Source organism: Solanum dulcamara, chromosome 3 (genome assembly GCF_947179165.1).
Source record: "Solanum dulcamara chromosome 3, daSolDulc1.2, whole genome shotgun sequence".
NCBI classification, from domain to species: Eukaryota; Viridiplantae; Streptophyta; class Magnoliopsida; order Solanales; family Solanaceae; genus Solanum; species Solanum dulcamara.
In genome coordinates, this window is record NC_077239.1 from 74,910,551 (window position 1) to 74,980,950 (window position 70,400).

Genomic DNA, 70,400 nt, shown 5'->3' on the forward strand with positions numbered 1-70,400 from the left:
GTCTCCAGTCAACGGTTCAAGGTATCGAATTATGGAGGGTTAGTCAAATCCAACATAGATGCCCAACCTTTGTTGAGGCCCCATCTTTATACGTTGTGGTGGTGCTACAGGCACGTATACCGCACAATCAAAAATTCGTAGATGGGCTATATTTGGCTCATAATCAAATATTAATTGTGACGAAGAGTATTTATTATAATGTATCGGTCTGAGATGAAGAAATGCTCCTGCATGTAAGATAGCAAGACTCCAAACAGTAATTGACAATTTTATTTTTATAAATAGAGATATGGCTATCAATTGTAGGCGTTTAATAAATGACTCTGCAAGGCCATTTTGAGTATGAACATAAGCAACAGGATGTTTAATTTTTATCTCAATTGATAAGCAATAATCATCAAAAGCTTGGGATGTAAATTCTTCTACATTATCAAGGCGAGTAGCCTTAATTGGATAATCTGGAAATTGCACCCTTAATCTTATTATTTGTGCAAACAACTTCGCAAATGCCAGGTTGCGAGATGATAAGAGGCACACATGGGACCATCTAGATGATGCATCTATTTGGACCATAAAATATCTAAACAATCCACTGGTGGATGAATATGTCCACATATATCTCCATGTATACGCTCTAAAAAGTTAGGAGATTCGATGCCAACCTTCAGGGTCGATGGTTTGAAAATTAATTTGCCTTGATAACAAGAAACACATGAAAATTCATCAGTCGTAAGAATCTTCTGGCTCTTTAACGGATGTCCAGTTGAATTTTCAAGGATTCGTCTCATCTTTATTAATCCAGGATGATCTATTTGATCATGCCATAGCACAAATATATTTAGATCAGTACTGGTTTACGATCATATGTGCTTCAATTGCACCAATTTTTGCATAATATAGGCCAGACAACAAAGTTGGTAATTTTTTCAAAATATATTTCTGGCCTGAGACACTCTTGGTTATACCAAGATATTCAGTATTCATTTCATTTAGTGTCTCAACATGATATCCATTTCTGCGGATATCTTTAAAACTTAACAAGTTTCTTGGGGATTTAGAAGAGAATGGTGCATCTTCTATAACAATTTTTGTCCCCTTAGGCAGAAATATATTAGCTCTTCTGAAGCCTTCAATCATTTTTGAATTATAAAAAATTGTAGTAACATTTGCTTTTCTTTTAAGCAAGTTGAAAAAATATTTCTCGTCTTTAAAAATAGCATGAGTTGTTCCACTATCAATTGCACAAATATCCTCGTGATTGATCATTGATCCAAATAAAATTTGAGGCATATCCATATTTTTCTTCAAAAAGAAATAAAGTAAATATTATAATTAATACACGGCTCACAAATTTTATTTATTTATATGGAGTAGAAATATCATTTAGTACACATAAATAAAAAGAAAATTATTTAAATATTATTAGGCTTATCAATATTCATATTGTCTTCTAGAAAATTAAAGAAATCAGCTACATCCAGATGCATAAGCTCAATATTATCTTTAGAGATAAAGTTTGTCTCTGGATTATTTTCTGTCCATCTTCAATGATGTCTGATATAGCTGAACTAGACGTTTTGATAACTGGCAAGTCCGTGACCAGTGCCCCATAGCTCCACATCTATAACATATACTTTCTAAATTTTTCTTTCATAAAGGTTCTGGCTTACTGTCGATCATTTCTCGGTGCCAACCGAGCATCATGATTATAATTTTTTCTTCGATCATAACCACGACCATGACTGGGGCCATGACCTCTTTTTCGTTGATTATAATTTGCCTGATTCACTTCAGGGAGTGGCAAAGAACCAACGGGCCAACTATCATGATTTTTCATTAATAGTTCATTATGACGTTCAGCAATCAAAATGTGAGAAAGTAATTCAGAATATTTCTTAAAACTCTTTTCGCGATATTGCTGCTGCAGGAACATATTTGCGGGTGGGAATGTGGAGTATATTTTTTCAAGTTTATCTTTCTTAGTGATTTTTTCTCCGCATAAATTTAACAGAGCTATAATTCTAAACAAGGCAGAATTATATTCGGTTATATTTTTAAAATCCATTAATCTCAAATTTAGTCAATCATGATGTGCCTGTGGAAGGATAACCAACTTCAGGTGGTCATATCTTTCTTTAAGATTCTTCCACAGTTTAAGGGAATCATTTAATGTAAGGTACTGTAATTTTAATCACTCGTCAAGATGTTGGCGGAAAAATATCATGGCTTTGATACGGTCTTGACTAGATGCCGTATTGTTATCTTTGATGGTGTCTGCCAGACCCATCAATTCTAGATGTATTTCGGCATCTAGTGCCCATGATGAGCAGTCTTTTTCAGATATGTCAAGAGCGACAAATTCAAGTTTAGAAATATTAGACATTTTTAAAAAACAAAATTCTTACCCATTTTTTTTACCTTTTTAAAAATATAGCTTAAAGCGATGGAGGTTCGTGTTGATAACGTGTTATAAAATAAACTAACTTAGCGAAATAAAAAGGATCAATAGGAGGAAGAAAAAAGAGCAGAAGAGTAATGTTTCGTATCTATATTGTTTTCTCACATTGCACAGGAAAGAGTCTATATTTATAGTCATAAAATGAGTAAAAATCAAGTGGACAACTTGTCCACTTTTAAGTGAAGCCCACTTGGAAAATAACATCCATAATATAAAAGGACCAATTATTTTTAGGTAAAATTACCCTTTTACACATATTCCCCTAATATATTTACTTTTATTCCCATATACACCAAAAAATTTCCAAATTCCCTCCTTTTCCTTTCTCTCTCTATACTTCTCTGATACATCTGCCTATTCCTTTATTCTTGCCCTAATTTGCTCTAGTTAATTTGTTACTCTTCAATTGTTAATCAATTTCAAGGTTCCAAATAAGGTATATTTCAATCTTTCCTTATATGGAATTTTATTTCATCCTCATTCAATCTGATTTCTCCTAAAATTTGTATAGTTTGATTTCTTCTGAAAATCTTTGAAAAATCTTCTAAATTTTTATCATTTGTTTTCTTCTGTAAATCTTTCTGTTTTTGTTTCTCATACCTTCAATGGAATCCGTTCATGGTCTCAAACAGTCCACTAAAAATCAACGAATTCTTGTTTCTCCTGGTTCTGATTCGTCTTGGGAAGATTACGACGAAGTTAGATCCAAACATCGTAACGATCCAACAGTGATGAATAAGCTACGTGAGAAATTGAAGTCGAAAGCTACAGTTAAACATGCACCCAAAGAAATAGACAACAAGATTGAAGGGGTTACAACACGCCCTAATCTCCCAAAGGTATGTGTTCAATTAAGTTTTTTGTTTTAGAATGAAAATTTTGTCAAGGTTTCAATGATTCTGATACATATCATTTATGTATCAGATTCATAATGTATTTTTAAAAGGAATTTTTTTTGGAAATTTTATATTTCTGATACATCATGTGTAAGTGTCAGTTTCTGTTGTTTTAATTTTTAATGATTCTGATACATATACATTTATGTATCAGATACATAATGTCTTTTTGAAATGTATTTTTTTGGAGATTTTCTATTTCTGATACATCATGTTTAAGTGTCAGTTTCTGTTGTTTTAATTTTTAATGATTCTGATACATATACATTTATGTATCAGATACATAATGTCTTTTTCAAATGTATTTTTTTGGAGATTTTCTATTTCTGATACATCATGTTTAAGTGTCATTTTATGTTGTTTCAAGTTTTAACGAAACTGATACATATCATTTATGTATCAGATACATAATGTCTTTTTCAAATGCAATTATTTGAGATTTACTATTTCTGATACATTATGTTTAAGTCTCAACTTCTGTTATTTCAAGTTTAATGATTCTGATACATCTACATTTATGTATCAGATACATAATGTCTGTTTCATATACAATTTTTTGAGAATTATTATTTCTGATACATCATCTTTAAGTCTCAGTATTTGTTATTTTCAAGTTTTAATGATTCTGATACATATACATTTATGTATCAAATACATAATGTTTTTTTCAAATGCAATTTTTTGGAGATTTAATATTTCTGATACATCATGTGTAAGTGTCATTTTTTGATGTTTCAAGTTTTAATGATTCTGATACTTCTACATTTATGTATCAGAATATAATATATAATTGTTTCTGATACATCTTCTGTATGTATCAGATTCTCATCTCATGCATCAGATATTTTAATGCATATGATACATCGTATTTATGTATAAAGTTCAAGTTGTATTTAACCATTTTCATGTCAATGCAGAGAATGAAATACGTCATCAAGAAGATCTCGTCCCACCCATTGAGATTCGAAACGGCATATAGGGCTAATTTTCTTGATGATTTTGAATCATCAATAGGTGGAGATATTGTTGTCAGAAGGCCATGGATGGTTATGTTAGCGATAACGACGATCCAAAAAAAACTAGGAGAGACATCTCTCCAAACCAAGGAGAACTGATTGATGTCCAGTAATTTTTTTTTTATAGTAAACATTTTAGGTGATTCTGATTCTTTTAATGTATCTGATACATAAACTGTAATGTATCAGATTTAATATGTTTTAATATTTCCATACATCAGATTTACTATGTTTTTCTCTGGTGTCAAAATCGAATATAAAATCAAAGTTTATGTTTTATATTTCTACTGTATCAAACTTGTATCGAGTATAATATTCATAAGTGTCACACTTTGTGAATTCTGATACATGAATCAAGTTTTATTTATTATGATACATCATGCACATGTATCAGATTCTCATTTCTCAATATTTAATGATTCCGATACATTAATTTTTAAAATTCACGTACATAAATGTCGCCTTCTTTAATAGATCAGTAATTGATATAAAGAGCCAATCTTTTATCCATAAATAGCTGATGTGCATTAACTATTCTATAGCTAAAGTTATGTATCAGATACATAACTTATGTATCAGCAAAAGTGAAAAAATAACTGAAATCAAATTCGGTATGAATTGATGCTCTGTTTTTTCCATTCGAGACGACGCTCTGTTTTTTGGCTTGAATCTTCATGGACATAACAATTGATTTTTTTAACATTTGATGTATCAGATACATAACTTATGTATCACCAAAACTGAAAAAAAATTGAAATCGAAGTTGGTTTGAATTTATGCTATGTTTTTTTGGCTTGAATCTTCAACTTCACAACCGTTATTTTTTTAACCAAATTAATCCCATTAATTAGATTAGTAATTGATTTAAAGAACCAATCATCCCTTATATTAAGATATTATCCATAAATAGATGATCTTCATTAATTACTCATTAGATAATTGATGTATCAGATACAAAACTAATGTATCAGAAAAGTTGAAAAAAAAAGGGATATCGGGTAATTTTGATACAATGAGGGATGTATAGTAATTAGACTTTTTCATTATGGGATTTAGGTAAAGTTTACTTATTTTTAATAAGTACGGCAACTAAAATGAACCGGAGAAAGTAGTAGCCTCTATATTGTTTTTTTAATGATTCCTTTGCACTGCACCATAGTTGTTCATCCTTGAAATTTATAGCCGTGTGCCGTATTCATTTTGCAAGTGGAGTAATTTCTTCTCTGCTCCAACTTCATATGCCCAATATTTGTTCTTAACCACATATGGTGAAAATATAATCTCGTCATCCTGAAATAAAGTTTCAGATTTGAAGAGAGTGGAGAATTTCCCAACAGGAAGCGTTTCCCAAAATGAGCCCTGCATAAGTAACACAATGTGAATCTAAATTTTGAGCTAGGCTAATTCAGATACCATATGATTGATTAAACAAACAAAAACAAGTAGAAGCTTAGCTGAAAACTACGTGAATGTCTGATCAACTAATGTTGAAGAATCAAAAAAACTAAACCTTGATGGCTCTATCTCCTTCAAGTGCAAAGCGAACTTAAGAAACTCCTGTACTTACTTTATTCCAATTTAGTGAAGGTGTTTGATTAGACATAGAATGTAGAAACAAATGAAAAAACTTATGATCTAAAATAAGCCATAAACATTTATGTGACTATAATATCATTAAGGGTAAAATGAATATTTTAAAATTAAATTGTTACTAAATATAAAAATGTGATTTTTTTTTGAAATGAACTAAAAAGAAAAGAGCATCATATAAATTCAGATGAGAGGAGTAATCGGAGAGTTGAGTTCCACAACAAATTTTCTTACTAAAAAAATTACGGCTCTTCAACTCAAAAGCACGTAATATGACAAAATTCTGCAGTTATTTACAGATTCTAGCACTTGTTCGGAGCATGAACAGCAGAAACAAAGAAAATCTATGTATGCTTGAATTCCTCAAAAAAGGAACCACACTCATATTGCTCTAAAATGCAATATTTATGGAGGATCTGAAATAGGTACAACATTTTGAAGGATTCAAACAACATAGAAGAAAATGCAGGAGAAACCAAATGCTACTATGAATTCTATTGCCACCATGAGACTAATATTATCGTTCAGACGCCAACAAATGCCCGACACAGAGATTCCCAATGCTCCTTAGCAAGCCGAAGTCTCTCTACTCTCTCGGTCTGAAGGCGCTCTTTCCAATACACCGGGCAACTGTTCAAAATGTGGAAGTGAGTTAGAACTAGAAGAAGCAACAAGAGTGCACACCGTATAAATTACTCTGGAATTGATAGAACTAATCCGACCACGCATTACAGAAGAAAGAGTACCTTCTACTCAGTAGAATGTTAAGCTCTTCCAGATGCACAGCACCTTCATACACTCCTTCCTGAATCACACAACAAAAAATAAGAGATGAAGGTTAGGTCAAAAAACATTTACTATATAATACCAGCACAAAGTAAATCAGAATTGCAGAAGAAAAGCCAGTGCAGAGAAGCTAGAAAACAGAGAGATCAACCATAACCGAAAGACACTGTTGAATGTTAATTTCTTTTCCCACTTATGTCGATCACTAAAATAATGTTCTCAAGTTTCTTAAGAAGAGTATTCTTTGCATTGTTGAGCAGATTTTACAAAGCAGACACATCTTCATATTCCTCATGAGTTCAAAAGTACATGTGAAGTTTTCCTTGTTTCAGGGAATGGCGGAAAGCTGGTATATTGTAAACAGAGGAAACTAGTCCAGAGGCATATTTTGATTGAAGTAACTTGTTAATCCTCTCTGACGTGACAGTACTACTCAGTAGAAAACTGGTGCTCCTAACATATTATCACAAGTATGAGACTTTGCTAAATGTTCAAGTCACTGAATAAAGACCAAAAGTTTACTCACCTCTCGGCAGAGAGGGCATTTTTCCTTGTTATTTGCCGCATTCAGTCCATCAACTAAGGTCACTGATGCACCTTTGCAAGCACAGATATAGCAGAAGATATGACCACAAGTGAGAGATACTGGGTCAAACACGGTATCCTGCATAAACAGATGTATTTACAGCATTGTTCCATAAAAGATACAAACTTCCAAAGTTAATTTCTACTTTAATTTATCCTGCATGCTAAATGGATGATAAAATGATAAATCTAATCGGGAAGTTTCTGCAAGAATTGCTAGGATATAAGGCAGCATTTTTACTTGAAGAGCAAGTGATATGCTGAAACTTACAGAGATAACAATCTTTCAGCTAAACTACAATAACTACTGATGACATGCAACAGAATTTGAAGTCAAAACAACAAGAGATGCATCTCCAGCACGAAGTTTAAGAATGATAGAAAGACTTTTGAAACTTGTGGTCTAAAACAAGTCTTACATATTTGTATGGCTATAAATCATCTCATTGAAGTAAAATGAAAAGTTTAAGTGGTTACTAAATACGGTATAAAATATCATTCTTTTTGGGACTGACTAAAGAGAGGAAAGAGTGACAGAAATTGGGACAGAGGGAGTAATAGGTAAAGAGGCTGATATTCTTATTTCAAAAAATACATATGCGGTCCCTTAAACTTGTTTGGATTTTTCACTTCAACACCTAAATTAAGGATTGTACCTATTGAAAACCTAATGTTATTGAATATGTACTCATTAGACACATGATGCTGGCATGGAACTGTGTGTGTTTCACATATCATTTGAGACATGATTTTACTTTTAGATTAGGATTTCCAAGATAATGATTTCATTGCTCAAATGAGCATTTTAATTGGATGATTGTGGGGGAGGGGGGGGGGGGGGATGATAAATTATTAAGGTAATTTGACATGAATACTTTATTAGGATGTTCATTTTTGGAGGAAAAAGACATTCAACTTATAGGCTCACAATCAGAAATCCGAAATAACCAAACCTTAATCATTCTTACTCAAAATTAAGCAAGAATTTTGGACTCCAATAGATTGTATTAGTAGGTGGATATCCTATTATTTATCTAGTGCACTCGACGTGAGATAAAAAGACCGTAATCCAGTTCATAATACGAGGATAATACCCCAATTCTGGGGGATACAATACCCAAGCAACCCAACATGGGAACTAAACAACATCCGTTGGATTGCAGGTTTCATAGTATAGTATCTGGAATTAGACACATAACAACTAAAACACTAATACAACCTACAAAAAGTTCAAGAGCCAGAGAATAAATATATCTCAATCTGAACAAGGAGATCATTTAAAAGTGTGCAACTTCAAAATGATTACTTTGACTAGGTCTTAGGCTACAAATTGTAACCAACTTATCACTGGGTCAGGTGCGGGATAAATTGATTAAAGACTAGAGAAGAACCATTTGTCACTGTCGCTAAGAACAAGCAGACACCAAATAACAGAGTTTCACACTATATTGACAGCCCATGCAAAGGTTTCGATTCACTAAATTTGAAGCTGAGGCTTGCATATGCAAAGGTTTTAATTGTTAAGCAACAGTAAGATAATTTCTCTTTATTACAGCAAATGCGACGTGTCTTAAACCACACAGATGATCAACTTAGCCTTCTACAGTATGGTGTTTCAAGCGAATTTTTGACTGTGATACTTAATTTTAAAGGGATTTTTTTTTGGTGGTGGTGAGGTAATTTTGGATGATAATATAAAAGACAAGATATAGAGAAAGAGCGAGTACGTACCAAGCAAATTGAACAGGTCAAATCAATATCAAGCTTGATAGAATCAAAGAGCTCACAAGTGAGAGATGGTTTTCCTTCATTGAATATCAGGAAGCAACCATCAAAAAGTGCAAGAGCCTTCTCATTTTTTGCCTTATTTTCTCTCAAATTGATGCGAAAAGCCATAAGTTCACACAGCCAGGGGGATTGAAGGATCTCAACATGCATACTTTGAGCTTGTGACTTGAATGCCTGGCCTTGCTTAGAATAGTGAATCTACAGATAGAGAGGAGTAGTTAATAAAGGAAGCAAGACTCAGTTAGCATGTTGAATTAATAGTCCAAAAGGGAAATACCTTGTCATATTTCTTAAGTATTTTACGCACGGCAATTGCATTGATTATAGCATAGGTGACTAAATCTTTTCCTTCTTGAACTAAAGCAATATGGTTTCCTTGTATTTTTTCTTTGAGCAAGATAAGATACTTGCGGAAACCCGATGAGAGATGCAACTCAAGCAATCTCTGTGCACGTTTATTGAAGCTCCCAACCACTTCAGACATCTCCTTAAGGAGAGATGGAAAAAAACTTCCATCACAAACTACAGAGAAGAGGAAAACTTATTAGAACCTTATAGTGATACTGATATGAGATATATAAAGAAACAAAGACGAAGTTCTAGATTTTACAAGATTAAACATTGTTCTAATGCATAAATTGTCAAAAACTTCAAAAGGGTAGGAATTTCTTGGTTTCTTTTTTTACAAAAATCAAGCTATCATGTATTAAGTTAATCCGAAACATGACAGACACTAGATTCAAGAATGCAACTGAAGCAGTAAATAATGCTCATCAGAGATGCAATAACCAGAGATTCTAAATATGTTAAAGCAATGTAACTCAATAGATTAATCAGAACCTTATACTGATAATTGGTATAAAACATACTATGAAACAAAAAGAAAACTTTTTGATTTTACAAGCTTTAAAAGTTATCCTAGTGCATATATTGTCAAGTACTCCAAAAGGGGTGAATTTCTTCGTTTTCTTTTACCAAATTCAATTCATTAAAACTAGATTAATTTGAAAATGGGACGAAAGCCAAATCCCAGGTGAAACTAATGCAGCAAATATGCTCACGAGATGTAATCAACATGAAATTCCATGTATGCTTAAGCAATATAAGTCGATAAACTACTTAGAAGTCAGAGCTGAGGGTCTATCGGAAATAGCCTCCCTATCTCACAAGGTAGGGGTATCACAAGGCAGGGTAAAGTCTGCGTATACTCTACCCTCTCGGCCCCACAAAATTATACAGGGTTGTTGTTGTAGACTAAGTTAGAACCTTATAAAATGACAGAGATAAAATATACTAGTACAAAAACAACAAGAAAGTTCATTGATTTTACAGGTTTTAAAGTTGCTTCTGTGCATAAATTGTCAAAATCCCCAAAGGGGATGATTTCCCCCCCTATTTTACCAAATTAAGCTATCCTATAAAAAAATTTGAATATGGAAATGACACAAAAGCAGCAAAGATGCTCATCAGAGATGAACCAACTACACATCTGTATATGTTTAAGCAATTTTAAACTCAAAAAAATAATCGTGTAGAAGCAATGAGAGAAATTATGCATTTACAAATTTGTTTTAGCGCAAATATTATCAAAAACACAAAAGGTGGCAAAGTCATTCACTCCTTTTTTCGGAGGGTTGCCAACTTTAAGATTACCTATACAAAAATCATTTGAACATGCAACAATAGATGAAGCTAAAACAGCAAAGGTGACCATCAGAGATGAATCAATTTTAAACCCATCAGATAAACATGTATAAGCAAACACAGAATTTATGCATTTACCAGTTTTAAAGTTGTCCTAGTGCATGTATTGTCAAAGAAGTCAAAAAGGGCAAACTAATTTACTTTTTTCTTTTTTACACCAAATTTAAGCTATCCATTTTTTTTTAGTAACCGTGGTGTCTGGGCCAATTTGCGAACAAATCAACTAACTCCATGAGATACCTGCCGCCTTCTGCCAGCAACAACTCTATCCACCAAGGTTAGGCCAGATGAGAGAAAATCGCCTATATTTTTGTATGTGAACTTTAAACCAGAGATCTCATGATTCTTAACTCAATAGAAATTTATGCGTTTACCAGTATTACAGTTGTCCTACTTACATTAATTCCACTAGACATCCACCAAGACTAGGATAGATGAAAAAAAAAATCAGCTAATATTTTAATTTCTGCTGGAATTTGAACCTAAGACCTTGTGATTCTTAACCAAATTTAAGCTACCCTATACAAAATAATTCGAAATCAACCATAGATTTACATAAATTTAAGCAATTACAGTATAATATAACCGATCAAACAAACCAGAACATTGATGCTGGGAACAAGTGGAGCTGTCATGGAGATTATTGTTATCTGCAGGTGGACCAACACCAACACTTCGTGACTGATGGCATTTTCGACATTTCTTCAAAATTTTCTTTAATTTCTTAAGACCTACACGCGGCAATTTCTTATTCTGGCATTGCCCTTCCATAAACTCTTCATATTTCTTGCAGAATTTCATCTTCAAAATTCAAAAATTGTTCCAAATCTGAAGAATTTTCCGACAAAAAAAAAAAGATTTAGAGGTATGAACACTTATTAGTGAAAAAATTACTGAAAAATGAAAAATCTCTGTTTGTTTTTCGTCTTTATCTCTATCCGTCAATGGCGGAAACAGTGACACATGACATTTGTGATGATCACAGACAAATTAATTTTTCTTTTTAAATTTTTTTTTGTTGAGAAATTCACGGGATAGAAAAAAAAAAAAGGATTTCGAAAACTGGGAAAAGTTGTTAAGCATTGCGGTATTTATAAAGGGCGGTGGGTCCGTCAAGGTGGAGTTTCGATTTGAATTTTGTATGATATTATAAAGGCAATTTGCCAAAATAAGTATAAGTTAATTATGTCTTTAACAAAGTCGAATATTGGATTATCTGAATTTAAGTAGCTTTTTAAAGTATATAAGTGATGAAAAACGTTTTTTAACAGCTAGAGTTTGGTTTTTGTAAACAGGAGTTTGACCATGTTTTATTATAAATAAATAAATAATATATATGAATATTTAAAAATTAGAATAAATCAATTAAAGTTGTTTTTGAATTTTTGTGAATAATTTAGAGAGGAAATAGTTTTTTTGTTGTTTTGGGAATTTCTGGAAATTCTTGAAAAAAAAAGAGAAAATAGTATTTTCTGAGTTTTTATGATCAAACGTATTTTTTAGAGTTCAAATCCGAAAAAAGTTAAAAAAATTCAAGAAACACCATCTAAAATAAATAGCTATGTATTTGGATAGAAGTGTTGAAACGAAAGAAAAAAAAAAGACTTTTAAGAGGTCATTTTGAAGCTGATTGAAAACTAAATTATTTATGTATTAAACCTCGCAAAAGTAATACAATGTTTGATAGCATTCTTTTGCTATGTATAATTTTTTAAATTTATCTCTTGTATGGTGTTTGATTTACAATTTAGAAATTTGCATAAATATTTTATAAATTTATGATAAAAAATAAGTCATAATTTTTTTTGTAGCTATAAATTATTTCATTACGCATAAAATGAGATTGTCCCAATTTATGTGGTATGTATGACTTAACACAAAATTTAAAAAAGAAATGAAGACTTTTGAAATTGTGATCTAAAATCAACCTTAAATATTTGCGCAGTTATAATTTATAAATCATTTCATTAAGGATAAAAAATAAATAAATTTTGAAGTTAAATTATTTTTAATTATAAAAATATGACTATTTTTTTGCAGTGTGTCATATAAATTAAAACAGAGAAAAAACTAAATATAAAAAGATGTCAATTTTCTTTATAATTAATTAAAAAAATAAAGTATCACATAAATTGAGCCGTGAATTAATTCTTAACATTATACACGAAACAACCAACAAAAATAATTTTTTCATAATAAATGTCTCTCTATTTGAAGGCTAATTCAAAATTTAAGGTCAATTAGTAGTACTTGATATAGTATATGGTAAGTTGAAAGTAAAGTACTTGATATTAGTACAATGAAGGATCGTATCGTTCAAAAAATTTACTATCTTAGCGTGAATTCAAATGCGTAAAATTTAATTTTTTTTTGTGTGAAATAAAAAGTGTCAAGTAAATGAGATATATGTTGTAAATTAAATTGGCAAAAGAACAAATAAAAGATAAAGAGGAGAACAAAGATATAGGAGAAAGGAGCAGAAGAGAAAAGCAGAATATGTAAATGTTTGTATTTCGATGCCTTCATCACTTCATTTACATGCCTGCAATATATAGGCAAAAGATAGGCTAGAAAGAGAGGAAATCAGTGGGTTGCCCACTGATCAATGGCCCCCACTTATATAAAAAAATCCACCTAACATCCACTAATCTTTCTAACACTCCCCCTTGGATGTCCACGTGTAATGTGCTTCCATAGATGTTGTGTCTACATATCTGGTAATACGCCTTAATTGCTGCCTCATTAAAAACCTTACCAGAAAAAACAATGGGACAAAACCTTGGTTAAGGAAAAAAGAGTGCAGCGCGTACCCCCCCTGATGAAATCTTCATTTGATATTTTGGAGACGGCGCATTCCAACTTTATATCTTAATTTCTCAAAAGTTGATGTTGGTAATGCCTTTGTGAATAAATCTGTAAGATTATCACTTGAACGAACTTGTTGTACATCAATTTCACCATTCTTCTGAAGATCGTGTGTGAAAAATAATTTTGGTGAAATATGTTTCGTTCTGTCTCCTTTTATGAAACCACCTTTCAATTGAGCTATGCACGCGGCATTGTCTTCGAATATAATTGTGGGTATTTTAACATTATTTTCAAGACCACATCTTTCTTTGATGAACTGTATCATCGATCTCAACCACACACATTCTCTACTTGCTTCATGAATTGCTATTATTTCAGCATGATTTGAAGAAGTAGCAACAATGGACTGTTTTGTAGATCGCCATGATATAGCAGTCCCACCGTGTGTAAACAGAGAACCTGTCTGAGATCGAGCTTTATGTGGGTCTGATAAATAACCTGCATCTGCATAACCAATAAGGTCTGCACAACCTTTGTTAGTATAAAACAAACCCATATCAATAGTACCCTTCAGGTATCGCAAAATATGTTTGATACCATTTCAATGCCTTCGCGTTGGGAATGAACTATATCTTGCCAGCAAATTAACAGAAAATGTTATATCAGGCCTGATTGCATTAGTAAGGTACATAAGTGCACCAATAGCACTGAGATATGATACTTCAGAACCAAGAAGTTCTTCATCCTCTTCTGAAGGTCGAAATGGATCTTTTTTCACTTCAAGTGATCGAATAACCATTGGAGTACTTAATGGATGTGCTTTGTCCATGTAAAATCTTTTTAAGATTTTCTCAGTGTAGACAGATTGATGGACAAAAACTCCGTCTGCTAAATGTTCAATTTGCAAACCTAGACAAAGTTTTGTCTTTCCAAGGTCTTTCATTTCAAATTCTTTCTTTAGATATTCAATTTCCTTTTGGACCTCTTCAGGGGTTCAAATGAGATTTATGTCATCAACATAAACAGCGAGTATAACAAACTCTGATTCCGTTTTCTTAATAAAAACACATGGACAAATAACATCATTAATATAACCTTCATTTATTAAGTACTCACTTAGGCGATTATACCACATGCGCCCTGATTATTTCAGACCATATAATGATCTTTGGAGTTTTATTGAGTATACTTCCCGAGACTTTTTACATGCTTCAGGCAATTTTAATCCTTCTGGGATTTTCATGTAAATTTCATTATCAAGTGAACCATAAAGGTAAGCTGTAACCACATTCATTAGGTGTATTTCAAGATTTTTATGTACAGCTAAACTGATGAGATATCGAAATGTTATTCCATCCATAACCGGTGAATATGTTTCTTCATAGTTGACTCCGGGTCTTTGAGAGAATCCTTGTGCAACATGGCGTGCCTTATATCTTACAATTTCATTTCTCTCATTTCGTTTTCTAACAAAAACCCATTTATAACCAACTGGTTTTACACCTACAGGGGTTTGGACTACAGGTCCAAAAACCTCACGTTTAGCAAGTGAGTCTAATTCTGATTGAATTGCCTTTTGCCGTTCTGGCCAATCACATCTACGTCGACAATCTTCGACGGATTTAGGTTCAAGACTTTCATTATCTTGCATGAGGTTAATTGCAACATTATATGCAAAAATATTATCCACAGTAATTTTTGATCGATCTAAATTTATCTCATCACCGGTAGAACTTATTGAAAGTTCTTCATTCACTTGAGTCTCGGGTTCACTGATTTCTTCAGGAATATCAGGATTACTCAAACCTTGACCTTCTTCAGGAAGTTCGTGTGTAGTATCATCTTTATTATTTCTTACGCTTCTTTTTCTAGGATTTTTATCCTTTGAACCCAACGGTCTACCACGCTTCTGGCGTGTTTGGGATTCAGAAGCTATGATACTTGTAAATGGTCCTTTTGGGACATCAATTCGGATAGGTACATTCACTGCAGGGATATGTGACTTAGTTATCCGTTTCAAATCAGTAAATGCATCTGGCATTTGATTTGCTATTTTTTGTAAGTGGATGATCTTCTGGACCTCCTGCTCACATGTGCGGGTGCGTGGATCAAAATGTGATAGTGATGAAATTTTCCACGCAATTTCTTTTTCTTTTTCGGGTTCCTTTTTCTCTCCCCCTAATGGCGAGAAAATTGTTTCATCAAACCGACAATCTGCAAATCGAGCAGTGAATAAGTCTCCAGTCAATGGTTCAAGGTATCTAATTATGGAGGGTGAGTCAAACCCGACATATATACCCAACCTTCGTTGAGGGACCATTTTTGTACGTTGTGGTGGTGCTACAGACACGTATACCGCACAACCAAAAATTCTTAAATGGGCTATATTTGGTTCATGACCAAATACTAATTTTGACGGAGAGTATTTATTATAATGTGTCGGTCTTAGACGTACAAGTGCTGCTGCATGTAAGATAGCATGACCCCAAAAAGTAATTGACAATTTTATTTTCATTAGTAAAGGTCTTGCTATTAATTGTAGGCGCTTAATAAATGACTCTGGAAGGCCATTTTGAGTATGAACATGAGCAACAGGATGTTCAATTTTTATCCCAATTGATAAGCAATAATCATTAAATGCTTGGGATATAAATTCTCCAGCATTATCAAGGCGAATGGCCTTAATTGGATAATCTGGGAATTGCGCTCTCAATCTTATTATTTGTGCTAACAACTTTGCAAACGCTAGGTTGCGAGATGATAATAAGCACACATGAGACCATCTATATGATGCATCTATTAGGACCATAAAATATCTAAACAATCCACTAGGTGGATGAATAGATCCACATATATCTCCATGTATACGCTCTAAAAAGTCAGGAGATTCGATGCCAACCTTCAGGGTCGATGGTCTGGCAATTAATTTGCCTTGATAACAAGCAGCACATGAAAATTCATCATTTGTAAGAATCTTCTGGTTCTTTAGCGGATGTCCAGTTGAATTTTCAAGAATTCGTCTCATCATTATTGATCCAGAATGACCTATTCGATCATGCTATAGCACAAATGTATTTGGATCAGTAAACTTCTGGTTTACGATCATATGTGCTTCAATTGCACTAATTTTTGCATAATATAGGCCAGATGACAAAGTTGGTAATTTTTCCAAAATATATTTCTGGCCTGAGACACTCTTGGTTATACCAAGATATTCAATATTTATTTCATTTAGTGTCTCAACATGATATCCATTTATGCAGATATTTTTAAAACTTAACAAGTTTCTTGGAGATTTAGAAGAAAATAGTGCATCTTCTATAACAATTTTTGTTCCCTTAGGCAGAATTATAGTAGCTCTTCCGGAGCCTTCTATCATTTTTGAATTACCAGAAATTATAGTAGCATTAGCTTTTCTTCTAAGTAAATTGGAAAAATATTTCTCGTCTTTAAATATAGCATGGGTTGTTTCACTATCAATTACACAAATATCCTCGTGATTTATCATTGATCCAAACAAGATTTGAGTCATTTCCATATTTTCTTCACAAAGAAAGAAAGTAAATATTATAATTAATACATAATTTATTATACAAAATTTTATTTTATTACATGGATCTAGAAAAATACAAACATAATATTTAATACATACAACAACAAAGAGAATTGTTTAAATATTATCGGGCTTATCAACATTCATATTTACTTCTGAAAAATTAAAGAAATCAGCTACATCCAGATGCATGGGCTCAATATTGTCCTCAGAGATAAAATTTGTCTCTGAATTATTTTCTGCCCTCTTTAACGATGCCTGATATAGCTGAACCAAGCGTTTTGATGACCGGTAAATACGCGACCAGTGCCCCACACCTCCACATCTATGATATATTATTTCTAAATTATTCTTCGGTAAAGCTTCTGGCTTTTTACCCTGCCTTTTATATTGCTGGTTATTTCTCGGTGCCAGCCGAGCATCATGATTAAAATTTCTTCTTTGACTACGACCACGACCACGACCACGACTGGGGCCATGGCCTCTTTCTCGTTGGTTAGAATTTGCCTGATTCACTTCAGGGAGTGGCAAAGAACCAACTGGCTGACTATCATGATTTTTCATTAATAGTTCATTATGTCTTTCAGCAATAAAAAGGTGAGAAAGTAATTCAGAATATTTTTTAAAGCCTTTTTCACGATATTGCTGCTGCAGTAGCATATTCGCGGGTGGAAATGTGGAGTATGTTTTTTCAAGTTTATCTTGTTCCGTGATTTCATCTCCGCATAAAGTTAACTGAGCTATAATTCTAAATAAAGCAGAATTATATTCAGTTATATTTTTAAAGTCCATCAGTCTCAGATTTAACCAGTCATAACGTGCTTGTGGAAACATGACCAACTTCAGGTGGTCATACCTTTCTTTTAAATTTTTCCACAATTTCAAGGGATCTTTTAATGTAAGATATTGTAATTTAAGACTCTCGTCAAGATGGTGGCGGAGGAAAATCATAGCTTTTGCACGGTCTTGACTAGATGCCGTGTTATCATCTTTGATGGTGTCTGCCAGACCCATCGATTCAAGATGAATTTCGGCATCTAGTGCCCATGAGGAGTAATCTTTTCCAGAGATATCCAAAGCAACAAATTCAATTTTTGAAATATTTGCCATTTTATGAAAAGAAAATTAAATAAAATTCTTACCGCTTTTTGTTACCTTCAAAAACAAATAGCCGGAGCCTCGTGCTGATAACGTGTTGTAAATTAAATTGGCAAAAGAACAAATAAAAGATAAAGAGGAGAACAAAGATATAGGAGAAAGGAGCAGAAGAGAAAAGCAGAATATGTAAATGTTTGTATTTCGATGCCTTCATCACTTCATTTACATGCCTGCAATATATAGGCAAAAGATAGGCTAGAAAGAGAGGAAATCAGTGGGTTGCCCACTTATCAGTGGGCCCCACTTATATAAAAAAAATCCACCTAACATTCACTAATCTTTCTAACAATATATAATAAATTTTTACTATATTATTAATTGTTAAAACAGTTTTGGTCAACCGTACCATTTCAAAGTCAAAAGTGCAATTTTTTTCCCTCGAAAAGAAAATTGAGTTGTTTAACCAAATTTTTGGGAAAAAATTAAATGTTTTTAAGCTAGAAATTGTTCTCAAAGGAAGAGAACTTTTTCTCACGAGCATTTTTGGAATATTAACCAAAGCTCAAGCACAAAATACTGATTTAATATTGAAAAAAATATATTTTTCAAATTTATTAGCCAAATATAAAATGTTATTCTCAATTATATTTTTCCAAAAGCATTTTACAAATAAACAAATTGAATTTAGAAGTTTGACCAAACTAATAATTAATAATTAAATGTGTTAGTTATAAAGGAATTGTAATATATAACTTATTTAATAGATAAGGTAATATTAAAATGAGTATATAAAAATAAAATATAACTTATTCAAAAATGAATTATGCATGAATTGTTATTTAGGGATTATTTATTGGGAAACTCACATAAATCACATAGTGTAAAAGGCTAATTATCATTTTTCCTACCCTTTTTCAATTCACAGAAATCCCTTAAAAATATGGTAATCCGGATACATTAGTTCAGTAATCTGGATATATTAATTCAGTAATTCAGATACATTAATTAGGATTTTATGTATCAGCAGATAACATTTAAAGCATGATACATTGAACATAGAGATAATTTATGAATAAGAATTAATGTATCCGGATTACTAAATTAATGTCTCCGGATTACTGAATTAATGTATCCGAATGAAAAAGAAGGAATTTTTGTATTTTTTTTTTCGAAATGGATGAGAGTAATGAAAAATATGATAAATAAAGGAGTCTAATTAGGTAATTTTTCCCATTATTTATTGTAAGTGCATTTTAATTTTCAAATGCTCTTATTATTATCATGTTATCATGCATATAATAGTGAATTTGTCAATCTAATACTTAAAAGATCTTGCAGTATAGACATGTTCAATTACTTTGATCTTTTCTCTTGGAATAAAATTAATTATTAGTTATATGCTTCTAAAATGATAGTGGTAAGGAAAAAAAACTATTTAATCTTTTTTGTTTCATTTTCTTGTGACACTTGTGGAACCAATTAAAATCATGATCAACAAGGAAAACTATTGGGGACTTAATTTGACCCAAAATAAAATATGCTTAAAGATAATTAATGAAACAAGAAAATATAATATATAAAATAGAAAACAAAATGTAAGACCAAAGTTTCATAGGATGCCTAAGCTGTCTGTCATTGTTAATTTGTCATCATAAATTGAATGCTTCTTGCCCAAAAATTGCATTAGAAAAGAACTAATTGCATCTATTTAAAATGTTCTTGCATTTTATGTTTTTAGTCAAAAACTTGATGAGGAAGTAACTAAAAAAAATTTAATGCATGAGTTTGGTTTAATGGTCAACAAAAGTCGGAATGAAGTATGAGGTCTCAAATTTAAATTTTAATGAAAATAATAATAAAATTTGACAAAGGAATGCAAAAACGTAAAAAACAAATATCTCGAGCGAGACTTGAACCCGCAAAAAATGGGCTACACATTAAATTATAGTAAAAGAACACTTGTGCTCTCAAAAGAGAAATTATTTACAAGTGACTATCCCTTACTTTCATATTCCTCTATTTTTAACTACTAATTTGCATTTAAACGCTACTTAATTACTCTTTAATACCGTTAGAGTAAATATATAACAGACAATATTTCAATAAAAAACTGTTCAAATACTGTTTGATATCATCAAAGCAATAGTATTTTATGTTGCATGTTCTAGTCGTTTACCGTGCTCCTTCCTAGTGGTTGACATGTAAGTTATCAAATGCTTCAACCCATGTTCCCTCCCCAAAACCAAAAGAAAAATTCATGAAAAAAAAAAGAAGACGACTTCAGACTATATGTTGGACAGAAAAATATCTATATCTATTTTTTCATGTTAAGTAATACTTAGGAGTATTAGTTTAATCATTCATGTTAAGTAATACTCAGGAGTATTAGTTTATCATGATTAAGTAAAAACAATTAAATCTATTATATATTTATTGAATCGATATAAAACGTCAGATATAAATAAAAAGTTTCACATATTCTAATTTAGCTTCCTCTCTTTTTCCAAATGACTTAAAGGGATAGAAGAAGTGTTATACACTGAATATATATTATGATACATTTAAAAATTGAATATAGTTTGACTATACATGAAATATATACTGATTATACATGTTTATACAACGAATAATTAATTTTTTTGATAATTATTTATGCAAAATGACCATGTCACATAATTATCCCTAAAAACTATTTATACTAAAAAAAACAATTTGAAGTCTATCTAGATCTTTCTTCTCCTTCAAACACTAAATAAATAAATAAATAAATAAATAAAATGTTCAAGCAGAGTTGTGTATACGCAAAGTTGCAAGTTGCAAGTTGCAACCGTACGTAGTGCGTTAAAACACATTGTGGACAACGTCTCAAGGAAATCCAAAAGCAAAATATGCAAATTACATTCCTAGGGGTGTAAGTACGTACAGATGTTCACGCGTCAAGTTTGGATCGGTTATTGATCAAAATTAAAATTAAATTAATTTAATCAGTCTTAAAATTATTAAAATCAAATCAAACCAATTAAAATATACATTCATTGGTTTGGTTGTCATCGATTTTAATTTGGTTATTCGGTTATTAATCATACACAAAATAAAAGAAACGATTCATTCAACAGAGAAAAAAAGACAATAATTCATTCAAAAATAATAATTTATCTTTGTACCATTTTGAATCTTATAATTCTTATATCCGAACTTTTAATTATGTTTAACTTCCTGCATATATTGTTAGCTAATCCAATGAACTAAGCAACATAAACTTACTGAATAATGCATAAGCGAATGTTATGGTTGTATAAATAAAAGGCGTATCATACTTTACTATTTTAAACTAGTGTGTTGTATTTTTTAAATAAAAAAGTGTTCATAAAAAATAATATACTATGTATATATAAATATAAAAAGATATGTATCTAATTTGTCGGTTCGGTTATTTCTTCAATTTTTTGAACAAAATCAAAACCAAAACCAAATCAAATATTATCGATTTTTAAAGATGTAAAATCAAATCAAAATAAAAAATCGATTTGATTTGGTTTTTTGATTTGAATCTTTTTACCCAAACCGTGAACACCCCTAGTTGTAAGTATATTCAAACATAAACATTAATAAATTTAAAATGTATAGTCACACATATAATAAGTTTGTATACAAAACAATTAAAAAAAAGATAGCTCGATGCACAAAACATCATACATTAGCAAAGTTTAAAGAAGAAACGCACAAAAAAGGATGTGAAATAAATAATCTATCGTATATAAATATTAATAATTGCTGCCACGATTCGAATCTAAAGTTACACTAAGACAAATATATTTCCCTAAATCATTAATTATTTATCAATTATTTTTCAAAAAGTTGCATGTAAAATCCCCATCTAAGGATTATGCTTTTAAATAAATTGGAAGAGTTGTTCACCTTTCCACCTCAGTTAATGGTGGCTATTGATTAACCTTTGGATCAAATAGAAGAACAAATCAAGTTTTATCCTTCACTCCATATGAATTTTAAGGAAAACAAAATGAAAGAAAAAATCACATGTCATTGTCATGTCAGGCCTCCTATTAGTATGTAGAATTTTATCAATCGACATAATTTATATTATATGTCGTTTAGGCTATGAAATTATGATAATTTTAATGAAAGAAGTAAGTCACCTGTCATGTCATATCATGTCAGGCCTCATAGTATGTAGAATTTTATCAATCGACATAATTTACATTATATGTCGGTTAGGCTATGAAATTATAATAATTTTAAGGCATTATTCTTGTCCTTAATCAATATTTATTTTATATGATTTTCAAGTGATGACAATATGTTCCATATAAACATATATATTATCTTTTAGAAAAGATGTAAGCTCATAATATATAATATTTTTTTTGTGCGTACAAGTGACAAACATCCCTTAATAAAGAGTATCTCCACCACGAGATATTTATGAGAGATTTGATTTTGTATCCCTTTATAAATTTGTTTTTAATTTTATCTCATTTTTATAGAAAATTTTTATTTTATACATAAAATGTCTGATTTTTTTTCTAATTAATTTGTGATAAAGTGACCATAAAGGATAATTTCCACGGCATTCATGCATATATGTTTTTTTAAAAAGTATTATATTGTATGGTGAAAATACTTGTGAATCTAAAGATATTAATGGTTGGTCTCACAATTGACTAGATCTTAAATTAGATATGGGTGGTTGAAAAGCAGCATTTTAGTGCTGAAATTGCTCATTTCATCATTTGCTATGGCTATGACTAATGGACTATACTACATTAATCCTTTTAATTTTGTAAAAAATATTACATTAATCTAAACACAAACAGACCATTCTTGGTGGGAAGTCCACTAAACTTAATCAGTGCATCCCAATTCTGTTTTTAAATAGTCTTTTTATTCACCTCATCTTCAACTTACCATCAATTAACAAACAGGGTCAAAAATTCCCTGAACCATACGAAAAGATTTAAAAATATAATTTATTCATTTTTTGGTCTAAAAATATCCTTCTAGTCACCTTTTGGTTTAAAAATACCCTTTCATTTACCTTTTTGACTCATTATTATCCTGAAACTAACAACCCTCTCTTTATTTTTTATTTTTTAAATATATTTATCATGTGTCATTTTCATATTAAATGAAATAAAAATCCTACCTCCACTAATTATTTTTCATAATTTATCTAAGTCAAAAAAATATACCTCTTCAAGACCCCCCCCCCCCGCCCCCCCTTCCATTTTTTTTAAAGAAAAAAGCTACATTGATGAACAAGATTATAATTTTTTTATCCGGTTAACCAGAAAAAAAAGACTAGATTTTTTTAGTTCTTGACTTAATTTTTCTTTTCTGTTTAATAATACTGATTTTTTTACAATATGTATAAATAAAATAAATAAAAGATTTTAGTTATACGTGTAAATAAATTATTTTTAGTTATTACAAGATAGTTAAGAATTATTTAAAACTAAATTAGTCATTACAAAATAGTTAATAATAAATAAATATTTTTTTAGTTATTACAAGATAGTTTTTAGATAGTTATTGTAACACTATGTAATAATATGCATAACTAAAAGATTTTAAAAAAAATTCAATTTTTTCCTCATAATTTATCCAAACCAAAACAATATACATGTTTGATGACCATAAAAAACTAAATTAAAAAAAAAACTACCGCAAATAAAAAAACTATTTTAAAAATATTTTCTCCATAATTTATCCAAATCAAAACAATATCCTTCTTCATGATCCCAAAACAAACTTAAAAAAAATAAGAAGAAAAAGCTACAACAACAAAAAATTGTTAGATTTTTTTAAAAAAAAATTTAGGGTCTTGAAGAGGTATATTGTTTTTGGCTTAGATAAATTATGAAAAAAATTAATGGAGGTGAAATTTTTATTTCATCCAATAAGAAAATGACACATAAAAAATAAAAAGAGTGTTGTTATTTTCAAGGGTTATAGTGAGCCAAAAAAATAAATGTAAGAGTATTTTTAGACCAAAAGATGAGTAAAAAAGTATTTTAGACCAAAAGGTGGATGAAGGATATTTTTAAACCTTTTCCTATAGTTGTGGTGAAACGTTTCTTCATTTTTAATTAAAGATTTTGAATTTAAACCTTGAATATAGATTTTTGAAAGTTAGAAAGCAATTAATTCTCTCTTAAATTATTCTTATATGATATGAATCCAAATGAATCAAGATTTCAATACATTATACACATATCGAACAACTGATACACACTCCCATCCTCACTTCCACCCTACATAAATAAATAAATATGGCTAGAAGTAGAATGACTTATGACTTTTATTATTTATTTTTATTTTTTTGAAAACGTGTCTAATTAGTCGAAGTATGAATTTATGTGTTAGTTCAGATTCTAGATTTTTTTTTCTTTATTCAGGTATTATTACCTATATAATGCCTATTTATTTGGTGTTAAGAATTTTGCTAACGTGAGACTCTAAGTTTGACTTTGTCTTAATACTATATTGGATTGCGTGGATTGAGTAAATAAACTTGCTAGTTTTTTTAATGCCAACCAACTTTAGATATTTCCACACCATTTTGTGTTGACAATTTGAAGAAATAGTAGCATATCTTTCAGAAAACTTACTTTAGCTTCTGCCAATTATGTCTCATAATAGAATAGAGCAGCTTGCTTTGATCAAGACGTCTTTTGAGCATATGAATTTTTCAGAATGTAGATAGACCAGAAGAGGGAATGAAGCGATATTAATAGGAATAAAATGATACCTATGCCTGTTACTTACAATTAAAGTTAAAATTTTGTATGATGTAGAACATGAAGCACCAATGGTTGCGCAAGACCCCTTCAACCACGCCCGTTTGTGTTATCACTTCTACTCGATCTGCTTTCTGGCTAGCTTCTTTATGGCTAGTACTAGTCTAACCTAGCTAGCACTACATCTTGCTAACATTGTCTGAATTGCCTGGCAAGCGCTATTATATATATACATAATTATATATAGCAATGGTTAATTAATATTCATCGTCATCTCATTTTATCAGCCAACTATAGAAAATTAGTATAGTTTGGTGTAAACATCATATTATTTGAAAGGATAATAATGTAACACCTTACAACAACATACCTAGTTTAATTACACAAGTGAGGTTTGGATAGTGTAACACGCCTTGTGTAGGTAAAATCATTTTAGCAACAAAACTAGCTAGGATTTGTAGATAGGAATTAGTTTGTCCTGATCAACTTGGTAAATTGAACTTTTCGTCGAGCTTTTTCCCTTTAAGAAGTTGGCATACCAGTATGCAGAAAGTTTTGGATACCTTCTTAATTCTTTGTCGTCCAAATCTACATAGTAGAGTCCATAGCTCGGTACATAGCCACCAAGTAACTCTAAACCGTCTAAGAAGGACCACGCAAAATACCCTCTAGTATCCGATCCATTCCTGCATTATTACAGAGAGTGGACAGAAGAAAAGCTTTTAGCAAAGGGAACATGACAAAGCCTACAGATACAGTCAATAACTAGTTGCAAGAGGGTACCTAACAGCATTAAGAACACTCCGAATGTAGGCATACAAATATTCTATTCTCGACGTGTCATTTAGAGTCCCATTGCGCGCAGTCTTTTGACCTGCCAAAGCAAATCATTCTAAGCATCTGTAATATTTTTCACTTGATCAGGAATTTGAAGAAAGTGACATAAGTAAGTATGCCTGCAACCTAAAATCCTTATGCTAGCACCCCATTTAGATGGATGATTAATTCACCAATGTTGTATTTAAAATTATTTGAATTCAATGGTAAGTGGAAAATTATTCCAATTTTTGAGTACAACTTGAGATTGCAGGTTCTCTCTTAACGAATCAACATCTGAAGAAAACATTTGATTTCATCTTGCAGCATCCTATAACTAAATCCATATCAGGGGACAGTAAAATCTAACATTCGGAATTCAGAGGAAACTACAATATAGCAAAATTTGCAACTACAAACTTCATCATATTTTAAGAAAAATACTCCATAACAAAAGCTGTATAACAGGCATCTTGCTTTATGTGAAATGAATTAAGGCAAACATTGCCAGAACAAACATATATATGTGTAAAAACTCACAAACTGGATGTGCATAAATCAAAAGAGAGGGACGTGATTGGTGAGGACGCACCATTTTCATGAATGTAAATCGGCAGGTTGCCATAAGCTTCTTTAAGATACTCCAGAAGTTCATAAAGACCAGAAGGTATCACCGGATACTAAATTCAGACAATGTTTAAGCGACAGAATGTATAATCTCGAAATATCACATAAGAACTTATATTATATTAGAGGCCTCACCTGATCTGCTTTCAATGCCTCAACTGCAGAAACCCAAAAAAGATAAATTAGCAAGCTTATTCATATCACCTAATCCATCATAAGCAGATAAAGTACTAGACTATGTAGCTTATCGAGGACATAACTCTAGATAGGAAAAATTGGAGGTCGAGAATTAAGGTTGAGGATCAGTAGGTCGAACACTGTCCAGTCCCCTTTTCAGTATTATTGTTATGACTCACCTACTATCTTACTCTTAGATTTTAGTATTACTACTTGTTGTTTCCTTTGGTTTAGTAATCGTATTATTTTGTCGACACTACTGTGCTTTTCTTCATTGTTTTCAACATGACTTTTTTGCTATTGTATTTGTTTTACATACTAGTTTTTCTTTTGTTGATATGTTTAACTTGAGCCAAGAGTCTTATCAGAATCAGCCTCTCTATCTTGACAAGGCAGGGGTAAGGCTGCGTACACACCACCCTCCCAAAATCCCACTTGTAGGATTACACTGCGTATGACATAATGGTCAAAAATTGGCGATCATTTAGTAAGAACTGGATTTCATACGTGAGACCTCTGCTTCCATGTCAGCACCGAAGTCCCTGCTATGCTTTTCAATGCTAGAAGGCTTGTCCTTCACAGATACAGTAATATAGTGGTTTAGGCCTATGAAGTCAACTGAGCCCTTAACTAGCTTAGCTTCATATTTGGTGAAGGTTGGAATTCTTGTCCCAGCAGCCTTCTTCATTATAGAGGGATAGTCTCCAACTATAAAAGGGCTCATAATCCTGCAGCCAAAGTTGGGAAACGAAATTGTGGTAAACAAATATCTTACTTGCAAACAACAACATACCTAGGATGATCCCATAAAGTAGAGAGGTTGTTTCCAATAGACCCTCGGCTCGAGAAAAAATAGTTCAAAGCAAGTCAGAAAAGGAAATAACAAAAATGAAGAAACCACGGCAAAATACTATGTAAAGCATGATCAAACATTCTGTACAATAACTACAACAAAAGAAATACGACAATCGAAGTACAAGAAGTGGCAGATAGTTACAAAAATCTAGTAACAAGAAACTACATGACTAATGAAGAAAAATATTTTACTTGCAAACACAGGATAAAATACTTGTCTTACTGATAGGATCTAATTTACTTTCACAGAAAGTGTAATGCAAATTTTGTAAATATCGAAGGTTACTTGCCTTGATTTACAGGTTACTAGTACTTTTATTTTAAATGACCAGATAGTGTAAGAAACATTTAGACTGTCGGTATATAGAAGTTAAACTCTGACTGATGTGGCTGTTAGGCAAGAGCTTACATGTGTGACGACTAACTAATTAGCCAATGAAATCCTAACACTCACCACCCAGTATAAAATTCATTTGCTCGTTGTGCTGCAATTACATCAGCCCGTGCATTTGAATAAGGAACGCCCCACAAACCATATATACTAAATCCCACGAAACCATGTTGAGTAGACTGCATTTCAAAATTTTGCTGTCATTAGTAAGAACAAGTCTTATAGTAAAATACAGATGAAAGTTATTTACGTGACCAGTTTCCTTCCAAATTGAAATCTTTGAATCGTACCTTGTAATTTCTTCTGTACAATTTCATTGCAGATGAATGTGCAAGCAACGTGTTATGAACAACCATATATGGCTCCGTAGATGAATTCCCTCTAGAACAATTAACTCCAAAAGGCGGGGAACAACGTCCAGGAGGGGTGAAGCCATAATCATAACCTCCAATCGCAAATATATTGGCCTCATTAATGGTAGTCCAATACATAACCCTGTCACCAAATTCCTTGAAGCATACCTCTGCATATGCGGTGAAGTCCTTTCTAAAATCAAAACAAAATTCTACTGCTGAAGTTAATCATATCCAAGTGGCCTAATACTCAAATTGATATATGAGTCTATACACATTACACAATCTTTCGGCTTAACCAACCCCCATATTCATCTTCAAGTGCCTGTGGTAGATCACTGTGAAATAGTGTAACGTGTGGTTGAATACCTGCAACATTGAAAGATATGAAAGACTTTTTTAGTATACTCTTCAGAGAAATGCAGCTTTTTGCTTTTCATTTCTTGCTATTATATGTAATAGACAAAATGTACTGAAATTTCCAAATGTTGGAATGCTTATAAAGAAATTTAGTTATGACCGTGGCTGATAAGTTCATCAATGTAATTGTTGTAAAATTGTAAACCCTTTGGATTTACAGGTCCTCTTCCACCTGGAAAGAGAAAAAACATGGCATCAAAGGCGATGGAAATAAAACAAATAATGTGAGGTGTTTTCATGTAGCATCAAGGGGCTAAACCTACCAGGAATAAGTCTAGACCATGAAATAGAGAACTTGTAGGCTTCTAAGCCCGTGTCAACCATAAGTTGGACATCGTCCTGCAACGAAAATTTGATGAACTCAAAATGCCTTTAACCTGATTGTACTTAAGTGCTACCAACTCCTTACAAGATGTAAAGAACAAACCATTTCTAGAAGACCATAAACCTATGTTGCTCGGACTCTTTAAAAACGTAGACTGATGCATGTCTAATTTTGAGGATCCGACATAACTGCAGCAACATATTTGGAGGGTCCGACCAACATAGCCTTAAACCACAAATAAGAAGACACTTAGAGGTAGCCACTAATTAGGTTATTCTAATGTGTGAAGGACCTAAACTATGTAAGATCAATAATAAGATGCTTAACATGAGTAAAGCTTAAAGAGCCCGAGTCAAATGCTTTCTTTGGCATGTTGTTAAGAATATTGAAAGAAAGGAACCTGTATACATTGCAGTTCTGTAAAATATAATAACCAAGCAAGGAACTGAACAGGTTTTTCAGTTGCTTATCAAGGTAATCAGCATGTTATTTATTCTACATCTATAGTTTGCGCGTTGTAATTGTCCATATTATCGCTGATATCAATCAAACTTCTATGCAGACAACCCTCTCCTTTTAACTATTTACAGTACCAAATTTTGTTATATCACGTTATAGTGATCAGTGGGAAGAAAAAGAATCAGATTAGAACAGAGTAATTGTATTACACCTTGTATTTGTGGTACACATCACATGCTATGTCTCCATTGGCTCCACTGGAAAAACCTGGAAGCAAAAACTTGAAATATCATTGATAATCTGCATTAATCTAACACACTGCCGCATTTGTTTCCTAATAAAGAGATTTTAATTTGTAAAAGAAAGAAATGTTCCAAATACAAATGATAATTCCAAAAAAATTGTATATACCCTTAATCAAATGTACAGCTACAAGTTGTAGTATAACAATGTTCTGCACCATAATCAGTGATTGGTTGTGCATGATATTAAGCAAACTGTCAGTCAATACACCAACCAATGTGAGACTCTAACATACTCTAGCATTGACGTGAAATTCTTAACACTCTCCCGCAGTGACGGAGCCAGAATTTTGATTTAGGGGGTTCAAATTTTGAAGAAGTAGACACATCAACTTGCCGAGGGGGTTCGACTAAAATATTATTTTTACTATGCATAAATAGTATAATTTTCCGCCGAAGGGGGTTCGGTGAAACCCCCCTGAGGCAATAGAGGGCTCCGGCCCTGCTCCCCAGTATGCCTAGACCTCAACTGGAGCGTGAACACTATAATATAGGGCCCCAACATCAGTGAACAAAGAATTGGAATGAACCTAGCTCTGACATCATGTAAAAATATGACACCAGGGTCTAACTCAACCCCAAAATCTAGAGGAGTGGATTGTCCAAGTCCATATAAGGAGTCCAATTTCCCATCCGTTTCTATTGATGTGGGAATTTTTAACAAGGCTTAGGCCCAACTGAAGCATGGCTACTGCTAGGGAGTACAGACAGGAATGAACAACAACAACAACAACAACAAACCCAGTGTGATCCCACCATGTGGGGTCTGGGGAGGGTAGAGTGTACGCAGACCTAACTCCCACCTTAAAAGGTAGGGCGGCTGTTTCCGAAAGACCCTCGGACAGACAGGAATGAACATGACTCTAATATCATGTAAAAATATAACACAAACCCTAAGTGACAAATACATGAGGTCAATCGGGCCAAAGCGAACAATACATGTCAACTATCATTTAGTTTCAAGATTATTGGAGAAAGAAAGTGAAAATAAAGGCTGCAAAGCCAACAGGAAAAAGCTTCACAAAACTCAAGTGGAGCTTAAAAACCAACTTTCCAGGGAGGAGGAATTCTGGAAACAGAAAGCAGGGATGGAATGGTTCAAGGATGGGGAGAGAAATATAAAGTTCTTCCATACAATAGTCAAGGGGAGAAGGAACAGACTTAGATTGAACAAAATCCAGAATGATGATGGGGGATGGTTAGAGGGTCAAGAAGACATTGCAAAGGCTGCTAAAGAGTTCTACATAAAGCAGTTTACAAAACAAGCAGATAGGGATGAATTTGAAATGCTAAATGAACTACTAGTCACGATTAGTGAGGAAGAAAAAGAGCTAATTCAAGGAATGTCTTCAGTAGATGAAGTCAAAGAGGCAGTCATGAGACTAAATAAGGATAGTGCAGGAGGGACGGATGGAATGACAGGAGCTTTCTATCAGCAAATATGGGACATCACTGGAGAGGACATTTACAGTATGGTTAGGGCTTTCTTTGGAGGGGCAGAGCTGCCGAGGTTTATAACCCATACGAATTTAGTGCTCATTCCTAAGAAATTTAATGTGAATACTTTCTTAGATCTTAGACCTATCTCTTTAAGTAATTTCGTGAATAAAATCTTTTCAAGAATTACTCATGAACGACTTAAGACAGTGTTACCTAAGATTATTTCTCCGGAACAAGCAGGATTTGTGCAAGGAAGGAGTATAGCAGAGAATGTGCTATTAGTGCAAGAAATCATTGCTGAAATCAGAAAGAGAGGAAAGCCACCAAATTTAGTTATAAAACTGGATATGATGAAAGCTTATGACAGGGTAGAATGGATATTCATGACTAAGATATTAAGAAGAACAGGCTTTGGGGAAAGGATTATTGATATGGTGTTCAGACTAATCAGTAACAACTGGTACTCGATTCTACTAAATGGACAACCAAAGAGATTCTTTAAATCTTCTAGAGGATTTAAACAGGGTGATCCTCTCTCACCTACCCTATTTATATTGGCAATTGAAGTTATGTCTAGATCCCTAATTGCTCTTATGGAGAAGAAAGACTTTAAGAGGTTTGGAATGCCAAGAGATAGTCTCAAAGTGATATGATTATAATGTACAAGGCAAAAGTGAGAACAATGCAGATGATTACAGATACTTTGAAGAGATATGAAGATACTTTTGGACAGAAAATAAATAAGGAGAAAGTGCTATTTATATGCATCATTCTGTAGCAGGAGGAGAAACAGTGATAGCTGAGGTAGCAACAGAAATCCTAAGAAAGGAATTCCCTTTCACTTGGGATGCCCTATATTCTATAAAAGGAAGCAGAAAGCATATTATCAGCAAATTTTACAAAGAATTGGTTCAAAAATTCAAGCATGGAAAGGAAAATTACTTTCCTATGGAGGAAGAGCTATTCTAATAAAACATGTGCTCCAAAGCACTCCCATTCATTGCCTGTCAATCATGAATCCTCCCATAAATGTACTGAATCAAGCTCAAAAAATGATGGCACAATTTTTTTGGAGCAGTTGTATTGGAGGGAGAGGAAGACATTGGACAAAGTGGAGCAATTTATACTTGCTAGAGAAGGAAGAGGGACTAGGATTCAGACTAATGGAAGATGTATCAATGGCCCTATTTTGCAAACTATGGTGGAATTTTCGAACAAAGACATCACTATGGAGTGAGTATATGAGGAATAAGTACTGTCAAATAGAGCATGCAAATGAAGTGGTATGGAGAATAGGAAATGGAGGATCACAAGTGTGGAAGAAAATGCTACAGGCCAGAGAACTTATTGAGCATCAAATCTTTTGGCTACTAAGAAAGGGATCAGCATCAGTGTGGCATGATAACTGAATGAGAATGGGGAACTTGTACACCATTACAGGAGAAGACTATGAATGGAAAGACAATTACAAAAGAGTTGATGAATTAGTAAAAAGGGGAAAATGGGACATAGAAGTTTTGAATGATATACTGCCACATGATCTAGTAGAGCAAAACAGTCATAATATTCAACCTCCTGGACAAATGATTGAGTCAGATAATCTAGTATGGTTGATGGACAATAAAGGAACCTTTTCTGTGAAATCAGCTTGGTAGTATATAAGACATGAAGAAAGCGAAAATAAAATTTACAGGTGGATTTGGACAAAAGGCATTCTTTTTAAAGTGGTATTCATAATGTGGAGATCATAGAAATTCAAATTACTTGTAGATGACAGAGTGAGAAGATGGGGGCTGGAAGGTCCATCTAGGTGCTGGTGTTGTGAAAGACCTACTCAGGAGACACTTGCTCATGTGTTCCTGGGATCTTTTTTAGCTAACAGGACTTGGTCCTATTTTTGTTCTTTTGCAGGTTTTAACATTTGAAGGACTGCGCCTGGGGGAAGTGATAATGCTATGGTGGGAGAGAGATGTTAAAAAATCAATGAGACCATACTATCGAGCTATCCCTAGCTTTATAATATGGGAACTTTGGAAAAGGAGGAATAGAATGAAGCATGAGGGAAAGAAGACATCAATTCAGAGAGTAATTCATAATATTACCAGGAACATTTTCATGATGCTACAAATGAGGAAGCTTAATATGAAATGTCCTAGCAATTGGCCAGATATGATTAAAGAATTGGAACGTTACAGTCCCAAGATGAAAGTAACAAGAGTATTATGGGATTTTCCACCAGTAGGTTGGCTAAAATACAATACAGATGGGGCTTGAAGGGGAAATCCAGGTATAAGCTCCTATGTCTTTTGTTTGAGGAATGAAACAGGGGGTTTACTGTATGCAGAGGTTGCTACTATTGAAAACACCACTAATTCTGTAGCAGAGTCCAAAGCTATTCTAGAAGCATGTAAACATAGTAGGCAGGAGCAGCACAATAATATAATCATTCAAACAGATTATATGCTATTGTACAAGATTCTAGAAGGAAAATGGTCATGCCCCTGGATAATCACAGAGATGGTGATAGAAATCAAAACTAGCTTACAGGACAAACAACATACATTCCAGCACATTCTCAGGGAAGGAAATCAACTAGTAGACTATTTAGCAAATATTGTAATTGATAAAGGAGGGTGCAACTACCAAGATTTCAGCAGTTTGGAAGTAGCAGGAAGAAAGATCATTAACAAAGGAATAGAGGAGACAGGGAGGTTCGAAGTGTTAGGTGTTTTGTTTTTGATTGTTTGTTTATTTCTTTCCTAGTGGATTGGGCCAGGTAGGGAATGGACTTTGCCCGAGGTGGTGTTTTATACTCATTACTTCATCAATAAAATACCAAAGTTTAACCGGAAAAAAAGAGAGGCTGCAAAGCCAATAAAGATGCAGAATTGGAAAGATTTGAGAAACAAACCAGCATGAGCAAAAGTGTCCCAAATACTAGGTGTCCTTCCATCTTCAAATGCTGCCCCTTCAACCTTTTTTTTTCAAATATAACCAAACCAATCAAAGAATGAACATTCAATCTGATTAGTATAAAAAAAACTTTTGAAACTGACTTGATAGGCAGAAGTTCCAGCACCAAAAACAAAGCCAGGAGGGAAGTCACCTCTGCTGTAATGGTCCTTACAAAAGACTGTAACCAGTAAACATTGGATAGAAACAATGAGCACCAAAAAACAGAAATTGGGTTGCAGATTTTGGAGCATCATCATTCTTGTACCACCCTCAAGACTTTAGTGATTTCTATCTAAATGAGTATGATATTTCAAGTAGAAAAATAGAATGGAAATTTTGATAGAAAAACAAAAAATATTGATAGTTGAAATGTGTTTTTAATGCAAAAGCAAATTTTGAGTAAACTTTCATCCATTTTAAAACTTTCTATAAAGGCTTAGGCGTCGATGTCACTTTCTGCTATTTTTTGGTAATGTGAAAACTTTCGTCCACAAATGTCAACTTCAAAAGTATAAATTAGATAATATTAATTTAATATTTTTATTAAAAAAATATTTAAAAATTATATAAAAAATATTATAAATTATAACTTATCTCATATTAATATAATTAAAAAATATATATTTTAAACTATTAGTCAAAATATATGTTTTGGAGTCACTAAATGAGTCAATTTACCAATAGCCGAATAGGCTTGTTTAACTTTATACTTTTGTCAAGTACTCTCTTGCTCTTAAGAGAGAATCTACACAAGAACTACAATCCAAAACACAAAATGCTTTCATTTAATATAATATAGTTGTTTATAGGGGTGGCAAAATTTCCCAAACTCATAGGATCCGTTCAATTTGTTCGAAGTTAATGGGTTTGGAATGTTTATAATTAGGTTTAATTTGATATGGATTATTTAGTATAGCAGGTCAGATCGAATTAAAAGGAGTGAGTTAATTAGCGGAAATAAGACATTTTTATTTAATTTGGGGGATTCCACATACCCCTGAACTAATGTGATGTTATAGAAAATTTTAAAAAATAATTTAAAAAGTGGGTGGGGTTGTGGAGGGAGGGAGTATGTGGTGGTTTAGAAAAATTAGAAAAAAATTAAAATTATAAAAAAAAAGGATCAAAAATATTCTTGAACTAAAGAGAAAGAGGGAGAGAGGCTGACGTGGTCGTCCATGTGGATATTTTTTTTCATGTGGCACTGCCACGTCAGCTTTAAGTTAAGTGAAAAGGTATTTGTGGTCTCTTTTGGTAACGGCGAGGGTATAATTGATCCCAAAAATAGTTAAAGGATATATTTGAGCTATTTCGAATAGTTCAAAGGTAATTTTGACATTTTTCCATTTTCTTTATTATGACTATATATAACATATCAAAAAAAAAAATTGACAAGATGAGTCAATTTGAGTTACATATCAATCTAATTTTTAATGGGTTGAAATAAGTTGAGCTAATAAATGGATGAGTTATTTTAAACGAATTGGACGGGTTGGATTTGATTTTGACACCCGTAGACCTAACTATTAGCATCAATCCTTATTACTTTTTGCAAGAACTAGAAACAAAATTAGCTGACATTTGTGAAATAGTACATCATTATTATGAGATACAAATGCAACCACCAAATACTTATTGGGAAGAATGTAGTAGTTTATCTTGAGTCTGAAGAATTCCACTATGTTTGTAGCCTTTCCATTTCAAGAAGTTAAGAGTACCAATGTGCATAAAAGCTTTGGATATCTTGTTAACTCTTTGTCATCCAAATCCACATAGTATAAGCCAAGTAATACCAAGTTGAGGTGTCTAGATGTTCACTTCAAAATTCAACTGAGCCAAGTGTAAGCGCATATTGCAGAGGAACACACCTCCTTCGTCAAAGGAATCTTCAGATCTATCATCTCATCAAGAAATTTTCAAGTGCCTCCGAATAATTTGACATTCTACAGCAACTACTACTGATCAACACATTATATGTTACAGAATCAGGCAAAACTTTCTTATTTCCAGAACATGAAGCATCACATATGAGACAGCACAAATTAAACTGAGTATTGCTTTACACTCTTGCCTGGCAAGCGCTATAATATATATATAGTTTGGTGTATACATCATATTATTTGAAAGGGTAATAATGTAACACCTTACAACAACAACATACCTAACCTAGTGTAATTCTACAAGTGAGGTCTGGATAATGTAACATACCTTGTGTAGGTAAAATCATTTTAGCAACAAAACTAGCTAGAATTTGTAGATAGGAATTAGTTTGTCCTGATCAACTTGGTAAATTGAACTTTTCGTCGAGCTTTTTCCCTTTAAGAAGTTGGCATACCAGTATGCAGAAAGTTTTGGATACCTTCTTAATTCGTGGTCGTCCAAATCTACATAGTAGAGTCCATAGCTTGGTACATAGCCACCAAGTAACTCTAAACCGTCTAACAAGGACCACGCGAAATACCCTCTAGTATCCGATCCATTCCTGCATTGTTACAGAGAGTGGACAGAAGAAAAGCTTTTAGCAAAGGGAACATGACAAAGCCTACAGATACAGTCAATAATTAGTGCAAGAGGGTACCTAACAGCATCAAGAACACTCCCAATGTAGGCATATAAATATTCTATTCTCGAAGTGTCATTTAGTGTCCCATTGCGCAGAGTCTTTTGACCTGCCAAAGCAAATCATTCTAAGCATTTGTAATACTTTTCACTTCAGGAATTTGAAGAAAGTAACATAAGTATGCTTGCAGCCTGAAGTTCTTATGTTAGCACCCATTTAGTCCACCAACGGTTTACGCATTCAATACTTAAAGATATTAGAAAGTAGATCACTTCACTTCACTTCAGCTTATCTATAATTATGTCTTCCTGTTTCTTTATAGTAGTTATTAGCAGTAAGGAGATTATTCCTCCACTTAATTTCTCATTTCAGTAGTAGTTGGAAATTATTTCCTTCTTATTTGGTGGGTGATTAATCCACTAATGCTGTATTTAGAATTATTTGAATTCAATGGAAAGATAAGCGAATTTTTTCCAATTTTTAGTATACTTTAGCTCAAGAGATTGCAGGTTCTCTCTTAACAAATCAGCACCATAGTTCATTGGAAGAAAACATCTGATTTTATCTTGCAGCGTCCCATAACTAATTATTGAAGTGAATGTAAATTGGCAGAGCAAACATAGGTGTAAATATTCACAAACATAAATCAAAAGAGAGGCACATGATTGGCGAGGACGTACCATTTTCCTGAATGTAAATTGGCAGATTGCCATAAGATCCTTTAAGATACTCCAGAAGTTCATAAAGACCAGAAGGTATCACTGGATACTAAAGTCATGAGACAATATTTGAGTAACAGAATGTATGATCTCGAAATATCACGTAAGAACTTATATTATATTAGAGGCCTCGCCTGATCTGCTGCCAATGCCTCAACTACAGAAACCCAAAAAAGATAAAATTAGCAAGCTCATTCATGATTCATATCATCTAATCCATATCATAATCAGATAAAGTACTAGACTATGCAATTTACCGAGGACATGAGTGTAGATAGGAAAATTTGGAGGTCAAGAGTTAATGCAGAAGGTTAGTAGGTCAAGCGTTGTCAACTATCTTACTCTTAGATTTTAGTATTACTTGTTGTTTCCTTTGCTTCAGTTATCATATTATTTTGTTGCCGCTACTGTGCTCTTCTTCATTGTTTTCAACATGACTTTTTTGCTACTAACATACTTGTTTTTTGGTTGATATGTTTTACTTGAGCCGAGCGTCTATTGTAAACAGCCTCTCTACCTTCACAAGGTAGAAGTTTGGCTGCGTACACACCACCCTCCCCATACCCCACTTGTAGTTACACTGGGTATGACATAATGGTCAAAGATTCGCGATCATTTAGTAAGAACTGGATTTCATACGTGAGATCTCTGCTTCCATGTCAGCACTGAAGTCCCTGTTATGCTTTTCAATGCTGAAAGGCCTGTCCTTCACAGATACAGTAATATAGTGGTTTAGGCCTATGAAGTTAACTGAGCCCTTAACTAGCTTAGCTTCATATTTGGTGAAGGTTGGAATTCTTGTCCCAGCAGCTTTCTTCATTATAGAGGGATAGTCTCCAAATATGAAAGGGTGCATAATCCTGCAGCCAAAGTTGGAAATGGAAATTGTGGTAAACAAATATTTTACTTGCAAACAAAGATATAGAAGTGGCTGTTAGGCAAGAGTTTACATGTGTGACAAATATACTAATAATTAGCAAATGAAATCCTAAAACTTACCAACCAGTATAAAATTCATTTGCTCGTTGTGCTGCAATTACATCAGTCCTTGCATTTGAATAAGGAACGCACCACAAAACGTATATACTAAATCCCACGAAACCACGTTGAGTGGACTGCATTGCAAAATTTTGCTGTTATTAGTAAGCACTACACTTATAGTAGTAACATTGATCAAACTATGACCTCAGAGACTAAAATGCTAAATCATTGAGACTTAAATAATAATACAGATGAAAGTTATTTACTCGACCAGTTTCCTTCCAAATTGAAATCTTTGAATCGTACCTTGTAATATCTCCTGTACAATTTCATTGCAGATGAATGTGCTAGCAACGTGTTATGAACAACCATATATGGCTCCGTAGATGAATTCCCTCTAGAACAATTAACTCCAAAAGGCGGGGAACAACGTCCAGGAGGGGTGAAGCCATAATCATAACCTCCAATCGCAAATATATTGGCCTCATTAATGGTAGTCCAATACATAACCCTGTCACCAAATTCCTTGAAGCATACCTCTGCATATGCGGTGAAGTCCTTTCTAAAATCAAAACAAAATTCTACTGCTGAAGTTAATCATATCCAAGTGGCCTAATACTCAAATTGATATATGAGTCTATACACATTACACAATCTTTCGGCTTAACCAACCCCCATATTCATCTTCAAGTGCCTGTGGTAGATCACTGTGAAATAGTGTAACGTGTGGTTGAATACCTGCAACATTGAAAGATATGAAAGACTTTTTTAGTATACTCTTCAGAGAAATGCAGCTTTTTGCTTTTCATTTCTTGCTATTATATGTGAGCGGCAAAATGTAATGAAATTTCCAAATGTTGGAATGCTTATAAAGAAATTAAGTTATGACCGTGGCTGATAAGTTCATCAATGTAATTGTTGTAAAATTGTAAACCCTTTGGATTTACAGGTCCTCTTCCACCTGGAAAGAGAATAAACACGGCATCATAAACAAAATAATGTGAGGTGTTTTCATGTAGCGTCAAGGAGCTAAAACTACCAGGAATAAGTCTAGACCATGAAATAGAGAACTTGTAGGCTTCTAAGCCAGTCTCAACCATGAGTTGGACATCGTCCTGCAACGAAAATTTGATGAACTTAAACTGTCTTTCTTCATGAAAAAACTGATTGAACTTAACTGATATCAACTCCTTACAAGATGTAAAGAAACAAACCATTTCTTGAAAATCATAAATCTATGTTGCTCAAACTCTTCAAAAATGTAGACAGTTGCATGTTTGATTCTCCAAAAGGTGCTTTTTTGGAGGATCTGACACAGTTGCAACAACATTTTTGGAGGGTCCGAGCAACATAGCCATAAACCAGAAATAAGAAGACACTTAGAGGTACCCACACCTAAGTTTATGCTAAAGTGTGAAGGACCTAAACTATGCAAGATCAATTTTCAGATGCTTAAACAGATATGATTCAAGAGTAAAGCTTAACGAGCCAGAGTCAAATGTTTTCTTTGGCATGTTGTTAAGTTAATTGAAAGATAGGAACCTGTATACATAGCAGTTCTGTAAAATACAATTACCAAGCATGGAACTGAACAGTTTTTTCAGTTGCTTATCAAGGTAATCAGCATGTTGTTTATTCTACATCTATAATTTGCGCGTTGTAATTGTCCATTTTATCGCTGATATCAATCAAACTTCTATGCAGACAACCCTCTCCTTTAATTATCGACTGTACCAAATTTTGTTATATTACGTTATAGCGACCAGTGGGAAGTAAAAGAATCAGATTAAAACAGAGTGATTGTATACACCTTGTATTTGTGGTACAGATCACATGCTATGTCTCCATTGGCTCCACCAGAAAAACCTGGAAGCAAAAACTTGAAACATCATATGCTAATTTGCATTAATCTAACTCACAGTATTTATTTCCTAATAAAGAGATTTTAAATTTTTAAAGAAAGAAATGTTCCAAATACAAATGAAGGTTGACATCTTAGGCAAATTCCGTATTGGAAATGGTTTCAAGTCCATATAAGCAAGCACTAATCCATTCCCCAACCAATGTGGGATTCTAACATCCCCTTCCTGCCTAGGCCCAATTGGAGCGTGGACCAGGAGCTCAAACAGTACCATATAAAGATATGGCATTTTGTCTAATTCAATCTTAAAAGCTAGTTCATGAGAAGAGGATTGTTCAAGTACATATAAGCAAACTGCCAGTCCATTCCTCAATCAATATGGTACTCTAACCCACTCTAACAATATCACATAGCTCTAAGTGACAAATACATGAGGTTAATCGGGGCCAAGGCGGACAATACATGTCAATTACTTAGTTTCAAGATTAATTGGAACAGATAGAGAAAAAAGGCATAAGACAGTCAAGGATGCAAAGCCAATAAAAAAAAGACTTGGAAAGATTTGAGAAACAAACCAGCATGAGCAAAAGTGTCCCAAATGCTAGGTGTCCTTCCATCTTCAAATGCTGCCCCTTCAACCTTTTTTTTTTAGTCAAATATAACCAATCAATAATGAACATTCAATCTGATTAGTATCAAAAAGAATTAAAAAAAACTTTTGAAACTGACTTGATAGGCAGAAGTTCCAGCACCAAAAACAAAGCCAGGAGGGAAGTCACCTTTGCTGTAATGGTCCTTACAAAAGACCATAACCAGTAAACATTGGATAGAAACAATGAGCAGCAAAAAACAGAAATTGGGTTGCAGATTTTGGAGCATCATCATTCTTAATTGGTTGCTAGGACTAACTCAAGACGTGGTGAAGGCCATATTACTAATATATAGAAGGCCATAAACAGACACCTCTTCGTCACATGTCTGCTTCTAATCGAAATAACATATATTATTTGAAAATGACGTAAAAATTTCTAAAAAGCACCTCTCCAAATTTCATCCATGTCACATAAATTGAGACAAAAGGAGTAACATATATTGGGTTCGTGCTGGCACAGACTCTCATATCTGGTATAGTTAGAAAAGGGACAAAAATCGGACTGGGACAATGCCCACAATGACTTGAAGAGGGTGATAATCGACCGAGTTAACAGTCAAAAATACACTATATTGTGATTTTCACACTCTAATTATCAACTGTTTTATTTTTCTACTTGAACTATCAGCATTTATAACATAACTCAATTATTAACTATTCTCTTTTCCTACTTGAACGACAATAATATTTCAGGTAGAAAAATGAGATAATTAACGTGTGTTTTAATAAATAGATGGTGATTATTCAGGTAAAGAAAGAAATTGATATTTGAAATGTGCTTTTACCTATTATGACAATGCAAAAGCAAATTTTGAGAAAACTTCCATCCATTTTAAACCTTTCTATAAAGGCTGAGGTGCATGTTCCATTATTATTAGTAATGAGGTACGAAACAACGTTACAATAAGTCCCGCAAATGTCAAATTCAACTAATTTGTTGCCTAAAATTCAATTTTCTCGTAAATTCGCCTACGTGCATGTTCCATTAATATTGGATAGCCCACACTACTTTTTACATTTCATTTTACTTCGCCTTTTTTCCATTGATGTTACAGTTTCTTGCATATGTGTTTTGCTCTGTTTTTTTATTAGTTGTCATGTTTTTTTTTATTTTCACTAATTTGTTTTACTTGAGTTGAGATCGGAAACAACCTCATTTACCTCAATGAGGTAAAGATAAGGTATGCGACTATGCGTACGTTCTACCTTCCACGAACTCTACTTTGTAAGATTTCATGAAATATGTTGCTATTGTTGAATTTGTAGCATTTGATATCGCTTGAAAAATTATTTACACGAATCCTTGATGCGAAATTTACCTCGATAATTTTGGGTATAGTATTATACAAAAAAAAAATGGAGCATCAAATCAACATAAACCGAATACAATAATTTTCTTTCACAAATAGTTCCATGAAGGATTAAAAATTGAAAATTTAATCATAAAAGATCCATTTAAATTGTGAAATAATTTGAAAAATAAATATGACCACGACCTAAACTTGCAGTATTACGAGAAGCTCGGTATGAGTAGATGCATTTAACGTTGCAAGAATTCAAAATCGTAATTGATATAATTCTTCTATTTTCAAAATAAGTAGTTCTCTATTAAAATTATGTAGAGACCACTACCTGTATATCATAGATAAACTTCATGGGGAAAAAACTTTTATACTTTTCATATTTTAAACGTACTGCTATAATAACAATACAGTGAAACGGATTTTAAGAACTATTCTGAGTTAATCACATATTTATGTGTGACTAAGCAAAATAATACTCTATAAATAAAAAATTATGAAGTTCGTTCCACTAGATCTGATCCATTTTCTAAAGTGAATATAGTAGCAACATAAGTTGGAAAGAAGACAAAATAATTATCTTGAGTGTGACAGAAAATGAAATAATTATCATTATCATGATGAAAATAAACAAAAAAATAATAAAATTTCTCAAAATAATCCGGCAAGAAATAAAATTTATATTTGCCACCAATGTAACATGTAAAGTCATTGAACACATATTTGTCGTAAGCATAATCATTTTGTCAAACTTTATCATGAAGTCTCCCTCAAAAGAAAAGAACAATGTGGATGCACACTTAATGACATTTCAAAATAGGGATAACAATGGGACTGGAGCAGGCGAGGCGGGTTACATCATTCGCGGAGCAGGGCGGGTTATAGCTTTTGGGGTTTTGGGGCGGGTTTAAATATGTTTTTTCAAAATTCATGCGAAACAGGGCGGGTTGTGGGTTTGGGATCAAATTCGCTGATTCACGCTAATTTTTGCACCAGTTTTGCATCTGTTTGGAAATTTTTTTCTTCTGATGAAAAACTGTTTATGTTTCTTTTTCACTACTTGTATTCAATATTTTCCTTATTACGTCAAATGTAGGGGGTGGCAAAAATATGTCCAACCCGACCCAACCCAATTAGGTATTAATGGATTGGGTTATAAACAAAACAGCTGGGTCATATTGGGTTGAACCCAAATAAACCCATTAAATATTGGGTTAAGTTGGTGTAACCCAACAGGTTAAAATCCAACCCAACCCAACGGGTTTACACTTTAGAAATCAGTCGAGGTCGTTTGGATGGACTTATAAGTTATTTTTAGTTTTTTTTGAGTATTTAACTATCAACTTAAAGTCATTTTGTGCTTAAAATAAGCCCAATAGTTGAATTTATTTGGATGAGCGGTTTTTCAATTTTTGCTTCAAAATGACTCAGTCCAAAATGCTAATAGCATCAATCTTTCAGAAAACTTCCTGAGAACGGAAGAAGTGAAGAACCAACAATCTCTCCTCTCTTCTCTGCTCCAACGCTCTCTCCTCTCTTCTAGTAAGTTTCTTATCATTCTCTTTCTTCTTCAATCTTTCAATGATTTCTCTGTTATTTAGAGTTTTTAAAAATTTTCATTCTTAAGAATGCCCTAAGTCATGCTAGTACTTTAGATGGTGAAGTTGAACAACCTCAAAAGACATTTCGTAAAGCACTTTTTTATGTGATTGCTGGAAATTGGTTGAAATATTGGATGGAACTTGGGATTGTTCTGTCTGTGATTGGTTTGTATGAGGCTCAGTTGAGTAGTTGTGCTTACCAAATTCTTGGAATGGCTGAGATGGGGTTGTTTTCTAGGCTTGCCACAAGCAGTACAGTCGAGATTAAGAACAACTTCAGTAGATTCAGAGAAGTTAGCATGAGAGGTAACTTCAGCATGTTCTTGTGCTTCTGCTACGGATTTGAAAAGAGGTCCACAATCACCACACTGAAGTGATACACCTGACATCCTCTAAGCACAAGTCATTTCTATAGCTCATTATTTCCTGCAATTTGCAATTCTTTTGTGTTATGATGATGAGTACATTAGTTCTCTTTGGCTTTTGCTCCCACAATTAGCTGAATTGAAGGAGTCCCAGGCTAAAAGTATCTGATATGACTTCCACTTTCTAAAAGATGACTCCACTAGTAATTATAAAATTCAGTGCCCTTGAACTATAAGGAGCTTGCTTTATTATTTTCACAACTTACTTTTTTAGGTCCCAGAAGATATTTGACTGTTTCTGGTCTGTTGCCTTAAAAAAGTAGGATGAGTTTGTTTATAGTTTACTTATTTCATTACAGATTAAACCCCTCTTATCCCAGGGGTAATTATACCAAGGAATACATGAATTGCATTAAACCTTCATTAGTTGCTATGTTTTCTTCACTTTCAATTTTTCGTTTTCATACCTACTTTAATTTGTTTTACTCGAGCTGAGAGTCCTCCAGACACAGCCTCTCTACCCTCCCTAGACCCCACTTGTGGGATTTCATTAGTTATGTTGTTGAATTCACTAATAATGTATTATCTAAGTAAAGTGCCTGTTTGATGTTACCATAGTTGATATAATATATGGCTGCTGTTTATATTATGTGTTCACAGCTGATTGTTCATAGGAGTTGAGAGAATATGGATACATATTTTCACTGTAATTTGGATATGTGATTTGCCATATTTTTTTGGCTGATGCATTTTTGTTATAATATGTATTGTCAACCAATGTGTGTCATGTGTAGTGATGTTTTCTTGTTTGACCAGGTATTTGAACATTGCTGACAATGAGGCTGACGAGGAAGAAGTCGAAGAACAGTTAAAATGATGAACGAATTGAGGAAGAGAAAGTAGCTGATTTTGGCTCATTGAGTTTGTATTCAGATGATGGAGACATTGCAGGGGTAGTGGTAGTAGACCAGTAGTATAGCAGAAGAAAAGAATGAATTTTATATAATATCATCTAAGTCTTTCTGTGTATTATTTTTGCTTATTGGTACTCAGAATATGCTTGAGTATTGCTTGTGTACAAGAACCTTTTGTTCAGTTTTGGTCTCAGTGAAAATACCAAAGCAAAGTTTTCAACTTACTACGTGGTTGTTTGAACTCTTTGAAAATGTTATTGTATATATTCATGTCAAATGTTACAGTTCGGAGCCAAAAAGGTAACAAAATCACATCCTGCCTTTAAGCTTAGTAAAAATTGGGTCGGGTTGGGTCTTGATCCATAATATAACCCATTACCTAACCCGTTTTGACCCAAACAAATTTGGATTGGGTTGGGTCTTGATCCAATTGTTGTCTTAATCCATTATAACCCGTCCAAACTTGACCCAACCCGCTCAATTGTCACCCTTATTCAAATGTAACCAATTCAAAACTATCAAAAAAAAAGTAATTGACATGTTTAAAACAATATTAACATATTAATTTTAGCGGTTAAAAAAATTAAGCAGTTAACAAAATTTGAATCTTTTCATTAAACACTTATTGCATCTAGTATTTGAAACTTTTTTATAAATTACGCAAGGTTGGACAAAGGGGGTTAATACGGGGTGGGGGCAAAGCGGGTTTATGTGGGGCTAGGCAGAGAGGGTGCAACCGCTTCGCCCTGCCCCATTTGTCATCCCTATCTCAAAACGATGATAATAAATCAACTCCCTTAAAACAAATATGATGATACTAAGAGCTGGGTGCAGATTGTACATTGGCATTGCCACAACATTTATTTGCAAAAATTGCAATAGATATTTGTGAAATCTCTAACACAGTACTTATTGGGATGAATGAAGTAATTTATCCTCATTCTGAAGAATTCCACTATGTTTGTAGCCTTTTCCCTTCAAGAAATTGGAGTACCAATGTGCAGAAAGCTTTGGATATCTTGTTAACTCTTTGTCATTCAAATCCACATAGTATAAGCCAAACGCCGAACCATATGCGTCCAGTAACTCAAAACAGTCTAGAAATGACCACGTGAAGTAGCCTTTCACATTTGATCCATTCCTAGAAATAACAAATCAGTGAAATATGTCATGTCTCTAGTGTCGAGAGATAGGATTTTCACCAGAGAGATTCAAAATATAAAGAAGTAAACACATGAAGAAGTCGAGGAATTTCAACATTTATTATGTATACATTAAAAAAAATAATTTTGACCTTATATATGAAGTTTAATTATTGCATGAAGGGAGTTTTGATGAACCCCTTCGCGTTTCTCATCAATAACTAATGTGTAATGTGAAGATACGGGCGGTTACCTCACAGCATGAAGCAAATTCCCGATATAAGTTTGCAGATATTCTATCCGGGTTGTGTCATTAAACGTTGCATTTCGTGGAGTCATTTGACCTGACAGAACAAACAACACCAACTGGCTTTTCAGAATTCTTGTTGTGTGGGGTGCCAACGCGTATAAAACAACTTTATTGATGTGTGTGAGTGACAGATAGAGAAAGGGAGGGAACCATTTTCATGAATATACATAGGTGGATTGCCATAAGTTTGCTTGAAATATTCTAGTACTCCTTCCAGACCTGGTTCTATCACTGGATACTGATTCAGAACAAATTGTCAATGGAAAACACAAATAAACATATAAACAAGGCAAAAAGCACCGTAGAATTGAAGCATGTCGCGAGCCTCACCTGGCCTGGTGATGTACCACCATTTGTCACTGCATAAATAAAGAGATAGAAGCATTAAATCTTGAGACCAAACAAAGAGAAACTGGCGTGTGCCCCCTCAACCTATTAGCCAATTCGCAACTACACATATACTATACGGGAGTCCTATTACCGTCTGAACTATTTTAATATGGAATAATTACCTCCCTAAAAAGTCATAACCAGTTCTCTGTCAAAGTTGTGCACAACACGCAATGTACAACTCTATATTCACTATAAAATTACTTAAAATTTCCAGTTTTATCAAACCTAAAACTAAAATTTACAAAAAGTATTTGTTTTCCCAGAGAAAATGAGGAAAAAATCTCTATACCAAATTAAAGAAGAAAGAACAACTCCATAGCTATACTACAGAAAGTTTCAATTTGTATCAAATCTAGAAACTAAAATCCACAAATAAATACTGAAATTGGAAGGTGAAATTTCGGATTTACTATTGTTGGTTTATTGTAGTTTGATTTTATTTATTTTTGCTTAAATTGGGAGGAGTTCAAGAAGAAACTTGAACTCCATTTTTGAGCTTCATATATGATTTATTTTTTTTGTGAGTTAGCTATTATTGTTGTGAAAAACAATTGGTGTATGATTAACTAAACATAAATCAATAGCTACAAACTGATCGAAGCTCCTAGAGACAAAAATTTAGAAGACCACCATGAAGGACTTTGAGAAAAGCTTGAAGAAATTATGAGATGAATATGACAATTTTGTGATATAAAAAAATGAATTAAGTATATAATCTCCAATTGGAGATCGAGACCTGGACTATTGAATTCAATTTTAGCAATTTTTCTATCTTTTGTCCAACCTTTACGAGCCTACAAGAGGTGTATTCACCTTCTTGGACAGGTCAGCGTTTAAGGGTTACAAAATATCGAAAATAAATAATTCAGGGCGTAATAGGAGCCCATGAAATATAGGTGTGTAGTTGAGAATTGACTAATAGGTTGGGGTTTATTTGGCTATTTTCTCTAAGTTAATCTGAATTATAGTGTCTTAATGTCAATTAGATGGATCACATTATGTTTATTGTAATTGATGCATTAGTCATTATTCTTACAAATAAATCGAAATGCTGCATCGGCGCTGAAGTCTCTGATATCATTTTCCAGGCTGTTGGAGTTATCTTTGACGCGTACTGTCATATAATGGTTCAGGGCTATAAAGTCTATAGCACCTTTAACTTGGTTAGATTCTTGTATTGTGAATTTGGGCAATCTAGAACCAGCATTCTTCTTCATTATATCGGGATAGTCTCCAAATATCAACGGATTCACAAACCTGCAATGAGGATAGGAGTTGTAATTTAAAATGAACAAAAAAGTTCATAAGCCAAGAAACTTCTTCATCTTACCAGCCTAGGTAAAAATCATTAGCTCGTTGTGCTGCAATTACATCAGCTGTTTCATTTGTATAAGGAAGAGACCAAAATGCAAAGAGATTTAATCCAACAGAACCATGTTGAATTGACTGCATTGGAGCGCGTACACTATTAGCAAACATTTGGGGATTTAGATCACTAGTAAATAGTAATCGCGATAGACCAAAACAATGATACCTTGTATTTTTTCCTGTATAGTCTCACCACAGCTGAATGGGCGAGCAGTAAATTATGACCTGCTATGTAAGGCTCGGTTGAAGAGTTACCTATGGGGCAGGATCTCATTCCGAAAGGTGGGGAACAATGATTTGGAGGGGTCATTCCATTATCATAACCGCCTAGAGCGAATACATTGGCCTCATTTAAGGTAGTCCAATGCAAAACTCTATCACCAAATTCCTTGAAACACACACCCGCATAGGCAGTGAAGTCATCGCTAAAAGGAAAACATGAACAATCATGTTATATTATTCCGAATGTGTAGCAAAACATGAGCTAAAATTAAAAGTACTCTGCATCACACATTATCTTTCGACTCATCCATCCTCCATATTCGTCTTCAAGTACTTGTGGCAGATCACTGTGACATAGAGTAACATGTGGTTGAATTCCTACAAATTAAGGAAAATAAAAACACAACGGAGTCGATCAGATAAACGGTAGATCATTTATTAACTCATACTCTCTCTTACAAGAAGCGAAATTCAAAGTTGCAATGTGATTTTTACCATGGCTGACGATCTCATCGATGAGATTATTGTAATACTGCAGTCCCTTAGGATTAACAGGACCTCTACCATCTACATAGAAAGCAAAAATCAAGTATGAGAAAGAAAGATAAAGATTACAACAGAATCATATGTACTAAGTAATTGAATAAAAGAGCTTACTAGGAATAAGTCTCGACCACGAAATGGAAAATCTATATCCTTCCAAACCCGTATCAGCCATGAGTTTTACATCTTCCTACAATAGACAATTTCGAAGGTCAATCAAATCAATTATCATTTATGTGAAATCTAATTTAAATTGATCCTCTTCTTCTTCCGGACCTTGTATTTATGGTACGCATCACAAGATACATCTGCAGTGGCGCCTCCATATTCACCTGCCGAATCATAACGATCTTTTAAAATATCTTTCTATTCCGTAAAACTATAGTTCTGTAATAAAACTAAGAAGATGTTATAACTCTACAATCACAAGGATTTAAGAGAACAAACCAGCATGAGCAAAAGTGTCCCAAATGCTAGGAGTCCTTCCATCTTCAAATGCTGCCCCCTCAACCTTTCGCCAAAATAACCACTAGTCAAATAATTAATTACTGTCTCCTGTATTTGCTAATAAATGTTGTATAACGATATATACACATACATATACATATGTGTGTGTCAGCAGAGGCGGACCTAGCTCAGAAGTTCATAGATTCAGTAACTTTTGCACAAACTCTTCATATGTGTTACGAAATTCACTAAGCATTTGTAAATATTTTACCGTAAACTCGGTTATTACTGTATATTAACTTGAGGTTGTCACAGTAATCCGTAAACGTCAAATTCTAAATGTGTCTCTCTCTCTATATATATATATTAGTCCTCCTATTTATCTATAATCAACACTATGTAAGTAAGAGTTTAACTTATATAAACTGAAAATAATTTACATTTTCCTAGTCACTTAAAGGCAAGTGTAACCGTTGTTATTCATCCTCCTCAGTGTATATAAGTTAAATCATACAGTGTAGAAATAAAAGTTCCTGACTTGATAAGCAGAAGAACCGGAACCGAAAACAAATGTATCAGGGAAGTCGGATCTGTGGATATCATCATCTGCGCCGGAAAGTAGAATCGGCAAAACAAATATGATCGCCGTGAATATACAACGGAGCTGCTTCGCCGGCATCATCTTTCTTCTGAGCCTCTGGCGCTGCCGGCTCTTCTTCTGATCTTCTCGATAGCCAATTGTAACTATTCTCGTTGCTTCCGCAAAAAGTAATAATATATGGCCCCTCAATTGTGTCGTACACGACTTTGGCACTTCCTTCAAACGGCATAAACTTTGTTGGCTCAAGAAGCAACTGAGGAGAGAGACGGGCAGGTCGGTAGCTGTTGATGTCGGTAAAATTAAGACTTATTTATTTCAGTATATTCATATTTAGAGGTTGTATCTGTGACATTCTTCCGTGGGAATTTTTGTAGTTAGTTAACTAAGATTTTTGTTTTTGTCTATTATTTATCTATTTTAAACTATTTTCGCATATTATTTTACAAATGTTGGATTTAGGTTGACTTATCCGATAAGAATGAATAAGTGTCATCACATTCGGATTTTGAATAGTGACAAATGATATCAGCTCACACGTATAAAACTAAAATACAATAGTGAAAAAGTCATGTTGAAAATAATATAAATAATAATAATAATAATAAATAATATGATAACCGAAAGGAATTAACAAGTACTCTAATAATAAAGATCGGAGAAACAAGAGCAAATAACAATGAATTAGAGGACAAAGGCCAAATCTCTGTCCGTTTATAGTTAACATTTTGCAATCACTATGTACAAATCGTGAAGAACTAAACTAGTACAACAAAGTGAAAAAGTTCAAAACAGGTAGTATGACTCCATTTTTTAAAATAAAAAATTAGGGGTGGGGGTGGAGAAGGGGAAATAGAGGATCGGAGGGAATTATAAGGTACCAATCGAACTTTCATCAACACCACAAAAATTCATGAAGTCAATCAATTGAGTTATTAAGAATTCCTCGGTAGTATGACTCCTCACTTTTTATAAGAGTTAGTTTGATTTGATATTGAGTTTAAGAAAGAAAGATTTTTGAAATTTATGATCTAAAATAAGTCATAGATATTTGTGTGGTTATAAATCATTTCATTAAAGATAAAATGAACAATTTAGTGAAATAGTTACTAAATAATAAAAATATGTCATTATTTTTAAACTAACTAAAAAAAGTAAGTCATATAAATTGGAACCAGGTGAATAACTCTTTTCTCTTGTTGGTCTGGTTTGATATTTCAACATCAGTCATAACAATAAATGATTAATACTTTAACGACCTACTATAATATTACATCGGTTTACTTTTATTTTTCCACTAGTTTTAAAATGGGCTTTTATTTTTGTTTGTCACTTTTAACATTACAAGAAAAAAGACAATTAAATTTTTTTTATGTTTTATCCTTAGTATTAATTACTTATTTTCTAAATTATTTTTTCAAGACTTAATATTAAACATCAATTAATAAAAATAGTGTGATAAAATAGTCATGTCAATCATTATTTTCTTAATTGATGTGCTAAGTCCAAATATGATAAGTAAAAGTGAACAAAATGACTAGGGAATATCTCAAAATCTATACAAACTTTGGGTGTGTTTGGTTGAAAGGGATGATATGGTGTGATGTGTTGGAGGATAGGGAAAAGACAATTAACGTGAAATACTATTTATTAAATTTGTTTTTCTATTTTTATTAAGAGACATGTTCAAAGGGAACAAAATAAATATTGAGGAATCATACGAAAACCTTGATTAGCTTGTAAATTGGGTGAGACTATTCGTCATGGATTTAAATCAATTTATACATAATAATTACTTTACATCATCGATTTAATTTAATATTAATTACTAGTTACGATTAATTACTTAAAGTGATTTACTTTTATTTTGGAGTCACTTGATGAGCCAATTTACCAAGACTTATTAGTGGAGCAGCCGAATACTCTCAGATTCTCAACTTTATACACTTGTCAACTCTCTTGATCTTAAGAGAGAATCTAAAAAAGAACTACTATCCAAAACACAAAATGCTCACATTTAATTTAGGTAGGGGTGTCAAATAGACGGATTGAGCTGAATTTGAGAATATTAGAAAGGACTGAATTAAAAAATGGGTGGATCTTGAATCCGCTTAAATGTTATTTGGATTGAAACGGGTTGAAATGAAATAAGCTATAAACAACCCCACCCCCACCCCAATTCTTACTATATTTTAAATTCAAAGTTGTGTTATAATTTGTTTGAGTACCTAGTAAAAAAAATCCCATTGGGGTTTAATTTTGATATTGATTATCTAATTTAGTGGGTCAAATCAAATTAAAAGAGGGGAGTGAGTTATTTAGGGAAAATTCAAGTATTTTTATTTGATTTGAGGTATCCCATCCAAAATAGGGGCATATTTGAATATTTTCATAACGGCAAAAGTATATTTGGTCCAATAGTCTAACGAAAGACAAACTTAACAAATAAACGAAAGTAGAGGGGTATTTTTGACCATTTCACCGGTTGATAGGAATAACTGATCAAACCAACATTAATCCTTATTACTATTTGCAAGAATTAGAAACAAAATCAGCTGACATTTATGAAATACAAAATGCAACCACAAACTACTTATTGGGAAGAATGAAGTAATTTATCTTGAGTCTGAAGAATTCCACTCTGTTTGTAGCCTTTCCCCTTCAAGAAGTTAGAGTACCAATGTGCAGAAAGCTTTGGATATCTTGTTAACTCTTTGTCATTCAAATCCACATAATATAAGCCAAATCCCGAACCATATGCGTCAAATAACTCAAAACAGTCTAGGAACGACCACACGAAGTAGCCTTTCACGTTTGATCCATTCCTAAAACATAAACAGAACATGAATATCTAAACATAATTGCTTTGTGGTTACAAGCATAACGGGTGCCAGAAAAATATATTATATAGTAGATGTTGAATCATATCAGCTTCTTAGTGTATTTACTTAAAAGCCTAAAATGATTTGTTGAGCATGCGGAGATTAGACACATCTGATCAATTAAGATCACTAGATTGCAACAATGAGATGCTTAAATGCTTGATCTACATGTTAAGGGGCTTACCTCATAGCATCAAGCAAATTCCCAATGTAAGCTTGCAGATATTCCACCCTGCGTGTATCATTTAACGTAGCATTTCGTATTGTCATTTGACCTGGAAAAATAAATCAGAGCGAGCTTTCTCAGACTTATTTTTCTTTAGGTGAAAAAAAGCTTCTAAACCATCTTTCAAAGGGCTCAGAAATCCGGAGCATGAGAGAAGAGAGAGAGAGAGAGAAAGGGAACCATTTTCGTGAATATATATAGGAAGATTGCCATAAGCTTGCTTGAGATGTTCTAATATTCCTCCTAGCCCCGGTTGTGTCACTGGATACTCAAACTGAACAAATTGTGAAATGAAAAATTAAATAAACCTTATAAAGAAAGCAGAGTGATAGATTCATGTATGTCGCAAGACTCACCTGATCTGGTGGAGAATCTTCTTCGGTGTCTGCACAAATTCATAAAGTTAGAAAAATAAACACACATTGAAGTAGTGAATTTTTTCATGTCACACTTATATATAAAGGAGAATGAAACTGATTGACGTCAGCTTGGTAAAAGAAGATTTCCTTGATCAACAAGCTGAAGAGGACTATTATTTTAAATGTCAATTGAAGAAATCAAGCAAAGAATTAGTCATTATTCTTACATATAATTTCAAATGCTCCATCAACGGTGTAGTCCCTGGTTTTACTCTCGAGGCTGCTGGAGCTATCTTTGACATGTACTGTTTGATAATGATTCAGTGCTATGAAGTCTATAGCGCCTTTAACTTGGATAGACTCTTCTCTTGTGAATTTGGGTAATCTAGAGCCAACATTACTCTTCATTATGTCAGGATAATCGCCAAACATTAACGGATTGGCAAACCTGCATTGACAATCGGAAATTATACTGACATTTAGTTCTGTGAATGGTAGGAGATGCTAATAGGCCAAGAAACTTCTGCATTTACCAGCCTACGTAGAAATCATATACTCGTTGTACTGCATTTATATCAGCTGTTTCATTTGTATAAGGAAGTGGTCGATATGCAAAGAGATTTAATCCCACAAAACCGTGTTGAGTTGACTGCAGTGGCGCACACACACTATTAGCAAAAGTTTGGGGCTTTAGTACAAGAGTAGTTCAAAAGGTGATACCTTGTATTTTCTCCTGTATAGTCTCACGGCAGCTGAATGAGCAAGTAGTATATTATGAGCTACTATGTATGGCTCGGTTGTAGAGTCACCTGTGGAACAGTTTCTCATTCCGAAAGGTGGGGAACAATGATTTGGGGGTGTGATCCCATTATCATAACCACCTATAGTGAACACATTGACTTCATTTAACGTAGTCCAATATAAAACCCTGTCACCAAATTCTTTGAAGCACACATCCGCATAGGCAGTGAAATCATCGCTAAAAGGGAAACAGAAACAGTTTTTATGCATTCAGTAAGATGTAAGAGAATACATGGACAAATTATGAACTAAATTAGAAGTACTCTTCATCACACATTATCTTCCGACTCATCCATCCACCATATTCATCTTGAAGTGCTTGTGGTATATCACTGTGACATAAAGTAACATGTGGTTGAATTCCTACAAATTAAGGGAGATAGAAACACGAGGGAACCAATCAGACAAGTGATATATCATCTATTACTAACATACAATGTTTAAACTTTCAACTGAAAAGTAAGAACTAATGCATAAGGGAATGTGTTTATAACCATGACGGAGGAGCTCATTGATGAGATTGTTGTAATATTGTAACCCTTTAGGATTAATCGGACCTCTTCCATCTACATAGAGGTTAAACAAAAAAAAACGAATGACAAAAAAGATAAAGCTTATAACAACCTCATAAGTACAAAGTAGTTGAATAATGGTGTCTACTTGGAATAAGTCTCGACCATGAAATAGAAAATCTGTATCCTTCCAAACCCGTATCAGCCATGAGTTTTACATCTTCCTGCAAATAAACAAGCAGTCTAACTGATAATCAATTACGTTAACTCAAAGTTGAACTATCTTCCAGACCTTGTATTTGTGGTATGCGTCACAAGATACATCTGCGTTGGCTCCTCCATAAATACCTGAAAATTTAGTGTAGGTACAATCTAGTGTCATTTGCTGCTGCAGTAGGAACAGGGCAAATACACTTGCCCATATTGTACCATAATAATCCTCGAAAATTATATGGTTTAGCAAAGTGAATTGTGATTATAAATCTATTAATTTAGCCTGAAAAAACAACAAAACTATGCAAGCAAAAAGAAACCATATCTTCATATTCTGAGATTGGTAAAGCAAACCACAGGGATTAAAGAGAACAAACCAGCATGAGCAAAGGTGTCCCAAATGCTAGACATCCTTCCATCTTCAAATGCTGCCCCTTCAACCTTTCGACAAATGTACCAAATCATCAGAGGTGGAGCCAGGATACCATAAGGCGGTTCAGATGAATCCTCTTCACTAAAAATTTACGCTATATATATAAAGTTAAAATTATTTTTTATATATATATAAAGTAGATGTTGAATGCTCAGCTTTCTTCGTGAGTTAATTACCTCTTTATAGTTTGACCCCACCCACTTAGTAAAAATCTTTTCTCCGCCACTGGACATAGTTTAGCATCTACTTTATACCGTATTTGCTAATAAGTAATCAATACTATACATCTATATTGAAAACACATGTATGCACAAATATATTTTCTAGTTATCTCATTGGCGTATTTATTGTGTAAATTATGATCCACGTGAACATATGATCTCTCCGCATAACTAGGTATGTTATGTACTCATGCTCCAAATACTCAGAATGTTGCACTTGATTCAAATCCCACTTAAAAAACTTGTTCTAGAAATTCTAGATCCGTCTCTGATTCAGAACATAATCATTTCAAAAAAATTAGTTACTTTTCACATAACTATATTCCGTGTCAAAAATATTGGATTCAGTTTGTTGGAAGCATAGTGGAGCAAAATAATATTTTTATTACACACAGATCAAAATATTACACACACAAAAATAAAATTCTCACAATAAGTGCTTTGGCACTTCATTATTTTTTTAAGAGTTTTGCATTCTATTTCTTCCTCTCTCTAATGCACTTTCTCTTGCACACTTTCTTACAATTTCTATATATCTAAAACTTACATATTCGTGCCTATTTATAACACAGTTAAGCCACCATTTGGAAGATTCTATGAATTCCAACACAGTTGAATGCAGGTTCCATCTTGTTCGTGCATAAAAATTAAATAAAACAGTCACATAATGAGAGATGGTTAATAAAAAACTGACTTGATAGGCAGAAGAACCGGCACCGAAAACGAAAGTATCAGGGAAGTCCGTTCTGCGGAGATTAGCGGCGCCGGAAAGTACTAGAACCGGCAAGTCTGCTTCCGCTACTATAATGGAAACAAGCAGTATTGCGGTGAAGAGATCCCGGAGCTGCTTCGCCGGCGGCATTCTGTGAATTTGTGTGCTGGCTCTGCTGTTTGGCATCTTAATATATTATTACTATTGTTTCCCCACATCACATGCCCAAATTTTCAAACTTGCAATAAATATTTAATTTACAAGTGACTCTTTGTTTATGGAGAAAATATAATACTAGCAGCCACTAATAATTCTCAACTTGAACGTGTATTTTATCATTATGATAACTATTTCAACTTATAGTATTTTCGTATATTTTTTAAATAATTAAATTTAAAAATATTAATTCAAATAAATTTTGAAAAATTAAATAAATTATATTTTATAAAGCGAAACATAACAAGTAAAAATAAATATATTACTTTTTTTTTTATTTGTTTAAAAAATAGTATTTATATTTAATAATTTTTTTCAATTCCTCTGCATAACAAATTTAAAGTATTATGCACAATTTTAATTTAAGATTAATAGATTCAAAAGTTAAATTTTATTTTTAAAATTTCATATTCAATTAAACTAAAAAGCTTTAAAGTAGAACGTTGGGAGATATTTTATGAGACAAAAAACACGTAATCAGTCACCAACAACTTTTGCAGTCCCTATAATATTCGGTGATTTAAAATGTCGGTATTTATTTATGTTATCTCTCTATTTTAATTTATTTATCTAATTTTAATTTGATATAAAATTTTAAAAAGTAAAAAAATATTAAATGTTTTTTTCTTATTTGTCTAAACCTGAATTGATGTAGTTATTTGATAACTTGCACTCATAAAAGGTAATAGGTACTCAATGAAATAGTGGAAATCGAGAGAGAAGAAAACTTGAGTAACATCAAGAGTTGTTACAACTATCATCTTCTAAAATGGCAAAACACAAGATCACTACATAAAAGAACCTGAAACTTACTGAGCTCATTTCTGAGACTCTCCAGAACCACAACCATTCAACGGAATTTCACAAATTCACTTATAAGTAGAAGAATCAGATGAAGAAAAACTCATACAAATATATAAATATTTCATCTATTAAACTCTATGGTGCAAATATGGCAAATAACAATTGTAAGCAATCACAACATACATAAATCCCAAATAAAAAAAGACCAGCCTAAAATGGCAAACAATAGCCAAATGCCAGTCACAAAAACACCAAAATATTAGTTCATGTTAACACAATTACCCCATAATTGGTATTGAACCAAGTCAAGTATACAATGGCCAATCAGTCCATGCTCCAGAAACATGTCCATTCTCACAGACGTAAGCTCGAACAACTGGTTCTCCATCATCATGGTACCCAAAATACCTCCTCAAACAGAAGGCTGAATGCAAATCCCAAGTCTGTTTGGACGAGCAAAACGCACAATTCAGATCGATCTTCTTCCTATTACCATCATTAATCGTCCTCCATACCCTCGACTGCTTGAAATTCTTGAAAATCCCCCGAAATAGCATGTAATTCCTCTTCTCCTCCATGTGAATACAACCAGGCCAATCACATATGTACAAACAATCCCCTTTGAATCTACTCGCTAGTAGCTTATTCCCCTGCTCCCGGCTCAAATTCCATACCCCAGAAGCCAAATGTGAACCAGGGGATCTGTAAATTTTTCGCCTCTTCGGAAGCCTGAATTCAGCCCCCCCCAAAAAATCAAATTGCTACCAATTAATTACAGAAATCAATACATACATCAACAACAACAACATATCCAGTGTAATCCCACAAATAAAGTCATGGGAGAATAGAATGCACGCAAACCTTACCCCTACCTTAAAGATAGAGAGTTTGTTCCCAATAGATCCTCAACTCAAGAAAAAAAGAGTCTAAAGCAATATAGAGACAAAAATAACTGAAATGAAGAAAGTCATGACAAATTAGTAAATACTATAGATAACCAGATAAATAATCCTAAACAACAGTCATTACAAATAAAACGATAATCAAAGTGTAAAAGAAACCACTTATAATAACGGAACTCAAAGGACAAACAATTACAAGAGTAATAATATGGTTTGGTGAATGCAGCTTGGGTGCAAATATGGTCCTGTTTTGAGGTGATTGTTATGGATCCTGAATTCTCAGACCATTCTCCTCTTAGTGTATCACTGGATGATAGGCAACACAAGGGTGCCAAGCCCTTCAAATTCTTCAATTGCTTGACACAACATCCTGAGTTCAAAATCCTAGTTCAACAGGAATGGAATAGAGGTATAACTGCTAACACTTTGCCCTTGGTATGGAGGAAATTGAATTCCCTGAAGATGAAGTTGAAGCAACTTAATACCAAGGAGTTCCTAGGAATAAATAATAAGATCACAGAACTGAAGGGTAAACTGAAGGTACTACACAGACATATGGGACAAAGTAATGATCATCAAAGGTTATGTGAAGAAGAGAAATCACTCAAACTAGAACTTGAAAAATGGCACAGAGTTGAGGAGAGTGCTGTGAAACAAAAGGCCAGAATTGATTGGCTTAAACTTGGGGACTCCAATACATCTTTCTTTCATGCTTGCTTGAGAAATAGAATAGCACAAAATCATATTAGAAGTTTAACAACAGAAGATGGTACACTAGTGCATAAAGAAAAGGATGTCCAGGCTGAAGTAATTGGTTTCTATAAGCAACTCCTAGGATCAGCAGCTAACCAACTTCCTAGCATCAGATAGGATATTATGCAACAAGGAAAAGTGCTTAATAGACAACAACAACTACAATTGGTGGATCCTATAACTAGAGAGGAGGTATTGGCAGCTATAACAAATATAGATGACGACAAAGCCCCCGGAAGTGATGGTTACAATGCATTCTTTTATAAAATATCTTGGGACATCATCGGTGAGAGTGTAATAAGAGCTATTATGGACTTCTTTGAAACTAATAATATGTACAAGCCAGTGAATTGTACTTCAGTAACCCTGATACCCAAGGTAAAACATCCTACTTCCATCCAGGAGTACAGGCCAATTTCATGTTGCAATGTCTTATACAAGATAATCTCAAAAGTTATTACAAAGAGGCTAAGTGAAGTCCTGAATGATCTGATAGATGGAAGCCAGTCTGCATTTGTTCCTGGAAGAATCATATCTGACAACATAATTTTACGTCATGAACTGGTTAAAGGATATTCATGAACTGGTTAAAGGATATTCAAGAAAGGGTATCTTCCCAAGGTGTATGGTGAAGGTCGATCTTCAAAAGGCATATGACTCACTTGAATGGGTATATCTTAAACAAATCCTTGACAGCTTGCAGTTCCCTGATTTGTTTGTTAGATGGATAATGACCTGCATTAATACAGTCACATACTCTATAGTGATTAATGGTGTGCCTGCTCCTCCTTTTGAAGCAGAGAAAGGTTTGCGACAAGGTGATCCTATGTCACCTTTTTTATTTGTATTAGCTAGGGAGTATCTCAGTAGATTGTTAAGAACCCTGCAACAGGAAAGCAATTTTAAACACCATCCTCGATGTGCAAAATTGAAAATCATCCAACTTAGTTTTGCGGATGACCTGCTTTAATTTAGCAAAGGAGATGTTCAGTCAGTTAACATGCTATTCCAATGTCTTAATCAGTTCTCACAAGCATCTGGACTCCATGCCAATATGCGAAAATGCTCCATTTACTTTGGTGGAGTCACTTAGGTTATGCAAGAACATATTGTTGCACTTCTTGGGATGCCTAAAGGTGAATTACCTGTTAGATACCTAGGTGTTCCTCTTAGCACCAAAAGGTTATCTATTGTGCAATGTCAGCCTCTACTGGATAAAATGCTAGGTAAAGTGACATCCTGGACATCAAAGTTTTTGTCTTATGCTGGCCAGTTGCAACTCTTAAAATCAGTTATTATCAGTATTATTCTCAATTCAGACTTATTGGTCGCAACTATTTTTGTTGCCTAGGAAAATCATTAAGCTGATAGAAACTGTATGTCGGAATTTCTTATGAACTGGTGGAGTAGATATATCAAAAAAGGCACTCATTGCCTGGGAGAAATTGTGTTTACCAAAGGCTGCAGGGGGCTTAAACTTGCTGAACGTGGAAATATGGAATAAAGCAGCACTTTGTAAACTTCTTTGGAACCTATGTAGGAAAAAAGATGTGTTGTGGATACAATGGGTTCATATATACTATGGCGAAAGTGGATCACTGTGAGGTGCTAGACCTAGGCAAGCATATTGGATTGTTCAGAAGATATTGAAGGCGCAAAAATACATTGAGAAGGTAGGTATGAGTGTAACTGATTTGATACAGATACACACTTTCTCAATCAAAATGATGTACCAGAAGTTGATAGGTGTCCATCCTAGTGTGCCTTGGAGGAGACTAATGTGCAACAATCCAGACTTACCAAAGTGGTTATTCATCTTATACGTGGCTATTCATGGTAGACTATATACAAAAGATAGGATGCCAAAATGGAAAATGGAGATCTGCCCTCTATGTCCTCTTTGTGATATCGAATCGGAAAATATAGAACACTTATTTTTCGAGTGCTCTGTATCTTCCTATGTTTGGAGAAGAGTATTGCATTGGCAAGGAATCCACCGACAAGCTATGAACTGGGTTGGAGAAATGCAATGGTATGAAACTATATGCAAAGGCAAGGGCAATGTTGCTACTATTTACAGAATGACACTTGCTGCCTCTGTCTATGAATTGTGGCTGGAAAGAAATTGTAGAGTTTTCCAGAATACACGTTGCTGCGAGGATATCATTGTGAGAAAGATTATTCAAGAGGTTTATGTTCAAGCAAGCATGCAAGGAAAGCTAGCTAGGTGTCTGAATCAACTAAATTACTATCCAGTCTAGCAATTTGTGTTTAGGTGTTAGGGAGAATATGCATAGTGATTTGATGGGTCTGTCCGAGTTGGAGTAAGACCTGTTTTTATTTTATTTCTTTGAGCTGTACACTGCCACTTTGATAATAAAATGTGTTTAGTTACCAAAAAAAATAATGTGATCCATTTCAAATCCAGCCGGAGGTCTTCGAAACTTGTTACGAACTAAAGTCCTAAAGAAAAGCGACCCCAATCCCTCCCCAGCCCAGATCAAAGGTCTTCCCTCCCTTAACTAATAGTACGGCTAATAGTATAAAAGAATATGTGAGACACAGCTAACTAACCTCCTACACTAATCAGTATCCTCCGTAACCTCCCATCCATCTAAGGTCATGTCTACATCATGTCCCGTATAATCACATCTCCACAATACTCAGTGTAATAATCCCACAAGTGTAGTCTCGATAAGATAAAATGTGTATGCAGACCTTACCTCTACCTCTACCTCCCGTTTTCGAAAGCAAAAATCAATATATACATAAATAACATGAAAATTACTTGATGCAAACACAGGATGTGATATGTGTTTTTTACCTTGTAGGGGTCACCACTAAGTTTGGGGATTCTTCCTCGACGATTTCAGGCTGATTTGAGGTTGATTCAGAAGCATCATAAACAGTATCAAACATAAGATCATCAAACAAAGACCAACCACAATCAGCAACTTCAGTAGAATCACTCCGATTATTATTACTCGACGAAGGCATTAGCTGGGTCTGCAAACTATCGGGTTTGGGCAAAACCCGATCTGCATAATTCTCATCCGGGCCAAGTTCACGTTCAAGCCCGAAATCAGAATTCTCCAGAAGAACACCAGCTTGATGGAGACCCGGACAACATACAGCTAGCTTGTAAAGCGAAGACCACCCACCAGGAGAAGCCATAGATGAACTTGGCCCATTTACGAGATCGGAAACAACAGAAGGTATAGTCAAAGAGCATTTCGATTTATAGCAAATACTATGAATCAGAAAAGCAAATTTCGTAGAAACACAAGATAAACGAGCCCAGTTTCTTGGGTCATCTTCTAGCTTGAAAAGTATGTTGAGAACAAGATCCTCTGAAATTTTTGAGAAAAACCCATCAACAATAAACGAATTCGACATCTAAAAGATGTATAGAATCAAGATCTCTACTCAATCTAATGGAATTAAACACTAGATTTAACAAGAACACTATGTAATGAATTCAAGAATGAGAATTTTATCAAAAGAAGTAAGAATTTAATTTGTGATTGTGGAAAAAAAAAAGGCAAAAGGAGTAGTTTTGGTTTGTGGAATGTGTGAGGATGTTTTTCAGTGTGCTGGTTTGTTAGATGTTTATCAAAGATTCCTATATTTGGAAAAAAACTTATATACATATTATATTTTATATATACTTTTTTGGTAAATTAATTAATATTTTATATACTTGGTCACTGAGTTTATGTGGTTCTCTTTAAATGTATTTTGTATATACTTTGGTAAGTGAGTTATGTGGTTCTAGTAAATATTATATTATATAGTTTTTCAAAAGAAATATAGGGGTTGTTGGAATTGGTGTAATTATTAGTCTAGTAATTACATAGTCTAATAATTATGATAATTTATTTGTTTGTCACAGTATAATTATAATTGTTCTGTTTGATTGCATAAGTGTAATTACAAGATTATATTAAATTTTAAAAATAAAAGTTAATTTTTTAAATTTAAAATTTATATTAGACAAATAAGGATCTTTATAAATGATATTAAATTAAATATTAATTAATAAACACGTGTTCTTAACTATTATTATAAAAAATAATTTATTTATATTTTCTAAATTAGTATATTTTAAATAATTTAATCAAATAAACTAAAAGTATAAGATTTTTATGAATATCATGAAATGTATGTTTGACAAAAATGTTAATAGTATAAATATAATGTCATAAAATTATTAAAATATTTGATAAAAAAATAATCTATCAAATTTAACTAAAAAAAAATATTTTGCAATGTGAAATATCAAGTCAATCGTACTAAAACAAATGAAATTGAAAAATATGACATGAATCCTAAATTCAAAACAAAAAATTTAACATAATGCTCTTATATTAAATTTTAACACAACATTTACAATCTAAAAAAAAAAACATGAAAAATATTTTCTTTTATACGAAACACATCAATAAATTTGTATATTACAAAATCAAATTTTCCACTACTCCTGCTACTATCTAAAAGAAAAAAGAAGAAAAAAAAAAAAGCAGGCCACATATGACCCACCTTCCACAGACCACAATAGTGAACCTCATCAATATTGCGATGTCTGATTTCCCATTTACCTAAAGTCTCATTCATTCTTGTTCACACAAATATATATATATATATATATATATATATATATATATATATATATTCTCCTCCCAGTTTTCGATGAAAGAGATTATGACAGTTGCATGCTGCTTCCATCTAAAAGGACAAACGTATCTTCATCTCCCAATTTTACAAACCAAAGATCATACAGTTTAATAGTTTGTCTCACCTTGTAAAGTATCGTTTAAATCAAATTCTTGAAATTTTTGTTTTTTGAATATCTTTGGGAAAAGACTGTGTGGGGCATAACCTTCACAAACCAAATTTAAAAATATTTGGTTTGTTTTTGTTTACAAATAGTAGCATTTGATTGATATAGAAAACCAAGATAAGTTTTTCCATTAATCATCACTGGCAAAAAGATTTCCACCAAAAAAGTGTAATCAAGTTTTTTGTTTGTTAAAGTCAAGCCTGAACAGAAGGTAGCTCACTCACAAAAATATTACCACTGCCAAAGCTAAATAATACTCCCTTTGTTCACTTATTTTACTTGTCCATGATAACTTTGCACACCCCTTGAAGAAATATAAATAAAGTGCAAATTTGATCATGATACCCATATTAATTGATCACGCCTATAAATGGACAGAGGGAGTATTGATCAAGCCTATAAATGGAGAACAATTAAGCAGCATTGTAGAAATGAATACTAGAGTCATCAGTAAACGACCAGTAACAATCTGCAAATCAAGGAAATTAATTCCGTCTCACACAATATCGCGCAGTTTAGAAAGGTCGTAAAATCTACTATATTACAGTCTTGACATGGTTCAATAACACAGAAATCTTTTAATGTAAGCAGAGCAGCAGACTTTTCAAGGCTTTAAGACACCCAACTGTGGACCGTGCAGCTCAAACACAGCATGATGGCACCCTCAATCACAGATGACTCCAATAATCTTACCTGTAATAAAAGCAGGGGAAAATATTTAACAAAACGATCAACATTGAAAAATATACGACAAGCCACAGAAGTAAGACCTGGACAAACTTCGGCTACGGCTCCGACTCCGGCTTGGGCTTCTGCTGGGAGTGCGTCTTTTGGGGCTTTTACTCAATTGTTTTGAGCGCTGTAATTAACCCAGTCATAATATAAAGCAATAATTATGCAGACAAAGAGAGAGAGTACACTTTCAAAAGGTCAGGTAACTGGCAAGCACAAAAAAAAAAGACAAGGCGGATGATCCCAATATGTATGAATTTTGAGGTATTCCGTTTACTTCAAAGCATAGATTTGACTTACAGATGGTGCTGGCGATCTGGACCTTGATGGAGATCTGCAAAATTTCCAGAAAGAACTTAATTTAATATTCCAGTCCCGCCACTTAACAAGTTCCCTCCAATTGCCTTGATTTCACTTCCACCTCAGCATGACCATAATGAAAGTAGCATTTTGGCAGAATCCAGGGTGGAAAATATGGCAATGTATGAAGCAATGCAAGTTACATCATTAAGACTAAGTGATATTTTAAATTTGTGCAGTCAAAGAGACCAATTAGCAGGATACCAAAAGAATGAACTAGTCTTTATTTCGCTTTGTTAGAATATGCTTCCACCAAATAATAGGTGGTGATCCAAATTCAGGTGGCAGTTAGTTCCCCAGTCCAGCTCCACCATAGAATCCATGATCTTCATGATCCCAATCTAGCACTCATGGAACATTTCACGATGCTCATTAGAATAGAGACATCATAAAAAGACCCAAAGCTGCCATCTAGAAAACATCGTACCTCCACAACCAAAAGAGTTGCAGGCAAGACCATTATCCACTCAAGATCCTAATATGCAATCCACAAACCGCCGCACATATCCAAAATCTAGAAAAACAAACAAGGTGACTTTTCATACTTATAAAAGAAATGATAAAAAAAGGACACCTTGATAAGGCAGTACGTTTTCCCTACAATACAGTTCCAAAAATAATTAAAGCAAATGAGTCAATTCTCCCCTTAAAACACTAAACTTTACTTCTTTTTTGCTCAGTCCTAAACCTTTCCAATTTCTAATTTTGTTTCAACAGACATGCACTATCTAGGTGACCAGTTTCTACTAAATGGTTAGAGATTGATCAGCAAACATAGTTGGAAAATCCTGAAATAACAGGAAACAAATGAATATGAATTCTTTATCATAGGGGAAAGAAAAATCAGAAGAAGAAAAAACAAAGTGAGGAGAAACCATAATTCTCATAATCATTTGGTTCATTCTACTGGTTTGGTAATGCCATTGCAAGTTCTAAACCCCTTAAATCCTGCCTGAAGCAGAAGTAAATAACATAAATGTAACTATACATTGTCCCTCCGGAGTAAGTAGAACTACACATCACCAAACTAGATTGCCTCCAGAAAATCGCAAAATTGTGGCCTACAGCTTACCATGCACCTATTGTACCACACTTTGACAAATTACCAGAAGATTGTGTTGAAGGGACAATATAATTCAAACAATGAAAATTGGATTTGGCAGTTTTATGCATGATATATGAGATAACAGCTTCTCATTGCTATATTTTTTCGAAAGAAAAAGGAGAAAGCATTGAGGACCAGTTAAACAAAGAAGACTAAAGCACCCAAGAGTCTATATCATTTCCAGGTGAGCTTTGCAGCGAGCACATCAAACTAACAATAAGATAGAAGATAAAAGGCAAAGTAAGTCAACTGCAAGAGCATTTTAGATTAAAAGATCCTACATCAACGACAATTCCAGTGCAAAAGAACTTGAGAAATTGAAAGAATAAAAAGATTTGCAGTTTATGTAAATATTAATCTTGTACTATGTTATGCTGTTATACCCATCCCGCCACAAGAACAGAAAGGGAAAGCAGAATATTACCTTGAGACAGAACGTCCCTTTGACGCAGAATGCGACCGAGAAGACACGGACCTTGAACGAGATCTTGAGCGCTTTGAAGATTTAACTTTAGGAGATTTGCTGCTAAGACAGATATCAATAAGGCCCTATCTGCATTAAAGTAAAACCACTAGTCCAGACATATATGTGTAATGTGTTGGACCTTTTGCCCTTGCTACGACTTCTACTTCGGCTACGGCTTCGACTAACACTCTTTCCTCTGGAGTAAGAACGGCTTCGACTGCGGCTGCGGCTTCGACTGCGGTCATATTCCTTAACCTACAAGACGATGGAGGTTTTTAGAATACCAAATGAAGGCATCAACATGATAGTTGAAGCAATTGAAATATGTTTGCGTCATACTCGAATTGTCGCACGAGAAAAGGCATTCCGAAACTCAGAGTCATCAAGCTTTTTGATCTATACACATGAAAGGATAATGTTAGCTGCACCTCTATGTTGTATAAGAGTAAAATCAAATATGAGGGAAAGAAGAGAAGGTGGCTTACGGCATATTTCATGTCATCGTAGTTTGTATAATCAATAATACCAGTGGTGCCTGAAAGTCCAAACAAATTTGTCGACATCACAATAACTTATGGAAACAAAAATGACAAAAGTAATATGAAGATCAAGATGCTTCCTACAGGGTGTACATAAGCATTGTGCACTTACAAATAAAGGCAAAGAATGATTCTGTGCGCCAATATGGGATCAGAAATGTTTCCGGAAGACTTCAATTACAATAGTTTTCAGTAAACATGGATTAGAAAATTTTATGGTGAAGTTTAACAGGAAACTAAAAAAAACTGTTCCTTAAAACAAAATCTGTCTTATGCAAATCGCACCAAAATGTTTACTGTAACCAAAAAGAATCAAAAACTATATTAAAAAAAGATTCAAAAAAACAAGTTTTCTCGGAAACTAACACAAATGTCCTCAAAGAACATCTCCTCAAAAAATGATACAATAACATAACATTTCCCAAGATTGTTTCCTAAACATTTTTCTAAAAACTACACCAAACCAAATCCAAACTCCATCAAATATGAAAAGGGCATAACCAAAAAACATATTGAATGATTGGAAGACCGGTAGAATTACAAATATGAATCTATTTTTTAAAAAATCTACCGCGAGATCAAATTAAATACATTCCAAGATATATAAGCTGAAAATAAGTTCCAAAATTATGGCTAGAAGTCCAGCTCTTAGCTTTCCTTAATAATGGTTAGAATAAGCTTTGCCACCTAAAGATCATTCAAACTGGTCAAACTACGTCATTATGCTAGATTTCTGCCAAAAAGATTGAAAATGACGGCTTCATCAAATATGATTTGCCTCAACTTAATTTCTATACCCTTAAAAAATAAAAAATGGACCCTCCAATATGACATGTTCTGTACATAATTAGTAAAAGTAGAAATAGATCATAAAGGAGAAAATTGCATATCCAGACAACCTATAAAGAGCGTGGGCTCATTTTGGCACACTGGGTTAGCCTCTAGTCAAAGACTCCAAACAGCTGTACCAAAACAAAATTTAAAAAAGAGACGGGAGAAAAACTCCCAAGCAAAACACTATACAAGCTAATGGGTCATCAGGTGCATCAGTTAGCCTGAATAAATTTACCCAACCATCCATCATTAGGCAGCAACGTCCATAACCAGCTTTTAATTTGTCTTAAGGGATGATATTGTCCCCAGAAGAGATGGGGTAATCAATAGGATCGTAGTCAATTAACAAGAAAATTGTATTAGAAGAGCAAAGGAGGATAATATATGGGCAAGGGGAAGATATTTTTAGATGGGAAGACAAACAAAAATAAACATCTTTCTTCGTCTTTTTCACTATTTCTTCCCGAGAACGGAATGTATCTCGCCCTCGCCCAGCCACCCACCGATGATGCCCTAACACCTACAGGTTTTTGACCCACCCCCTCCCTCAAGCTTGCATGCTGGTTACCCCACCCCGCCCTCGAGGAACCATAACCCAACTAACTTGTGCTTCTTTCCTCTCACTGTTTCTTTTATATCTTTAGTTTGCCATCTTTCCTCCCAATTTATTGTTCCACCTGCATTTTCCCCTCTCCAGTTTGTCATGACCTTATCCTTTTTTCATCAAGTAATATTATTATTAATATGTCGATGATTTTTTGCTCTATATTTTTCTGAAGAGTTGATTTCTCCTCTATTATTTTCCTTCCATAAACAATTTTGAAGACAAAGGAAGACCTATCAGCTAATATAAGAGGAATCAAAAGCAAGAAACTTGAGAACCCAAATTATGAATGATAGATCTCTTCTCTGTATTTTACTATTTTTCCAAGTTTATCGGAAATCGCAGGGATGAACCCACAGTTATTACCAAAGTTATACACACAGAAAGAATGACAGCAATAAGCAATAATAGACTTGCCCCCTTAATATACTACCTGATTATAAGCTCATTACTTTATGATACAAGGAAAAGTTTATCCTTAACTATTGCTATGACAGGTCAACCACGATGAGCAAGAAGAGGAATAGTGTGTTACTGTAAATTCTCCATCTTTTGGTATAGAGTTTGGGTCTTTTTCCAAATCACCAGTACAATTGTTGTGTACCATTGTAGGCTCACATCAGAAACTTATTGTTTTGAGTGTTATTGTAGGTTCCCATTCCACATGGAGGAGTTCGGTAGGCTAGACAGTTAAACCATTATACCAGTTCAAACTTCAAAGAGAACAAATAAATCTAGCTTTAGCTGCTTAAAATCTTACCACTCCCGTCACGGAAAACTTGGGAGAAACAAACATCCCCAGCTCGACGCATGTGATCCTACATAAGAAATAAAGGTTACCAATATTCAGAAATTACAGAATAATTTTGAGGAGGAAAAGGAGGATCACTTTCTTGGTATGTCCCTATTATTCACAACTCAAAGACACCGACTAACCTTGAGATCCTGCCACGATGCTGAATGGGGTAATCCTGTAACTAACACTGAAAACCAACAAAACATATCAAAACATAAAAAAGATATAAAATGTATTACAATGTACAAAGCACATAAAGACACACCTCGATAATCAGAACGTCTGGACACTCCTCCACCACGCTGACCACGACCGCCGCCGCCGCCGCCGCCACCACCATAACGATCATTTGATGATGAGTTACCACGCCCGCCATGTGCAAGCTCAACCTGTCAATATGAGCAATTGTAATAGAATCAACATCCAACGAGGAAAAAACTAGTAACCCTGTCTAGACTATATGCTACTATAAGTTTGACTGACCCGCAGACGGTGCCCATCAAAATCATAGCCATCACGACCACGAATGGCATCTTCAGCATCGCGAGCTTCTTCAAACTATTAAAGTTTGCCGCCAATATAAAGGTCAGAATAGCTTTAAAAGACGCAGAGCAGCTGATCTAATGAAATCCATCAGAACCAAGGCAGCTCCAACTCACCTCAACAAAAGCATAACCAGGGGGTCTTGGTGGAATTTTCAGCTCAATATGTGCGATCGGTCCATACTGCACTCACACATCAAATTGTTTATAAATTTCTAAGAGTTGAAATCTGATAAATTGTGACAGAACAATTACACATGCACACAAGCCTTACAAAAGATACTCCAATAAATTAACGATACACCTCAATCCCAAACTAGTTGGTTTTGGCTATATCCATTCCACTCCGTTTGGACCCATTTCACTCATAAACTTAATTTTACTTTATTGTTTTCCTTTTCGTATTTAAGC

At 33.6% G+C, this 70,400-nt stretch overlaps 7 protein-coding genes across 12 annotated transcripts in view; all 7 read right to left on the minus strand.

Moving 5' to 3' along the window:
• Window positions 1-6,168: 6,168 nt before the first annotated feature.
• LOC129882935 (probable E3 ubiquitin-protein ligase BAH1-like 1) lies at window positions 6,169-11,865 on the minus strand. Its single transcript, XM_055957442.1, has 6 exons — window positions 11,423-11,865; window positions 9,397-9,641; window positions 9,063-9,317; window positions 7,273-7,410; window positions 6,707-6,765; window positions 6,169-6,590 (listed from the first exon to the last, which is right to left on the minus strand). The coding sequence occupies exons 1-6, from the start codon at window positions 11,622-11,624 to the stop codon at window positions 6,485-6,487; spliced, it is 1,005 nt and encodes a 334-aa protein (XP_055813417.1). The 5' UTR covers window positions 11,625-11,865; the 3' UTR covers window positions 6,169-6,484.
• A 13,484-nt stretch (window positions 11,866-25,349) lies between these two features.
• Window positions 25,350-34,576, minus strand: LOC129882936 (beta-glucosidase 11-like). The gene is made up of 13 exons (XM_055957443.1): window positions 34,262-34,576; window positions 34,117-34,180; window positions 29,675-29,730; window positions 28,943-29,018; window positions 28,780-28,851; window positions 28,541-28,628; window positions 28,197-28,452; window positions 27,970-28,085; window positions 27,168-27,388; window positions 26,619-26,641; window positions 26,449-26,536; window positions 25,824-25,914; window positions 25,350-25,726 (listed from the first exon to the last, which is right to left on the minus strand). Exons 1-13 carry the CDS (start codon window positions 34,415-34,417, stop codon window positions 25,489-25,491), a joined length of 1,545 nt encoding a protein of 514 aa, XP_055813418.1. The 5' UTR covers window positions 34,418-34,576; the 3' UTR covers window positions 25,350-25,488.
• Window positions 34,577-36,358: 1,782 nt separating this feature from the next.
• On the minus strand, window positions 36,359-39,535 carry LOC129882937 (beta-glucosidase 11-like). The gene is made up of 10 exons (XM_055957445.1): window positions 39,460-39,535; window positions 39,310-39,381; window positions 39,071-39,158; window positions 38,727-38,982; window positions 38,439-38,554; window positions 38,067-38,299; window positions 37,518-37,529; window positions 37,401-37,481; window positions 36,739-36,829; window positions 36,359-36,642 (listed from the first exon to the last, which is right to left on the minus strand). The coding sequence occupies exons 1-10, from the start codon at window positions 39,518-39,520 to the stop codon at window positions 36,405-36,407; spliced, it is 1,248 nt and encodes a 415-aa protein (XP_055813420.1). The 5' UTR covers window positions 39,521-39,535; the 3' UTR covers window positions 36,359-36,404.
• A 6,357-nt stretch (window positions 39,536-45,892) lies between these two features.
• LOC129882938 (beta-glucosidase 11-like) lies at window positions 45,893-50,446 on the minus strand. 2 transcript variants are annotated; one of them, XM_055957447.1, is made up of 13 exons: window positions 50,078-50,446; window positions 49,540-49,603; window positions 49,369-49,424; window positions 49,207-49,282; window positions 49,045-49,116; window positions 48,840-48,927; window positions 48,494-48,752; window positions 48,290-48,405; window positions 47,996-48,216; window positions 46,897-46,925; window positions 46,717-46,804; window positions 46,510-46,600; window positions 45,893-46,255 (listed from the first exon to the last, which is right to left on the minus strand). In XM_055957447.1, the coding sequence occupies exons 1-13, from the start codon at window positions 50,219-50,221 to the stop codon at window positions 46,024-46,026; spliced, it is 1,536 nt and encodes a 511-aa protein (XP_055813422.1). In that variant the 5' UTR covers window positions 50,222-50,446; the 3' UTR covers window positions 45,893-46,023. The 2 variants fall into 2 exon arrangements, with proteins under 2 accessions (XP_055813422.1, XP_055813421.1); XM_055957446.1 differs by having other exon boundaries at window positions 50,054-50,446.
• Window positions 50,447-52,583: 2,137 nt separating this feature from the next.
• LOC129882939 (beta-glucosidase 11-like) lies at window positions 52,584-56,755 on the minus strand. The gene is made up of 13 exons (XM_055957448.1): window positions 56,479-56,755; window positions 55,508-55,571; window positions 55,210-55,265; window positions 55,066-55,141; window positions 54,900-54,971; window positions 54,681-54,768; window positions 54,325-54,583; window positions 54,138-54,253; window positions 53,832-54,052; window positions 53,602-53,630; window positions 53,426-53,519; window positions 53,204-53,294; window positions 52,584-52,962 (listed from the first exon to the last, which is right to left on the minus strand). Exons 1-13 carry the CDS (start codon window positions 56,680-56,682, stop codon window positions 52,731-52,733), a joined length of 1,602 nt encoding a protein of 533 aa, XP_055813423.1. The 5' UTR covers window positions 56,683-56,755; the 3' UTR covers window positions 52,584-52,730.
• Window positions 56,756-57,625: 870 nt separating this feature from the next.
• On the minus strand, window positions 57,626-62,799 carry LOC129882940 (phytochrome A-associated F-box protein). Of its 2 annotated transcripts, none has more exons than XM_055957449.1 (2): window positions 61,996-62,783; window positions 57,626-58,245 (listed from the first exon to the last, which is right to left on the minus strand). In XM_055957449.1, exons 1-2 carry the CDS (start codon window positions 62,565-62,567, stop codon window positions 57,822-57,824), a joined length of 996 nt encoding a protein of 331 aa, XP_055813424.1. In that variant the 5' UTR covers window positions 62,568-62,783; the 3' UTR covers window positions 57,626-57,821. The 2 variants fall into 2 exon arrangements, with proteins under 2 accessions (XP_055813424.1, XP_055813425.1); XM_055957450.1 differs by lacking the exon at window positions 57,626-58,245 and adding an exon at window positions 58,881-60,054 and having other exon boundaries at window positions 61,996-62,799.
• Window positions 62,800-64,462: 1,663 nt separating this feature from the next.
• The window catches only part of LOC129882941 (serine/arginine-rich-splicing factor SR34-like), a 6,641-nt gene continuing 703 nt past the window's right edge, over window positions 64,463-70,400 (minus strand). For 2 of the 4 annotated variants that reach the window (XM_055957451.1, XM_055957452.1), the window contains exons 3-14: window positions 70,107-70,172; window positions 69,931-70,005; window positions 69,713-69,836; window positions 69,588-69,634; window positions 69,412-69,469; window positions 67,160-67,209; window positions 67,014-67,070; window positions 66,814-66,929; window positions 66,633-66,731; window positions 65,044-65,077; window positions 64,782-64,870; window positions 64,463-64,704 (exon numbers count right to left, since the gene is read on the minus strand). In XM_055957451.1, the coding sequence (XP_055813426.1) occupies window positions 64,701-64,704; window positions 64,782-64,870; window positions 65,044-65,077; window positions 66,633-66,731; window positions 66,814-66,929; window positions 67,014-67,070; window positions 67,160-67,209; window positions 69,412-69,469; window positions 69,588-69,634; window positions 69,713-69,836; window positions 69,931-70,005; window positions 70,107-70,172 (819 nt within the window). In that variant the 3' untranslated portion in view covers window positions 64,463-64,700. Of the gene's footprint in view, window positions 64,705-64,781; window positions 64,871-65,043; window positions 65,618-66,632; window positions 66,732-66,813; window positions 66,930-67,013; window positions 67,071-67,159; window positions 67,210-69,411; window positions 69,470-69,587; window positions 69,635-69,712; window positions 69,837-69,930; window positions 70,006-70,106; window positions 70,173-70,400 lie in introns of all 4 variants that reach the window. The other 2 variants (XR_008765849.1, XR_008765848.1) reach the window with 2 other exon arrangements.

What these genes read in the sequence shown, in the direction of transcription:
- LOC129882935 (XM_055957442.1), bottom strand. Translation starts at nt 11,624, where the DNA reads ATGAAATTCTGCAAGAAATATGAAGAGTTTATGGAAGGGCAATGCCAG. An exon ending in TTCCCAGCATCAATGTTCTG is followed by an intron (nt 9,642 to 11,422) that starts GTTTGTTTGATC and finishes TCTTCTCTGTAG; the next exon opens with TTTGTGATGGAAGTTTTTTT. An exon ending in TGACCTGTTCAATTTGCTTG is followed by an intron (nt 7,411 to 9,062) that starts GTACGTACTCGC and finishes CTGTTTATGCAG; the next exon opens with GATACCGTGTTTGACCCAGT.
- LOC129882936 (XM_055957443.1), bottom strand. Translation starts at nt 34,417, where the DNA reads ATGATGATGCTCCAAAATCTGCAACCCAATTTCTGTTTTTTGGTGCTC. An exon ending in AGGCATTGAAAGCAGATCAG is followed by an intron (nt 26,537 to 26,618) that starts GTGAGGCCTCTA and finishes GTCTGAATTTAG; the next exon opens with TATCCGGTGATACCTTCTGG. An exon ending in AGTGTTCTTAATGCTGTTAG is followed by an intron (nt 25,727 to 25,823) that starts GTACCCTCTTGC and finishes GTAATAATGCAG; the next exon opens with GAATGGATCGGATACTAGAG.
- LOC129882937 (XM_055957445.1), bottom strand. Translation starts at nt 39,520, where the DNA reads ATGGTTGAGACTGGCTTAGAAGCCTACAAGTTCTCTATTTCATGGTCT. An exon ending in TGTACAGGAGATATTACAAG is followed by an intron (nt 38,555 to 38,726) that starts GTACGATTCAAA and finishes TTTGCAATGCAG; the next exon opens with TCCACTCAACGTGGTTTCGT. An exon ending in AATTTACATTCAGGAAAATG is followed by an intron (nt 36,830 to 37,400) that starts GTACGTCCTCGC and finishes TTGCTTTGGCAG; the next exon opens with GTCAAAAGACTCTGCGCAAT.
- LOC129882938 (XM_055957446.1), bottom strand. Translation starts at nt 50,221, where the DNA reads ATGATGCCGGCGAAGCAGCTCCGTTGTATATTCACGGCGATCATATTT. An exon ending in TATGTATATTCATGAAAATG is followed by an intron (nt 46,601 to 46,716) that starts GTTCCCTCCCTT and finishes TTGTTCTGTCAG; the next exon opens with GTCAAATGACTCCACGAAAT. An exon ending in AATTTGCTTCATGCTGTGAG is followed by an intron (nt 46,256 to 46,509) that starts GTAACCGCCCGT and finishes TGTTATTTCTAG; the next exon opens with GAATGGATCAAATGTGAAAG.
- LOC129882939 (XM_055957448.1), bottom strand. Translation starts at nt 56,682, where the DNA reads ATGCCAAACAGCAGAGCCAGCACACAAATTCACAGAATGCCGCCGGCG. An exon ending in CAATGAGCTCCTCCGTCATG is followed by an intron (nt 54,769 to 54,899) that starts GTTATAAACACA and finishes CTTAATTTGTAG; the next exon opens with GAATTCAACCACATGTTACT. An exon ending in AAGATTCTCCACCAGATCAG is followed by an intron (nt 53,520 to 53,601) that starts GTGAGTCTTGCG and finishes CAATTTGTTCAG; the next exon opens with TTTGAGTATCCAGTGACACA.
- LOC129882940 (XM_055957449.1), bottom strand. Translation starts at nt 62,567, where the DNA reads ATGTCGAATTCGTTTATTGTTGATGGGTTTTTCTCAAAAATTTCAGAG. An exon ending in TTAGTGGTGACCCCTACAAG is followed by an intron (nt 58,246 to 61,995) that starts GTAAAAAACACA and finishes GGCTGAATTCAG; the next exon opens with GCTTCCGAAGAGGCGAAAAA.